A 72,089-nucleotide genomic window follows, 5' to 3' on the forward strand; every position below is an offset into this window, starting at 1 on the left:
GTTGATTGGCCAGTATGCACAAAGAGCCGGGTTTTTTTTTTTTTTTTTTTTTTTCTCTTTCCTCCTGCTCAACTCTATATATCAGGTGACTAAGCCCCACAAGTACATAGTCTTTAACCAATCAGCTTCTGACTGAGTTCTGCCAATGGGAACCACTGTCAGGATATTTGAGGATTAGTGGAGAGGAGAACCCAGGGTATTTCCCTCACCTCTCTCTGCTTCAGACGACCTTCTTGGATGTGAATGCATCTCCTCTATGGTTTTAGCTTTCAACAGGGCTTTTTCCCTCGTAAGTCCCAGTTCCCACTTCTGTTCCCTGGTAACACTGCCTACTATTTTTGCCTCTCTAGCACTAGCGTCCACTTCCTTCTGCACGGACAGCCAGATTGCCTCACGGTCCCCTATTTGCCCTTTTGGTTCTTCTAATACTTTTTGAACATAATATTTCCAATATTAAATTCCCTCTATTGAACTCCATAGCTTAAATTATCTTTTTCTGCTGGTCCCTGAATGAAACATATATTTTTAATTAAAATTGTTATTTAATAATCAGATGCACAGGCAATGAGGTACAAGTCATCCAAAAGTCATAATTATAAGAAAAAATAAAATATAGGTTGAAATAAAAATATGAATATTTCCTTTTCCCCTTCCTTCTATCTATAACTCCATGATTTAACTAAAAAAAGCACTTTAATATACAGTAAATGAAATAATGTTATAAAAAGGAACATACATTAGTTCATATATATTGATTTGTACACATTAATTCTCAGCATAGATGTATAAAGTGGATTTCCTCACCTATACCCACTAAATCAGTGAGCTTAATTCTATTTATATTTGATAAATAATACACAATAAGTAGTAATAAAAGAACATTTTATGTGGCAATGAGTATTAGAAAAGCTTTCCTACTTTAAAAGTATATTTTCAACAAAAGTCCTCAGGGTATATGAGTAAACACAGAAGAAGTATTATATGATGAAAAAGGAGAAATTCTCAACCATATTGTTTTTGCACTTTTAAATATATGAACTTATATTTTTAACATACTTTTCTTAGATTAGTCACGGTAATTTTTAAAGGTCCATTTTCATATTTTGCTGGGAAGAAAACTGAAATTAATACATGCAAGTATATTTTTTAATGAGACTCATTTGCTAACTTTTAGATGAGCAACAGAAAGAAATTACAATGTAAGAATACATGGCTAGCTGGAGTATCAGGAATGATCCAGGCTAATTCATTTTATTACTTGTCTTTGTTGTCTGTTTCAGTACAAAGTCCAAATAATTTGGTTTTGTATTCCTTCATTTATTGAAGTAGATTTGTTTTGAATCTGTGCTTTCCTTAAAATGTTGGCCTTTTATCTTTGTTTAAATAATCAAATTATTTTGCTAATGTATCCAACTTCTGTAGGCCCCAAATTAATTAAAATTAATGAAAATAATTCTTACAACATTCTTTAAAATTCTCTGAATTGAAGTAATGCCATGAGTGAATTTCATAAAACTCATTTTTTCTTAAAAGTTTAATTTTGAAGAAATTTGAAATCATATTATTGTGTATAGTAATAAACTCAATACCTAGAATTACAATTGCCAGTATATTTTAAAGTAGGATTGGCATGCAAGTTTTCATAATGCATAAAAGGAAATACAATCTGAAATATTTCAAAAATGTATTTGAAAGTTAGTTTAAAGAATGTAAGATTGTCAGAGAAAAACAATTGCGGCATTTTCCTAATGCATTGCTCTTTCTTTGATGATTTTTTTTTTAAAAGATATGTTCAGTTACTTTTACCTCTCATTTCTTTTTTCACATTTGTACATGTCATTTCCAACCATTATTTTTGTTTGCGTCTTATAGGGATTCTATTCATGAATGTGGCGTGCAGTAATGGAGAAAGTCTAGATACGGTACGATTCTCCTTCGGGAAGCAGAAGGGAGGGTAACAGAAGATACTGGCCTTGAAATAGGCTTTTAGGCACATTCTTAATAGGTTAAAAGGAAAGACACATCAATTTCTCAAAGCAGTGCTGTTGTCAATCAACCATTCTATCCTCAGGACTCTGAGAACATAATGTCATTGCCTCTACTAGATAACTCATCACACAGTTTTACAAGAACAATATCTATTTACTGAACAATTGCTACCGTGGGACTCTGGCATCTTTGAGAATAGGGACTGGATGTTCTGTATGCCTACTCCATAGGATTTTGCCGGCCACATGACAGATAGTTAATAAAAGTAGTTAAATAAATAAACATCATTAAATGTTCAGATGAGAAATGCAGCATGGTTCAAAATGCCCAGTGTATCAGTATTTTTTAAGTTGGTTCTAGAGGCAGACATGGATACCCACCCACCCTGCCAGCAGACAACTTTGTTTAAGCTTTTTGAAAAACTTTTTAATTAAGTTATATATTCCAAGATTTACATGAAAAGTATTAATGCAGCAATAATACATCTTTCATAGTCCAAATGAAAGAAAACAAAATAACTACACAAACTGAGAGTTTCCTTACATATCGAACATATAATCCTTTCTAAACTTGCACCAATTTCTGTATTTTCTAGAGAAAGATTAATACATAATTTTTGCTCTTGAAAATTATCTGCAGAGAAACCCTGACTAGAGATAAAATGCACACACTTTTTCAACACACGTGTGTCAATATTATAAAATATTGTCTGAGAAAACCCTATTAAGTTTACTGAAATGGTGGATTGCATAATCCAGAACCTTCACCCCAATAAACACAACTAAAAACTCTGGACAAGAAAGAAATATATAATTAGAGAGGTTAAAAAAAAAAAAAAAAAAAAAACAATGATGAGGAAGTAGAGGGCCAACGTCTTGGAGAAGACAGAAATCCAGAGAAGTGAAAGCAGTACTTGCAGTACTAGATGCCATCTTTGGCAGGTTGCTGAAAGGCCAAGCAATGCTTGTGATAGGTTCGAACGGTAAGTTATCAAAAGATGAATCCCAGGTCCTGTCAAGATGGAGAGCAGTCTTGTAAGCTACATCTCATTTAGGATAGTTCCTGGAAGCCTGCCTATCAGAGTAAGTGTGAAGCAGAAAGAAACCAGCCCTTGCATGGACTGGAAGCTCAGTTTTATATCATCTGGGCCCTAGAAAAACTTCAAACTCTAAAATTGGATTATAGTGATCATAGATTGCTAGTGACTCCAAACACTTGAGAGTAGGGGGAATAAAAATCTCCATGGAGGCTATTAGCACAAATACGTAAATGTAGGCACCAAATTTCGTGTTCAGAACACAATAAAAATAACTAAACATGTATTCAAGAAATGATCAGTACACAGTCAAAAATAACTCAGCACATGAGGAGAAAAGACAATTGAAACATGCCCACAACCTACACAGATATTATAATCAATGAAGATAAGTAGTGGACTTAAAATATGCAGCAAGATATAGGAAAGTGTAAAAATCAACCATATAATGTTAAAAAGAACCAATCAGAAATTCTAGAATTAAAAGATACAATGACCAAAATTAAGAACACAGAGAGTGTTACCAGGCAGCATATCCAGGTTCTTGGTTCATGAAAGAAGAATCTTTCATGGACCAGAAAAGAAAGGTAGAGAGAGAGAGAAACAGAACATGATAGAGCTTTATTACCAAGGGAAGGTACACACCAAAGTGCACAGGTATCTCAGCCAGAAAGAGACTCATGCGCCCCTGACCTTCTCCATCCTCTCTGTGCCCCATGCAAACTCCTAATGGCCGACCTCTGCCCCTCCTGTCCTGCCTAGTGAACCAGCTCTGGCCAATCCAGTCTGAATACTTATGCACAGCATCCCTGGGGTGTGTCCCTATTTTATCCCTGCCTCAAGGGTTAATTTTATAGCATATTTAATACAGCTAAAAAAATTTTAATTTATAATTAATTACAAGTTAATTTTTAGAAAATTTTTTTCTAGGTAGGTCACAAGAAACTACCCAGAATAACTTATAAAGAGAGAAGAGTAAAGAAAATACAGAAGAAAGGCTAAGACAGAGAACACAATGGAAAGTTCTAAAATACATTGAATTGCCATTCAGAAGAAAAGAGAATGGAACCAAAAAAAGGCTACAAATTTTCCAATACTAATAGAACATATCAACCCACATATTCGAGAATCCCAACAAATTCCATGAAAGATAAAAGAAAATCCGACAGAAGCCTATTCTTTTTTTTTTTTTTTTTTTTAATTTTATTTTGTCGATATACATTGTGGCTGATTATTGCTCCCCATCACCAAAACCTCCCTCCCTTCTCCCTCCCCCCCTCCCCCCCAACCATGTCCTTTCTGTTTGCTTGTCGTATCAACTTCAAGTAATTGTGGTTGTTATATCTTCTTCCCCGCCCCCCCGGTTTTGTGTGTGTGTGTGTGTGTGTGTGTGTGTGTGTGTGTGTGTGTGTGTGTGTGAATTTATATATTAATTTTTAGCTCCCACCAATAAGTGAGAACATGTGGTATTTCTCCTTCTGTGCCTGACTTGTTTCACTTAATATAATTCCGACAGAGGCCTATTCTAATAGGCCTGTGGAAAAGCAAAGCAAAAAATAAAGATCAACTTAAAAATAGCTAATGAGAGGATCACATTTAAATGATCAACAGCTAAAAGGACAGCTGCATTTGCAACAACAACATTAATAAAATTCAGAAACTTATGGAATTGTAACTTCAGTATTTTAAAATTAAATGAATACTGTCATAAAATTATATTCCACAAAAATATCCTTCCACAGTGGACATGAAATAAAGACATAGATTGTCCCTCCCCCACAAAATCATGATAATCCATTGCCAACCATCTCACAATAAAGTGAATACTAGAGAGTGTTTCTAAGGTTAAAATAATGATCTTAGATAGAAGGTCTGAGATGCAGGAAGGAAGGAAGAGTGCACAAAACTATAAATATGGTTAAATCCAAATCAATATAAAGCGTGTGAAACAAAACAACAGCTGCTAATGATTAAAATATAGAGAATTAAAATCCACAAAGACAATACAAGCCAATAAAGGAGGTCATCGCAGTTAAAATAGTCTATATTTTCAACATCTTCTAAGAGAAGGTAAAATAATCAACAAATATTAGAATTTGGTATTTCATTGGTGCATGTTGTAATGTCTAGAAGAATTAAAGAATATAAAATTAAAACTACTAAATAATAAATAATGAAAATACTTAATTCAAAAGAATGTAAGGAAGGAGAGAAAGAAATTCATAAAACAAGTGGAACAATCGGAATGCAAATAAGAAGTTAATATTTATAAACTTGAATATATTAACTTATTAAAGAAATGGAAAGAGTGTGCCAAAATAAAGAAAATAAGTTCAGACTTTATTTCAAAAATCAACTGTATGCTATTTACAAGATAATTATCTGAAGTTAAAAATACAGAAATGTTGAAAAAGTCTGAGAAAATTTGTCATGTAAATACTAAACAAAATAAGTCTATTATAGCTATATTAATAACATAAGGCAAAAAATCAATATTAGATACAGAGATTACTTCTGAATGATCAAAAGTTTAATTTGGGGGGAAGCTATAACTATACTAAATCATTATACCTCAAATAACATAAACCTACATACATAGGAAAAAATCGACAAAATTACAAGAAGACATAGAAAAACTCCAATATTAGCGAAATGTTAATATACCTGTCTGAATTGGTAGATCAAACAGGCAAAACTTTTACAAAATACAGAAGATTTCAACAGCTCCAACAAATATGATATAAAGGACAAAGAACACTCTGTTCAACTAATTCATAACAGATATTTTTTCAGACAGAGAACATTTTAAGTAATTGACTATATTCTGGGCCATAGAATAAGGTGATTTCAAAGAATAAACATTATAAATTATAGTCATAATCACATGTAATTAAATGAAAATCTCAGTAATAAATATTTTAAAAATCTCCCTAACTTTGGAAATTAATAAATACACTTTAAATAAGCTATGGAGAAAAGGAAAAAACAAAACAGAAATTAGAATGTATTTTGAAATGAGTAAAAATTAAAATACAGCATAACATTTAGAGAATAATGCTCAACATGTACTTAAAGGGAACTTTATAGTTTAAATGCCATAAATTAGAGAATGAGAGGTTAAAATTGATGAACAAACAAGAAAATAGCATCCATCTCAAAAAAATAGCAAAAGAAAAGCAAAATAAGTCCAAAGAAAACAAAACGTGACAATAAGAGAAAAAATCAATGAATAGAGTTCAAATCCACAATAGAGTATTACCAAACCAAAAATTAGCTCTCTAAAAAAACGGGTTAGATGGATAAGAGCTTGGCAAGAATGATCAAGAAAAATAAAGTCAAAGCAGAAAAGGCCACTGTCAAAATGAAAAAGTAATATCACTACAAATCCAACACACATAGAAAATACTATAAGGTAATATGAACAACCATATTACAGAAACCTTGAAAAATTAAACTAAACAAATTTTTAGAAGAGTACAACTTACTAAAATTCACATGAAAAGAAACAGAAAGTCTGAGTAGTAATGAAATAAAACAGAATCCATAATTTAAATTTAAGCAAGCTCCAGAGAGATGGTTTCATTGAAGAGGAATTAAAACTAACATTACACAAAAGCACTTCCAAAGAACTGAAAAAAGAGAAAATACACCCCAACTCATATTATAAGAGCAGTACAACCACAACACCAAAACCTAAAAAGAACATTACGAAAAACTAATATTACATCTAATTCCTTTCATAAGCACAGATGCAACAATCGTAAACAAAATATCAGTAAATTAAACACATTAATAAATAAAAATAAATTAAATAATAAACAGATAAATAAATAAACAGAGCAAGAAAGGTGAAAAGATAACACATCAAGACCAGGTAGGTAAGTAAATAAATTAAGGTATGTAAAAATTAAAAGTAGATAATAATATAAATAAAAAAATAATACATCATGACCAGAGGGGCTTATTGCAGGAATGCAAGATTTTCTTAATGTTAAAGATATCAGATATTTTAATTCATAAATTAAACAGGAGCAAAAGTAGAAAATCAAATATACCAATGCAGAAAATGTATTTGACAAAATTTAATACTCAATAAATTATTGATAAAAGCTATTAATGTAGAAAAGAAATGAAATAGTTTGAATTGAATGAAAAGGATCTAAATTTCTAGAGAAAACATTGTATCAGTTTATAGTGAAATGTTGACAGTTTTCCCCTTGAGATTAGAAAGAAGACAAATATGCCTGTTAGTGATATTATGATAATTTCTATTTAACATTTTGAAGGCTGTCCCATCCCGTGCAATGAGGCAAAAACACACACATATATACATGCATTAAGACATAAGGATTCAAAAGAAAGAAATAGTTATTGTTATTAATTACCATATAATATTTTCCATGCAATTAAAAAAAATCTATAGATAAAATTTTTAGAATTAACAAGTAAAATTATCAAGGTTGTGGGGAAGGAAGTCAATATAGATGAATTAACTGTATATCTATATTACCATTTAAATAAGCAAATAAAATATTAATAAAAGTTTTCACAAAGTTACCTAAAATAACATAAAATATCCAGAAATAAGTTTAACACATATGTACAAAATGTCCTTACAAAATATTGCTGAGAAAATTCAAAGAAAACCTAAATAATTATTCACTGGTTCAACAGAGTATTAGATTTAATGCACTCCTAATCAATTTGTTTTCAGTTTCTTTGAATGGAAATTGGCTCTAAAATGTATATAGAAATAACAAGGGACAAATACAGCCAAGACCAACTTGAAGAAGAGAAAATTTGGTTACTTACACTACTACATATCAAAAAATATTACAAAACCACAGTAATTAAGACAATATAGTATTTGCAAAAGAATAAACAAATAGGCCAATGGAAAAGACTAGAGAATTCTGAAATAAACCCATATATGCATAGTCACCTGATTTATGACAACTGAAATGCAGTAGAAAAGAACTATCATTTTGAAAATGGTCCTGGATCAATTGGATATTTATGAGAGAAAAAAGTAAACTTGACTTCTAACTCATATAATAAAAAGATGAGTTCCAGATGAAATATGTATCTAACTGTGAAAGGTAATACAGTGTTAAGAAGAAAATGTGGTAGAACATCTTCATATCCATGAAATAGGCAAACATTGCTTAACCAGTACAAAAAACCAATAATCAAAAAGAATAAAAACTGATAAATTAGAATATATTAAGATTGACATACTTTTGGTGTCAAAATACACTATTAAGATAATGAAAAGGCAAGCCGGGAAGTGTTGAAAGATTGATTAAATTCACAGTAAGTTCTTATAATCAAAATCCATAGAGAACTCTTATAAAACAATTAGAAAAAGGGAGATAACCCAATAGAAAAAATGGACAAAAGACTTGAATAAGGAGGATATCTAAATGGCCAGTAATCATAGGAAAGGCAGTCACTTGCATTGCTTCAATTTAAATAAAGTTTAAAGACTGGCAAATTTATCTTTTAGAACATTAAGAAGTTAGAATAGTAATTATCTTTGAAAAGGTGTGGCAGCTGCAAGGAGCTATTGGGGGCGGGGCTGCGCCTGAGCTTTAGAAACATGGCGTGTCTGCAACGTTTTTTTCACAGCACTGTTTCTGCTGTGGTTCTTTTTCTCGATCTGGATGATCGCTGCATATATGTGTTCAGTTTATAAAAATTCATTAAGCTGTACATTTACGTTTTGTTCACATTTCGGTTTTTATGTACATTATATTTGATTAATAAGTACATTCTATTCGATTAACTAAAACTAGCAACCACCACCACAAAACTTCAGTGTGAATCAAAAAAAAAAAAAAAATTCCAGGCAGAATCCAGCCTGCAGACCACCTATTTATGATTTTTGCCTGGTAAATACACATGTTATAAATTTCAAGGTAAAAAAGGGCACTGGAAGAATATAAAGAACATCTGGGAGAGAGAACAACTTTTAATAATACGATTTCAAACACAGAAATCACGTAAAAATAATGATAGATTTAACTACAAAAATAAAAATTTTATATATAAAATAAATAAAAAGAGTAAAAATACAGATGGGAAAGAATCTGCAACTAATATTACATAAAATTTAAAATATTGTGAATAAAACCTTAAAAATATACCCATGTAGGCTATATCTTGAAAATTACGGATGATTTTTCTTTCTTCTTTGGACAATGACTTACTTTCAAAAATAAAAAGCTGAATATAAATATCTAAATAACATACAATGACTGTTTAAAAAATATTATAGTTATGTATTTTCATAATTAAGAAACTTCAAACCACTCCTCAAATATATTCTTATTTCTTTATACTAGATGACTTTTATTTCTCTAATTACATCTTAATTCATCAATAATATCACCCATTATTCACACTACCCATACTGTGCCATTTTGGGTGAGTATATCTCTCAATATTCGTACTGTTACCTTCTCAAATTGTGTACGTACCCCTGACATCTTAAATATAAATGTATCTAACATTTTACTAAAAATACCACTTCTTGTAGTCAACAAATGAGCAGCAGGCTTTCTTGTTTTATAAAAACATATTTTAAAGTGATAAAAAACAGTTATTCTCATCACATACTGTAGTAAAAATGAATAAATATATGTGAACCCCTGAAAAATTCTTTTTGATATGCTATTTGTATCATGTAAAACAAACTCAACTAAAAAAAAGTTTAATCTTTCTTTTAAACATTAATATCATGGAGTAATAATAATGTTACATCTTAGAGTCTCTTCTAGTCATGTGTTTTACTCCATTGCTACTTCCATTGACTAAAGAATTGATACTTCCATGACTCCAGTATTTATTTGTCCCATCACTCAAACATTAAACTTTGAGGTGTCACTATCTGTGTCTATGTCAGTTTAATGACTTTGTTTCCTAGAATGTTCTTTCAAATGACTTTCCTAATGCATCTTTATTGATTGTGAATGTAGTATTTCATGAACCAATATCCATACCAGAGTTTGCAGCCTTTTTACGTGTCCTTTGAGACATAATAACTCATATGCAAATTATGTTTACCATTTATAAAGAAGAAAATCCATTACCAATCTGAAATTCTTTATGTGGAATCCTAAATCTCTGAATAAAAGATTAATGTATTTGTCTTGGGATTGGTATGGAGGAAAAAAACCACATAGATCATGAGTTGAAACTAGGCATTCATGTATCAAATGAATCATGAAAACCTTAGAGAATAAACATTTTAAAAATAGATGGTTTGTCTGCAACAGTTTTCTTATAGAACTATGTCTGCTGTGGTTTCTTTCTCAGTTATTAATGTCACCATGACGCTCAATGGACATTTTGAAGTTATTAATGACAGAGCCACATGTCAATGAACAACTTTTTGTCAGAGTGTTGACCAAAACATACAAATGTCAGTGACTGGATTCTAACCTGACTTTTTCCTTCCCCATTTTGGGTTCCACCTTCTTTTAAAGGATCTCAAGTCAAGTACTCCAATTTGCTGAATGAGAACTAGCTGTTCAGTTTTGGTTTTCAGTTGGCTCTAGCTCTCAATATGTAAACAATTCAAAAGGGAAAATTAATGTGAGTTAAATATTGGAATTTCATAACCTAATGAAAATTCAAGTATGCCGTATATATAATAAATAAGGGTTATCAGCTGAGGTATTCCAGAAGTTCTAAACAAACATAAGGGATTTGAGAGTTTGCCAATGACATTTATAACTAATTCTTTCTAATGGAATTCTATTCAGCAAATATTTATTACATGCTCCCTTTGTGCAAGGCACAGCAGTAGATACTGCAAAATATATAAAAGTGAGTAAGGTACAATTCTTACACTATAGAAATGCAAGCATGTATGTTGATTTGGCTCTTACATGAAGTACCTCTTGCAATTAATTTTTTTCTTTTAAATCAATGGTGTAGTAGCTTAAACGTATTTTTTGGAACCTCTAGTTAGAAATGAGATTTCAGCTGCCCTTTCACACTCATATCACCCAGCTCATGTATGATTTAAATAATATCTTTAATTAGAAAGTGAATATTGTATATGTGAACATAACATCAAATATTTTGTCATTTCCAAACTTTTAATTCTTAATCGGTGAGTTGTTAACTTGTTTCGGAACTACAAGCTGTTAAGAAATGTAAGTACTTAGTAGATAAAAGGACAGATTAACTATTAATGTAATGTGCCTGTAATAGTTGACTCCCTACTTAGCATAACCATTATGTACTACAGCCTATAAAATTATTCTACATGCTCCCACAGCAGAGCTAGAGCTCCATATGGCCATGCTTGTTTTTTGTCAAATAATTTTTACATAAACAGCCGGTGAACTGTTTTTACTGTAACAGTGCAAATATATTTTGAGACAGTGGGAAGGATTGATGCAAGTCTAGTCACGGACTGTTTTTATGTCAGTGTTAAGGAGAAACTCACTCATATTTTTAAAATGTGGACTTTATTCACCATGGTCAGTTCACAAGAAAGATTTTTTTTTTTTATTTAGTGCAGTAATTAATGTCATGTTTCTAAACTTGTAGCAAGAAATAAAAATTAATCATAAGGGATCTTCAAGTTAACATGACATTTTCAATGTTTTTATTTTTACACTCATGAATTTTTAGAGGCACAGCTGATATGTTTTTGACTATTTTATATAGGCAATTTTAATATGACTATATTTGGTTTTGAAACATAGTTTTAATTCATTTTGATAAGTGATATAATAACCAGAAGATTTTTAGCAGTTTTTTGTGTATCTGTGATTTGAGTTGATTTGAAGACTATTTGCTCAAAAAGCATACTCCCCATCCTCCTCAACAAGAAATTTCATCTGTTAAATTCACTGGTGGGTTCAAAAATATAAATAGAGGTATTTTCTTTTCAATGCTAAAGTAATGAGCACTCCTCAGGTTTTTGTAAAGAGAACATCACAGTGCTTAGAATTTTAAACTGTAAACCTTTAAATCTTTAAATCTAATTTTATATTTGATTCTTCAAAAATCTCCCTGCAACCAGAAGATACTCCAATTACAACACTGGTAAGGATTCATGGATTATTATATCTCCTTGAATTCCTTTTTCACGGACATCAGAGACTATAAAATATGTTTTAAGATTAGGAGAATGAGTGCTTATTATTGTGCCACTGAAAAACTTAGAACTTTGGAGTCAGAACAATCAAGAATATCTATCTGTCACTTACTAATGGTAAGTGTGTTTACAACTTAAGAGGATGGAGGATTTTTCCCAAACCTGCACTTTTTGTTATATTCATTTAGCTGTCCTTTATATATTCAATTAAATCCACTTAGGGGCACATAGACATATTTCTACATACTATCTTAGTTTTAACACAAAATTAAAAAAGAAGAGACCTTATTTAATTTTGGTTAAGCTTTCACTTCCTATTGAAGAAACTCATCTGCAATAAGCTTTACAACAGTGAGTGCATTTTGTGAATAATTTGCCACTTAAATATATGGTACTTGAAAACAATTTGTTTATGTGAATTTTAACTTGATGTCCTACTGTTCATTTTCTCCCAAATGTGTAATATTCATATGGAGGTTAATAAAATGGATTAAGTGATAGAATCATTTTTGTAAAGGTGTTTTTCCCCCTGAAGTAAGGTCATTCACATTACTGCCCAAAAAGTTTAGGTCTAAGAAAGAGAAAATCGACTATACAAATGACTTGAACTATTAAATAGAATATGTAACTGTTAGGGGACAATTCTCATGGGTTGCTTGTATTTCTGTACAACTTGCAAGTGAGACACTGGTTGCTCTTTGTTCCAAATATCTTATTGGCTAAGTGTGTATAGAGAACAGCCTTGGAAGATACATAAAACATCTCCTGAGCAGAGGAAAACTGAGCTTACTGCACATTATTCAAGATTCAGCTTTCCTAAACTCAGTTTCCTCTCCTGTAATTCAACCCACTTCATGTGCTGTTCACCTGGACCTCTTCATGTCACCTGTGGAAACTAGGACTTTGGGAGTGATAGTGTTTGGATGTGTTGTCCCCACCAAACTCATGCGGAAATCTGATCCCCAATGTGGCAGTGTTGGGAGCTTATTTGCGTCATGGGGGTGGACCACTCATGAAAAGATTAATGCTCTCCCTCGGAGAGGGGGGCCTGAGTTGAAATTTGCTCTACTACTTCCCACGAGAGCTGTTTGTTTAAAAGACCCTGGCACCTCCCCTCTCTCTCTTGCTTCCTCTCACCATGTGATCTGCTTGTACCCCCTGCTGCCTGCCGCATTCTGCCATGAGCTGAAGCAGCCTGAGGCCCACGCCAGACGCAGCTGGCCCAGAATCATAAGGCAAATAAACCTCTCTTTATAAATTACCCAGTCTCAGGTATTCTGTCATAGCAACACAAAACGGACTAATACAGGGAGACCGTGTAAGAAAATGCTCATACTCTGGCTGTTACTATTGCTATGAGTGATAAAGTCTTTTGCCTCTTACCCAGGAGGGTTATGTCTTCTGCCACCATTCGTGAAACTGTGACAGGCCAACTTACTCATTAGCTTGCAAGAAGGGCAAAATCATAGACATTTCACAAATCTTGACAGCAACCACATATCTCTGTTTTTCCTATTTGCAAACAAAAACACATTAATAGCCTTTAAAAGGTGTAAAATTAAATAACATTTAAAAATTGTATTTTTTCTTATTTTATTTTATGATAAAATTTAATGTGTATGACCAGTTTGAACTTCTTCCAATTAATTAACTAGCTTAAAATTAAAATGTGGGATATGTAATATGGTGAAGAATGGAAGTAAAACAGTGAATATACTTTTGATATCAGTAATTTTTAAAGTGACTTACAACCATTTTAACTTGTCTGCTCATAGTACTGCATTTTAACAGAACCTCAAACTCACTGGGGTTAAGTAAACTATATATTTTTGGGTTTTTTATTTTATTTTTTTCAGAATTTGATGAAGCTTCATGGTTGATGTCACATAATAATAACAAAAATGTTTGCATGTCTTATTATTTACAGGGTACTTTCACGTGTACATTATTATTGTTATTACTATTATTATTATTATTATCATTATCATTATTTATTGAATCATAATTGATTATACATATTTTGGGGGTTCAACATTGACGTATGTTGATCAAATCAATATTATTAGCACATATATTGTTACAAATCATACTTATTCTTTATGCCCCTTTATCCAGTCTTTCCCCATGCTCCTCTCCCTCTCCCTCCCACCTCTGATAACCCTGGATTTCTTCTCTCCTCCTGAATGAGTAACGGTTACTCTGCTGGTTTGTTGCCTAGATGATCTGTCCAGTTCTGAGAAAGGTGTGTTCAGGTCCCCCAACACTACTGTAGAGTAGATGCTTCTTCTAGCACTCTGGAATGGGCTTAGTGGAGAGAGGCATCCTCTTCATTTCTTTGGTCTCCGCTGGTGACTCTCCTACTGTCGATGCACTTGAGTGGCTGGTAGGCCATCTGCACAGTGGTTGCCGTGTCTAGCTTCTTTTGTGGCAGCTGTGGCTACAGTGGTGGCTGTGGACATATGGAGTGGTGTTTTGGGCATGCTCCTAGCCTGGTTGCAGGAGGAGGGGTCAGTCCTCAGCTCCATGCCTCAAAACCCTGGGCAGGCAACATGGCAGCAGCGGCATGGCTGGTTGTGGGAGGAGGGGCAAGTCCCTGTCTCCATCTGTTTTTACATTCTAAGATGTTGTTGTGGAGCAGTTGGGTGGGATGTGGAGAGGGGAAGGAAATAGGGTAGGAGAAGGAGGAAGGAGGAGGGCGTGGTTGATGCCCATGGCACCCCTCTCATTCCTGCAGGGGAGACCAGGGGGCTTCCAGTGGTGGCTTGGTGGTTGCTGGGCTGAATGCAGATGTCAGGGGGTGTGGCCAAAGCCCTCGGCCCCCCACTGCCCCAGGTTAGGAGCCCTGGGTGTTTCCTGTGGATGCTCAGTGGTCATATCTGGGCTGGTTGTGGGTGTTGAGGGGCATGGCTGAGGCCCCTGGCCCTACCCCCTCTATGGCTTGGGGGCCCAGGGGACTTCTGGCCCTCCTAGTTTTATAGATTTCTTGGTTAAATGACACCTCTACTAGTTAACATCAAATTTTGTCTCTGGACTGTGGGTATTTTGTTTTTCTTTCAGTTCTGTGTTGGATTATTCACTGTTTCCACTCCTTCAGCTCTGCACTTGAACTAATTTGTTGCCCTTTGCTTACTTCAAAAATTGGGGAACATCCCGTGGGGCCCAGCACTTGAGCCCATTGCTTGAGCTAAATTGTTGCTTTCCTGCTGATCCCCTGGGGAAGGCATTTTTGCAGCTCAGGTTTTAATGGTTGACTTTGTAGGTACTTCCAGGAATCATGAGATCAGGTACACCTGAGTTATGTAGAAACCCTGGTCTTGACCTCAGTCTTTTCAACAAGCTGCTCCCCCTGCAGTTCTATATTCTTGACCAGTGCACACATAATGATCCTGAGCTGACTTGGGGGCAGGCCAGCTGTCCACAATGTGCACCAGTTTTTTCCCTGTGGACCCTTCTCCCCCACCACCTGTTCTCCAAACACTTCACATGAGACAGGCCATGTACCAGTCCTTTGCAATGACTCACTGGCCTTTGAGTGGCTCTTTTTTTCTGTTGCCTGTGGGCCCTTGCTCCTATGTGGGTCCATGGGAACCCTGTTAGTGGTCTTGCTGGCCTGAGGGCCACGAGGGCCCTCATCTCCCCTGCCGACTCCAAGCAACTTCATACGAAAGGCACAGCAATGGCTTTTGCCACCTCTTACTCCATGTGCTCAGCAGGGACAGCCTTGAAGCAGCCAGGGCTCAAAATGGTGGGAGCGATTCTGTCTTTCTCTCATCGTGGCTTCCCCCACCTTCATGAACGCCGTTGGTCTCTCCTCCTCTTCCCCTGAGCTCTAGCAGCCCCAGCTTGGCTGTCGTTGCTTTTTAATAGTTGTAAATTGGTTGATTTGTGGGAGAGAGTGATGCTGTGGACCATCTCCTTTGACACCTAGACTGGAGGCTCTTATCTTGTTACGTATATTATTTTAACTTGTTTATGTTCATTTATGACTTTAAATAAAAGTCAGGACTGTAAAAATATTATACATATAATGTATGTAAATATAATTTACAAAATATTACATAATATTAATATTAGATATAAATATAAAATATGATGAATATATGTAAACAATTAAGCCACACCATTCTAAGCTCCTTTGCAAAATTACTTATATGAATTTCTTTTCTTTCTTCTGTGTTTAAGTAGCATGAACACTTAGAAAGGTCAGAAACAAACTTATTCTACTCATAATTTCCACTGATTATCTTATATAATTCCATATGAGTTGCAAGGAACTTTTTAATAGTATTATATTCAAGACTACAAGGGAAAAACAAAGGTATTCACTACTGAAAATGTGCATAACTTTTGTCATGGGCTCATGTACTACCCGCTACAATGTTTTTTTTTTTTTTTTTAGGTACTGCGCTATTTCAAATATGTACTCTCGTGTGGAGGAAAGATACGCAGTTTTACATCCGTGTGTAATACTGCAAATATAATCTTTGAGTTCTGCATACATTTAGGCAGCAGTATTACTAATTCTGTGTCACACTTATCTATGGTATTTTAATGCTTCCTAGAACAGTGCATATCTTCTCCCTGTATTTAATCTGCATCGGGATTAATTTGCTGGTCTCAACATTGATCAGAGTACTGATGCTGGTGGAGTTCGAGTTGTGGGCAGCGTAACAAGGTGTTTCTACCAACAAAGAACAAGAACTAGCCTGAAGAACTGGTACAGTTTTAGTCTATCATTTTTTTTTTTTTTTTTTTACGCTGCTACACTTGCTGTCTTTATGGGAATCTTGGAAGATAGAATAAGAGTATATCTTTGATCCTTGGAGAAACTATTCTAGCTCAGTAGACTGTGAATACTGTTAAATATCCTTCAAACATACTGTCAGGAACACTCCATGCATAGGACTGGACCCTCAAAACGCAGAAATAAGTAGACAACAGAAAAAAAGACTTTCAAGCATTCACCACAGTACTACCAGTTTGAGGATGTTTGGAGTCTCTGCTTCCTCTTCTATTATTCTTGCTCTCATACCTAGGAACCTCGCTACAAAGGCAATGTTAAGCAAAATCCAGACCATGTGAACCTGGACGGAACATTAGACCAGTTTTGTTTTTTGTTTTTGTTTAACACGTAATTACAAGCAAAAAGACATAATGTATGTTTGTGTGTTTGGGGGGTTAAGAACCTATAAATTAATGGACATAAAAAGCAATGGCCATGATTACATTTTATTTGGAACCTGGTTAAATACATATATATTTATATATATATTTTAAATAAATATCAGTCAGGCAAATGTGAAATGTAACTGGACATTTGATTACATTAAGGAATTAATTTGTTAAGGTAGGATATGTGTACTTGCTTTATGCTTATTTCTCTTAGAATCAGATACTAAAATATTGACGATGAAATGGTAAGATGTCTAGGATTGTTTTACATTATTCCAGTGGCAGAGATGGTGTTAAGTACAAGCACAGATGAACCGGAGTGGCCATGTATTGATGACTTCTGATTCTGAGTCTCAGGTGTATTCTCTCTACTGTAGAATATGTTTGAGAATTTCTAAAATGAAAAGAATATATGCATGGCCATTAAATGTAAAAATGCAAATGAAAATAAATCACTATTTAGAAAAAATATGAATCACCTAATTGGTACAAACAGAAAGAGAAAATTGTAATAGAGCAGAAAAAAAGGCAAAAGTGTAGTTAAATTCCAACCACCCTCAAGTGTTTCAGGACCAGGCAGATGGGGGCCAGTTAGACCAAATAATCACCAAACAACTAACCACCGTCTTATGGAAGCACATCCAAAGCCTACAAAACAATGAGTAAATTGTCGATTTATTAACCGAGGCTCGTTCTCTTCAGTAAGAAAACCAGCTGAGAACAATCTAAGCTAAGAAAATTTCACTAGAGCCATGTTCATCCACACACAGGCAAAGAGTCTATATAAATACACAGCAGGTTCCATATAGCAGTGACTTAAATGAAGGAAAAACAAAAAAAGGCTGCGTGCAAGAAATGTAAAGATAATATAACATTGTGAAAAAAAAACTGCCTAAAATATTACATTAACAGATGAAGGGGGAAAAAAGGGGAAGAAGAAGGCTTCTGATCATGTACTGAGGTGGAGAAAAATATTTTGAAAAAAATTCAACACAAATGCATGATAATAACATTTAGCAAACGAACGTTAAAAAGGAATTTCCATTTCCTATAATCTGTAGAAATCAAACTGAAAAGTGAAATGTAAAAGGATTGGAGCATTACCAGTAAACTAAGCAGCAAGACGCAGCAGTGTGCTAAGTACATAGCCAGAGGACCAGAATACAAAAACAAATAAAAGTTAGGAATATTTAGAAGAAATAGAAAATTTTGCTGAAAATATGATCATCATTTTAGAAAATCAGAAGGAAAAGTCCACGGGTTATTCAAATGAATAAGTGACTTCTGAGAGATGGTGTATAGATCACTACTGTAAAAGCAAGAGCCTCGATGCAAAAAGCAGTAATATTAGAACATTTATTACTATGAATGAAGTCTAAAATAAAATGAATTTCACTACACATTACAGTGCAACGCTGGATAAAGTGAAAAGACCTTCGTCTCACAAAATTCTGCTCATGTGCGTCTTCTCCGTAGAAGTTAAACCTTTGAGAACAGAAAGTTCCCAGATGTCTACATTCGTCTAGTGAAGGGACACCATGGTCACTGTGCACTTTCTCGGATGGTTCAGAACCTGTTCTGTGCCCCTACCTGGTGCCGCAGCCTGTCCACCTCACGTCGTGCCTGGGAAGCAAACTTACTATGTGTAAGGGTTTAAGTTGTGAAACTGTCCAGAGCTTATAGGGAGGTGGAATTTCCACAAGGATCCTTCAGTCAGTGAAGCCAGAAGTCAAACTGGGGATCTACCTCTGAGGACAGGACTTAGGGAACCACCCACTCCGCAACACAGGGGGCACCACAGAACCGCGCCGCTCCGTACCTAGTGCGCCGCTCACGCCATCAGCCCGGGGAGACCCCACGCAGGGGTGCCCGGATAAGGTGCACACTGGCTTCCGTCTCTGGAGTTTGTGGGACGGGAGACCTTGCTGTGAGACACGAAATCTTGCCGTGAGACCCTTGGCGTCTAGCCAGCAGAGGGAGACGTCCAGGCTCTGCCGAAAGGTAAGGTGAAGACGTCGAGTAAGATTTAAGGGCTCCCCCTACCCCCAAAGAGGGAAGGTCCTCCAGTCCCAACCCCTCCCGTCAGCCTCAGAAGGTCCCTGGCACTGATGGACCGAGATATGGCCCTCAGAATTACCCTTGTGGGGAATCAAGGAAGCGACAGCATTGGACTTGGGTATTGGCATCAAGCCAGCAGAGGGAGGGTCCCAGGACCTGCCAAGAGCCAGTGAAGGGCCCTGTATGAGTTCAGTGGAATTCCCCCTCCCCCATAACAGAGAGGTCCCTGCAGAGCCCTGCACCTGGCAGAATGACACACCCATCTTCCAACTTTTAGTGGTTGAAGTAGATGAAGGAGTTGCACGAGGGTTTCTGTCCACGGACAGCAGAGAAAGGAGTCTCAGAATCCGCCACGAGTAAATTAAATGTTTGTATTTGAGCTGTGCAAAAAACGGCCTCCCTAGTACAGTGGAGGCCTTACAGAGCCCCACCCTGCTGTCAGCCCGGGAGGCCCCTGGCATGGCTGTAAGGCTGCAGGTGATCCCTCTTTTCACCTTCTGGCAGGGGTGGGGGAGGATGCATAAGCGCCTCGGTGTAAGGCTAGCTGATTGAGGTCAGCAGAGGGAGTCCACTTCCGTGAACCTGAGAAATAAGTTCAGAACCTTGAGCAACGATTGAGAAGGCTTTCTCCCCCACAACAAAGGGATCCCCACAGAGCGTCACCAATACAGTGAGCCCTGGTAGCTCTTCTACAGAACTGTGAGGCTAAGGTATCCTCTTTTTATCCTTAGTGACCACAAGGGGAGGAGGGCCTTGGTCTGACAGGGCAGTGGCAGGTCATTAAGAGGAGGTGACTCAGGCCCTTTGGCAAGTCAATGTGTGGACTGAGGGAGGCAGGTTCTACTTCTGTGGTTAGCCTTGGGAAACCCTGGGTGGATGTGTCCTTCTGAGTACACAACCCGCCCCTGCCCCATGGCATACTCTGGGGTATCAGGTGTATGAGGGCCTTGGTCTGATTGGTGTAGGCCTCAGGGCTGCAGAGGGGAAGGAACAAGGCTGTCAAGGTGAGGAATCCTGATGAGAAACTGTAATACAGAGTGAACAGAGGGGGTTTCACGAAGCTTTACATACTGTGTCACTCCTGATGGGGTCCCAGAGGAAGATAAGTCTGAGAGCTCCCTAATATCCTTCCTCTTCAGGAGGCTCAGGATGTGAAGGCCTTGCTTTGAGGGAATACGTCTCAGGCCAGCAGAGGGAGGGAAACCAGGCCCTACAAGAAGAAAAGGTGAGGATTCTGAGTGAGGACCAAGAACTCTAATTACCCCAGAACAGAACGGAAATCAGAGTGCTGCCATTGCTGCCATCCCAAGATGTCCTTGGTCACATGTGGTCAGATGAGATTCCCCCTCAATTCCTCTTCTAGGCCATGAGGGAGCTGAGGGCTTTGGAGTGAGAGAGTCAGCATCAAAGCTCTTAAATAGAGAGATCACAGGTTATGCCAGAAGTCATGGTGATGACTCTGACTGTGAATTGAGAGAAACATTTCCTACCCCACAACAGAAGAAGCTCCACAGGGTATGCACCTGCCAGACTGGCAGCCCCCAGTAAGACGCAGGTACAACTGTAGGACTGCAGCCTAACGTGCACTCTAGTTACTTCGGCAGGGTCCTCAGGGGAAAGGCTCATCAGAGAAACGGAGATTTGTGGGTTCCTTGAGCAGTGCCCTCCAAGAAACCTGTAAGAGGCCGCCTTTGATAAAGCCGAGGTGGTGTTGCCCTGCTGAGGAGGATCACACCATCTCATCCTCTTTCCTACAGGTCACTGAATCATCTGCCCTCTGTCCCACACTCCTGCCTGCTGTCTCTGACCGCAGTCATCATGCCTCGGGGTCAGAAGAGTAAGCTCCGTGCCCGTGAGAAACGCCGCCAGGCTCGAGAAGAACCTGAGGTTGTGAAGGGTGCTCCAGCCACTGCAGCGGAGGAAGAAAAGTCCGTGACTTCCTCGTCTCCTCGCTTCAAAGAAAATCCCCAGAGGTCATCTGCTGCTGGAACACTCAGCCATCACCAAGAACCACAGAAAGCCCCATCCAGCACTGCTGCTGCAGCAGCTGCTTCATCCACAAGACCTAATGAAGGCACCACCAGCGAAGCTGAGGAAAGGCCAAATGCCTCACAGGCCCAGGCTTCCACTGAGCACATGGGATTAGACCCTTTAGACAAGAAGGTTACAAACCTGGTCCGTTACCTGTTGTACAAGTATCAAAGGAAAGAGCCCATTCGAAAGGTAGATATGCTGAGAAATGTGATCAAAATGGATAAGAATCAATTCCCTGAGATCCTGAGGGGAGCCTCTAGGGACCTGGAGCTGATCTTTGGCCTTGATGTGAAAGAAGTCGGTCCCAACGGGAGCCTCTACGTCCTCGTCAACAAACTGGATCTAAGCTGTGATGGAAGAGTGAATGACAACACAGGCTTGCCCAAGACTGGCCTGCTGATGACTGTTCTGGCTGTCATCTTCTCGAAGGGCAATTGTGCCACTGAGCAGCACATCTGGGAAGTGCTAAATATGATGGGAATATATGATGGGGTGGAGCATTTCATCTATGGGGAACCCAGGAAGTTTCTCACTGAAGATTGGGTAAAAGAAATGTACCTGGAATATCGTCAGGTGCCCAACAGTGATCCTCCAAGCTATCTTTTCAGGTGGGGTCCAAGAGCCTACGCTGAAACCAGCAAGATGAAAGTTCTTAAGTTTTTGTCCAAAATCCATGGGACCGTCCCAAGTGACTTCCCATCCTTGTTTGAAGAGGCTCTGATAGAAGAAGGGCAGCGAGCCCGAGCCAGAGTTGCAGATAGGGCTCGTATTGCTGCCATGGCCAGGGCTCGTTCTACAGCCATTTCCAGCACTCTTCCTGCCCCAAGTGAAGGCTGAGGAAAATTCTTGACTGTGTTGTTGAAGAGGACAGCTAATGTTCTCATTGGTGGAGGTTCGGTTGAGGCTGGCAAACTGGCAACAACACAGTGTGTAAGGTGTGTGTTCTTGTTCTGTGTGGTAACTTGGATATTGGTTTAAATGTTCCTCTTCATAGAAAGTTTAAGTAGCTTCGGAATCAAAATTTAAGAGTGATAATAAGTCATACTTATTGACGTGTAAGAGTTTTAAGAATAAGAGTATTACTATTTTATAAAAGCAGTTGTGAAATGCTCCATCTTACTAAGTGATCTCAAAAAATATAACATGGTATGGGATTAGGCATTTCCTTGGACATGTGAAAAGACACAGTGGTAAAATAGTTGGAGTCAAGAAATAGAGTGAAAAAAGTAAAATATTATAAATTCTTGTATTTACTTGTGATTTGTAGTCTGCTCTGTAAACGTAGGAGATATGTACTTGTTTATGATTAGCTTATTCAAGAATGTAGGAGAAAATACATCTACATTGTAATAAAATAGACCTCTTGCACTCTGTCTCATTATTTATTTCTCAAACATTTCTCGAACATCTGCTCTTTGAAAGGCTCTGTGCTAATTTGGGGAGCCTAAAGATAAACAAGGCCTACCTAGGCCCACTGAATTTTAAAGTCTAAGAGCAGCTGTCATGTAATGAAGATGGTGAGATATACCCTAAAACATAAAGGCCAAGACAAATTATGGTTGGGGGATGCAGATGACAGCAGTCAAGTGCAAATGCCCTGAGGCAGGTGAATTTGGAATCTCGGGAAACTGCACATCCTTATAATGAGTTCATTTTAAGTTAGGCTGGGTGGTGGGTCAGATGAGGCTGTGGGAGTGGTGACCAGAGGCCAGATCCTCAAAAAGGTGTGTCCTGGACTAATTCCTAGTATGGAGAACTGCATTTAGCTGTTACTTTGGTGTCATGGGCAGGAATAAAAGGTGTCCTGTATCCTTCCCCAGTGTCCTTTTTTCAGTACGGTGCACAAAGTATGTGTTTTATGCACATCAGCTTCGGGGAGTTTCTGAGAAATAAGGGTGATATCACTCGACATAGGTGTGCTCAGAAGGCACTCTGCTGCCACTATTCACTCTGGCTTGGAAGAGAACAGATCCCACTCCATTAAAAGGGCATTTTGTTTGGTTGTCTTGAGTGTAATTTGGCAAACTCTTAAGGGCTAGATTTTTAATGGAAGTGAAATAAACGAAAATAGGTGTGGTTTGGATGAAGGACATTTGGAAAGGATGGAAGGAGTAAGTCCTTGACACATATTCTAGGAGCCTTAAGTTACATCCATTTGGGGAATACTCCCACACACTCACAATGAATAATATGACTGCAAAAAGTTATATAGTAAGTAACTGAGTTTCCCTTGCTAAGCAGCATTTTGACTGATTTGTGTGCTGTATCATAGAACGGAAATTCTCTGAGATCTCTTGGTTTACAAAAAATATCACCGAGAAGATTTTGGTAGGGTCTGGGTTCAAAATAATAATAGTAATCATTGCCAGTTATTAAAAATGCAGCAAATTCCAGGCACTGTTGCAGGGGCTTTCATACATTACTTTGAACCCTGGAATCATGCAACGCAGGGCTTATCACGCTCACTTCACAAAGAGCTTGAGCCTCATAGAACTTAGCAATTTGCCTGACTTCATGTGGCTCATAATTTCAGAGTTAGAACCCTGGTCTGAGTTCTTTTAGAGCACACACTGTTCCCACTTCTCCTTGCCTAAGACAGCCATGTGTGTCTTACTTCATTTTTCTTCTCACTACTGCACAATGTCTCTAGCCAATGAAAAGGCGGAACCTGGGGCCACTGTACTAACTCCAGGTGTAATAAATGAAGAAAATGAGAACTAAACGCCATTTGACACTCCCAATGGGCCTCACTTGCCTAGGTTCTACTTGGTCGTAGCCTCAGGGTTTTCTAAAAGCTGAGTTTGCCCAGGTGCTGGCACATGGGACAGACCCAGCACTTCCTGAATTACATTGTCTTCCTCTGAGCCTGCCCCAGTGAGCCCTCGGGCCCAAATCTGCATCCTGACCTGCTGTCCAGCTCTTCCCTGCTTCCTTCCACGAAGACTGCGCCCTGCTTGCTGTGTGAAAGAAAGTCCAGAATAACCTTCCTTCCTTTCTCCTGACTTAGAGCACTCCAACTCCGTGAAGACAACCCCTATCACATCTTTCACCATGGAAACCCTCTGATAACAATGGTCCCTTCCCCGTAATTGTTTATTTTGCAGTGAAGTTTAGGTGTTTCCTCTTCCACTCTGGGTGCTTCAGCCACACTCTCAAAGATTTTTTTCCAAATCTACTTGTGAGTCGAGTCATATTTGGTACAGAATCTACTGGTTTGTGAAAGATAACCCCGAAGTTAACGAGGAGATTTTAGAAAGCAGGTGAGGTTACGGGCCGAGCCCGTGGCGCACTTGGTAGAGTGCTGCGCTGGGAGCGTGGCGACGCTCCCGCCGCGGGTTCGGATCCTATATAGGACTAACCAGTGCAGTCACTGGCTGAGTGCCGGTCATGAAAAAACGACAAAAAAAAAAAAAAAAAAAAAAAGAAAGCAGGTGAGGTTAGAAAGAAAGGAGAACATAATTTGGTGACTTACTTGAGGCTGTCACTGAATCGGTATACTGATGAGTGAGCTTAACTAAATGGCACAAAAATAAAGCCTCCCTAGTAAGGGGTCGATGAGGAGGAACCTAGGAAATCACTGTTCAGAAATATGTTCAGAAGCTGGATTCTTGAAAACCCTGGTGTCTTTGTAGGAGGACATAGTAGTTCCCAATGTTGACATAATATATGGCCATGCATTCAGGACTTAAAACAACACACATTTATTTTTTACACTTATGTAGGGGACAAGTATGAGTTGGTTCTGCTGATTTCTTTGCTCAGGGTTTCACAAGTCCAAATCAGACCGTCAAATCCTGGCTTCTTAATAGGAAGCACTGGGTAAAGTCTCATTCTTGACTCATTCAGGCTGTTCTCAGAATTCAGTTCTATGAAGACTTGTAAGAGTGGGAAGAGTTTCCTTGCTGGCTGTCAGCTGGAGCTTCCATAGTTCCTTGAGGACTCTCTCCAGTCTTTGCCTGTGGGCTCCTACTTCTTGAGTCAGAAACAGCACATGGAAACTGTATCTTGCTTGGAATCTAACTTCCCTCTTTGCTGCTTTTCTCTTCTCCCTCCAGATGGAGAAATTTCTCTGTTTGTAAGGGTTCATGTAATGAGATTGGGCCCATGCAGACAATCCAGTTTAATCTCAGTATTTTTAAGGTCAGTTCCATATGTTTAATTCCATTTGCAAAATGCCTTTGGCCATGTAACATAACATACTCATGGGTTTCTGGGGTAAGGGTATGGGAATCTTTGTGGAGCAATTATTCAGTCTACCACAGATGTAGAAAATGTCTCCCTGGGAGACATGCCAGCTTGGATGAGAAAAGAAAATATAGTTCGCCATCATTCTCCTGATGCTTATCTGTATCTTCACCAGGAGAAAATCCTGGTTCTCCTCTGTGCCCAAAGGCACCACTACAAGTGCTCAGGTATGTTCATCAACTGGTGGGTAGCAGAGACCATGCACCAAAAGAAAGAAGGAATCTGTCAGTCTATTGAGATTTAGAGGTTATTAAAAAGGTCAGTGCAGAAAGGTACTGTTGAGTGGAGAAGGGTGAACGCTCCCTGTTAAGAATTAGAGGACTGTTTGGAAAATTTGTGCGATCGTGAATTTGAAAACACATGTGACATACAGATACTAGGAAATGTTGAGTAGCAAGGACATTTGATATTCTCTGAAACTCCTTTAAGAATGAAAAAGGCTCTTATCACAGCAAATTATAACAGTAGCTTTTTATTAAGTACCTACTATTTAACCGTTAATTGGAAAGGATGCAAGTGTTCATCCACTTTGTGTCTTCCTCTCCATCCTTGTTTCTTATAGTGACTTCATTGCCAGTGCACACGTAGTTAGGATAGTTCATGCGACTACCCTTGACAGTAAAATATGAGGAGAAGCATGCTTTTTCCCTTCAAATCAAAGCATTTAAAAGCTAGTTTGCCACTTCTATACTTTTTCTGTTCCATTCATTAGCAAAAATGGAGAGCCCGTGTTGCGCATGGAGCCACATAATGGAAGGATCTTGGATCCCGGAGTCACTGCACAGCTGAAGCTCCCTGCCAATCTACATCAATTATTATTATTTTTTTTTGCATAAGAAAGAAATTTTTAATGTGCTAAGACATCCAGGTTTCAGGCTTTTCCCATTATGTCTAATACATGTACATACTTTGTCTCTATAGTACACACCTACTATTTCTGTTATTAATTAAATATTTGAATTACAAAGAAAATAGTGCATATATTCTAGTTGCCAAAATGTTCTAGCAATACAGATAAACCACAATTCTGCCTCCTTCATATGTTGGTCCAAAATTCAATCCCTTCACAAAGTTAATCATATTAAAGTATCTCATATATAGAATTTTCAAATTTGTTGTAAGTTTTTTGTTACACACGTGCTATAAAAATATACGGTGACTTTTTAACATATGGTGATGACAATATTGTTCTGCCCCATGGTACTGTCACCGAATAAAATGAAGTCAAAATATTCCAAGAGCATATAGAGATCCATTACATTCTTTTGCCTACTTTCTAGAATTCTAAATATTGTATGTGCAAAAATTAACAAGACTCCTCCTGATAGACCCACAAGTTGTTTCCCATTTGTTTCTATGATTAATACAACTGATATCAGCATTATAGAACATCAATTCTTGGGCAAAATTGCATGGTTTATTAAAGAAATGATGCAGAAATGTGCAAATTGAATTAAAGTGGAAAGAATCTGATGATTGTAAATTTTCATGAATTTGCTGATAATATTCTACTTCAATAATGCTGTACCAATTTATAGTCTCACCTATTAATATATGTGAATAAGTTAAGCTCCAGTGGGCATTTTATGTTATCAACCTTTTATTTATTTATTTTTAGTTTTATTTTTTATTTTATTTTCCAAAGGACTTTTTATTAAAGTCCTTGGGCTTCAACAGAGTTTAGCAGATACAACCTAAACCAGATTATTCATGATACTCTAGAAGTCCTGTACTGTCCCGTTGGCCCTCTTCTCTAAGTAGCTGGGACTATTAAACACATGGCACAAAAAATCAGTGAACAGACTCCCAGATTAGAGTTCATTAATGCAACTGTGCAACTAGCTTCATTTCCAGTTTAGCCACTGGTTACTTAAGCTTTCTAACAAGGTTTGGGGAAACATCAAAAGTACTCATAGATGAGAAAAGATGAAGCCGCCTTTCAAGAGGTATAGCAATTGACTTAAAAAAAATATGCAGGAGGCAGCTGAGCTTCCTTCACCACCCCCAACAGGGAAGGCCTCAGGGTGCACCCCTGCAGCTTGTACCCCATCTTGCTAATTAGCACCACTGTGCCTCGCTCCTTCTCCTCACCCCTTCCCCTCACCCGGCATGTGGAATAAATCCTCATGTTCATAAGGGTCAAACTTGGCTCCAACAGGGTTGACCTTGAGTAAGCCGTGCTGTGTAAATACCTTCTGAATGTGGACTTGAGTCATTACGAGCCCCTCATAGAGGTTCTTCAGGTGAGGATTATGATCTTCAATCTCTTCTTGAGAAACACACTGTGCTGCCTTCTCTGAAATGTCTGCAACCTCCAATAAGTCCTTGCAGAAACCCTGAATGCCAGATAATTTTGTCACCTCCATCAATTGTTGGCTCCTCTGACACAAGTTCTCAGTATCTGCCAAAGCTCGTTGACATTTTTCAATTGTCTCTTTCAGCTGCTCTTCTCACTTGACCTTCTCTTAAAGGAGGAACTTCTCTGTAGAAGGAGTATCTGCATACTGTTCAATTTGATGCGTGTATTCTTCCAAGTTCTGGCCATTGTTCTTGCGTTTCGTAGCTGTGCACAAGAACTGAGGCGAGACCTGAGAGACAACGCCAAAGCCGGGAGACTGCGCTGCACCAGCCGCATCACTATGACCTCCGCTTCTACTGCCGTCAGACCTCATCAAACTTTTCAACTTTAGTAAAACTTGATTGAAAACATATTGCCTCACTGTTATTTTAATTTGCATTTCCTTGTTTTCTAAGTAGGATGAACAGAAAATGAACAGAATCACTCACTTATAAGGAGTAAAATTTCTGCAATAATATCTTGAGCACCAGTGAGTCCATGCTTTAGAATTCTGATTTGTCAAAAAGACATTTCTCTTTACACTGAGAAGGAAGGATTTGGTCAAAATAACCAGGGGCCAAGGAACGGGACCAGACAGGAAAACGACAGTTAGTGAGGAACATCAGGCGGACTTGGACAAAGAACAATCTCCAGAATCCATGAGAGAGATCAAAACCTAAACCAAGTGCAGAGAGCCAATGGAATATGGTAGTCAGGGATATCTCTCCAAAGTTCAGCATGGGGTAGAAAAGGGACCAGAAGGACAGGAGGTAGGGAAACTGGTGGTGTCCTGGACTACTTTCGTGAATAGGCTTGGGAATCCCTGAAGCACCATTTCAAGCAAGAAGTTGAGGGCAGACTTATTGAGTGAACGGACCAGAGGCATGCCCAACACCCCACCCTCCCTTAGTGACCCCTATCCACTTGTCAGGCAGAGTATAGCTAGCTCCCCTGAATCACATAGTGATGAGATTAATAGATTCTGGGACAGCTACATCTCTTCACTGCTCTGGTGGTTCAGTGCATCCTTGCCAGTGTACCATGGCTGAGAGCTGCCTCGATGCCAGATAAGAAAAGATATTTTAGCCGCTGTGCATTTGGTAGCACCGATGCGTAATGGACTGGGGATGCAGATACAAGGAGGGGGATACGGAAGGGGGAATTCCCTGAAGGTAATTATGTCACTGACTTTTCAAGTAAAGGACTGGTTGGGAAATGTCTTGAGAGAGGATCTAGATATACTCCCCAACTCAGATTGTTTCCCATTGTTCATGAGTTCTTTGTAGAACATAGAGTGGGGTTTTTTGTGGCTGTGTCCAGTGGCCTTTGTTGCCACCAGAAACTGTAGTAGGAAGTTGTTCTTCAATGCAAATATTTCCAGGGTAGATGAAGAACTATTGTAGATGTTGCAGTTCCTTGTTAAATTCACTGGGGCTGACAGGTATTTGTGGAGTCCAAATCCATATCTTCATTACTATTATAACTCTGAATTTGCTGAATTGAAAATTAAAACGAAAATCTATTTTGTACTAGCTAACCCCACAGTTATCACATGATCTATACTGAAATTTATGTGATCTTTCACTGTGTGGTGAGGACATTGGACCAGGTGTCATCCTCATTCCCACAGTCCAGATCTTAAAAGAAGTCGAAGTGAAGACCCTGAGGATGATCTGAAAGAATTGCCCACCCCAGTAGAGAGCCCTACCCTGACTTTAGCTCTTCTAAATCCATGCCCGGATAGTAAGCCCAGGTGCTCCTCACGTCACCCTCTGGAGACTGGGATGGGGGATTGTAAGGCGGGCTAGTTTGGGAGGAAGGGCTTGGATTAAAGCTGGCTGACTCAGATAAGGAGAAGGAGAAATCCCAGGCTTCCCAAGAGTCAATGAAAGACCCCTATAGCAGTTGCGACAAAGTCCAAATCTACCACAAAGCAGAGGCCACCCCCTCACCCGTAAGAGCACACTCATGCTCTCAGCCCTGGGAGGCCCATAGGGGTGTGGCTGGAATTGGCTTCCCCAACTTTTCCCTGTGAATTCTCAGAGAAGAGAAGGCATTGTTCTTGGCAGAATGACACCAGGTCAGCGGAGGAGAAAGTTTCCGAAGAGTTCCAGGCCCTGTCAGGAATTAAGGTAAAGTCCCTGAATGAGGTATGACGGCACCCCCTACGCCAGAAAAGAGGCTGGCTGGCAGAACCCTACACCTCATGTAAGCCCCGGCAGGCCCTGGACGGGGTGTGCTTGATGCACCGCCCTTTGAATTCCCGAGGTTCGTGGAGGTAACAGCATTGCACCAGCCTTTGGCTTCAGACCAGGAGAGGGCGGCATTCCAGGCCTTCCTGCAGTGAAGCTGATGTCCCTGAGTCACCTGAGGGAACTATCCGCCTTAGATCCAAAGGGCCCCGCAGAACTCAGGCTCCTGCGTTCAGGCCTGATAAGCTCCTTATGGGAGTAGCCGGATGTAACGTACCCTGCGTTCCACCTCTGGCGTCAGGGAAGTGAAAATAATTGGTGCTAGGTAAGTCAGGAGGCTCTGCCAGGAAGTGAGGTGGGACCCCTTGTGACAAGGTGTGAGGGTCCTCACTATCCAGGTGAGAGGGCGTGTACTGCAGCGTCCCACCCCTGTGGTGAGCTGTGGCGGAACTCTGACAAAGAACACAGATACAGCACTCTCTGAAGTCCCCCTTTGAAGATTAAAGGAAGCGACAGCATCAGACCGCAGTTACGGCCTCAGGCCAGCAGATGGAAGAGTCCCAGACCTTAAAAGAAGTAAAGGTGAGGATCTGAGTGAGACTTATGGGAACCACCCACCCCAAAAGAGTGCGGTTTCCTAGAGAGTCCCGTCCCTGCTCTCAGCCCAGGGAGTCCCCAGGTGGAAGTGGCTGGATGTGACACATTCTGAATTCCATTACTGGCTTCTCAAAAATGTGAAGGGCTTCACATTATCAGAGGGACTGTTTCCAGGGCCCGCCAAAAGGAAATGTAAAGAACTTGAGTGAAGTCTGAGAGGCCCTTCATCGCAAAAGACATAGGGCCCTGTCAGATTGCTGACAAGCCTTAGATAGTGATTCCCTGATGGAGCACACTCTTAATTCTCCCGGTGAGAACTCACCTGACCAGAGTGTCAGCCTCAGGCCAGCAGAGGAGTTCCAGGTCCCAACAAGAGCAGAGGAGCGGCTCCTGAGTTCTAAGGGAACCATCCACTCCAGATCAAAATGGGCTGTGGGGTAGATTTGTTAGGCTGAGGCCTTTGTAACTTCCTCCTGGTGGATCTCAGGGATGCCAGGGCCTTGCTCTGAGGGAATAGATCTCAGGTCAGCAGAGGATGGAGTCCCAGGCCCTACCAGAAATCAAGATGAGTGAAGAATGCGACCCCTACCTACCCCAGGATAGAGAGAGTTCCTCTGCGCTTTTCCATTGCTGTCTTCCTGGCTGTCCCCAGGCAGGTCTGGTCAGATGAGATTCTTCTTCAGTTTCTCCTCCAGTATAGATGAGAGATGAGGCCACTGAAATGAGGGTTCAGCCGCGAAGTGGTAGAGCAGAGGGATCCCAGAACCTGTCAGAAATCTAGAAGATGGCCTCAAAGAGAAGTCTCCTAAGAAGAACAGAGGGGCCTCCACATAGCCTGGACATGCCAGGCCTTGTTTTCACTCCCTTAGTAGGCCCCTGTCTGATCTGGCAGGTTGCAAACTAAGACACACTCTTGTCATTTCACAGGCTACTCTGGGGACAGACAGATCAGAGAATAGGGGCCTTGTGGATTTCTTAAGTAGTGCAGGCAGGAAAACTTGCAGAGGTTGCCATTAACAAAGGCAAAGTGATATCGTTGTGCTGATTGGGCACAAGCCATCACATCCTTTCTCTCATACTAGATCACCTACACTTTTGGCTGCTTCACCTGAACTGTCATCATGCCTCAAGGTCAGAATAGTAAATTGCACACCCAGTAAAGACAGCATTAGGCCCGAGAAGGGATTGAAGATCTGGCGGGTGCTCAGGCCACTGTAGCAGAGGAAGACAAGTACGCACCCTCTTCCTCTGCTCGTTTTAATGGTATTCCCAAGAGTTCACTTGCTGGGACAGCCAGCAATCCCCAAGGGCCTCGGAGAGCCCGATCTACCACTATTGCTGCAGCTGTTTCGTACACAAGCTCTAATGAAAATGTCAGCAACCAAGTGGAGGAAAGGCCAGGATGCACACAAGACCCAGAAGCCCCTGAAAACTTCCCCAGAGGCCATGTAGATGAGAAAGTAGTTATGTTCGTGCGTTACCTGCCATATAAATATGAAATCAAAGAGCCCATTACAAAGGCAGATATGATGAGAAATGTAATCCAAATGTATAAGAAGCACTTCCCCGAGATTCTGAGTAGAGCTTCTGATCACCTAGAGCTCATCTTTTTCCTTGATATCAAAGAAGCAGATCCCAATAGGCACATATTTGTCCTCATCATCAAACTGGATGCAAGCTATGATGCCAGGCCAAGCGATGATGGAGGTTTGCCCAAGACCGACCTGCTGATGAGTATCCTGGGCATGATCTTCATAAAGGGCAATTGCGCTGCTGAGGAGCAGATCTGGGAAGTGTTAAATATGATGAAAATAAACGAAGGGAAGAAGCACTTCATCTATGGGGAGCCCAGGAAACTCATCACCAAAGATTTTGTGAAACAAACGTACCTGGAGTGCTGACAGGTACCCCGCAGTGATCCTTCATGCTATGAATTCCTGTGGGGTCCAAGAGCCCACGCTGAAACAAGCAAGATGAAAGTTTTTGAGTTTATGGCCAAGATCCATAATACAGTGCCTTTTCATCCTGTTATGAAGAGGCTTTGAAAGATGAGGACGAGAGAGCCCAAGCCAGACTTGCACCTAGGGCTCACATGAGTGCCACGGCTAGTGGTAGTTACTGGGTCATGCCCAGCAGCTCCTCCCAGCTCTAGTAAAGTCTGAGACATTCCTCACTTTGTGGTTGCAGAAAGTCCACATTCTAAGCAACGGAAAGTCAGGGTTGGGTTGGTGACAATATAACATGGTTGTGTTCAAGATATATGTGGTAATTTCAGTAATTTTTAAAAGATGTTCATTTTAATATAAGGTTAAACTAGCTTCAGAATCGAAATTTATGAATAACATTGCTCAATTTTTTCTGCATGTGATATTTAAGAATAATCAATTTATCATGTTGTAAATTCAATTAGGATATTCTCCATCTTATTTAGTGATTTGAAACAAGATAGCATGGCAGCAAATTAAGCATTTCCTTGGAAACGTGAATGAACTCAGCAGTGTAATAGATGGGGTTAATAAACAGAAAAAATGTAAAATATATCTAATTATTGCATGCCCTATTCACTTTTACTCTGATGTTGCTTAAAATTGAAAGATATATGTAGATTATTTAAGAATGTGTAATTAATTACATTGTTACAAATTAGAACTCTTGCACATTGGCTCATTTACTCTTCAAACATTAATTGAGCATCTGCTCTTTAGAAGTCACTATGCTACTACTGGTAATGTCAGGATAAACAAGACCTTACTGTTTTCATTGAATTTTAGAGTGTAGGAGCGGATATTATTTGAGGCACTTCAAAAATCCCATGGGAAGATTCGTATTTTCTTTTAATTTTTTTTCCACAAACATTTTGAAGTACCCTCATATAAGAAATATGATAAGTTACAGCCTATGACCTAAAGAACAAGTGCAAAGAAAGAGTGAGGAAGTGGGGGGGGGTGAAGAAGGGGGATGTCCTGATGACAGTATCAAGTGTAAATGCCTAGAGGCAAGCGGGTTTGGTGCCTGGGGAAACTGCAAGTCCTTCAGTGTAAGTCAATTTTAAATTAAGCTGCGTGGTGGGTCAGATGAGGCTATGAGTGTGGTGAGCAGTGGCCATGCAGTCAGAAGTTGTGTCCAGAGTTGAAAGAATGAAAACCTGGAATGGAAAACTACTTATAGCAATTGGCTTGGGATCATGGATGAACCAGAAAGAAATCTCCACCTAGGGCAGGAATGAAAGATGTCTTGTGCTTCCACCACTCCAGGGCAGTTGAATACAGTGCACAAACTAGGTGTTCTATGCACATAATCTCTAGTAAGTGTCAGAAAAATAAGAGTAATACTATGTTGACATGGGGTTCTCAGAAGCTACTCTGCTGGCACTCTTTCCTCTTGTCTGGGAAAGACAGAGACTGTCTTAGTTTGTTTCATGCTGCTGTAACAGAATACCAGAGACTGGGTAACTTATAAAGAAAAGATGTTTATTAATCACAGTTCTGTGCCTTTTGAATGGGGAGTTCAATACATTTACATTTAGTTTTGCTATTGAGAAGTATTGTCTTATTCCTGACATTTTATAGCTATTTGTTTAGATGTTAAAGTATTATTTTTCCTTTCTTCTCCTTTGACTATTGATCATCAGTGTTTGTGGGGTTTTTTTGAGTTTGTAAGTATTAGTATTTTTATCTTACTCATTTGCATTTGTGTTTTAGTAGTGTGTTTTGTTCTTACTTGTGCATTCATGGCAGTGATTATTGATTTTTAGGATCCAGGTGCAGGACCCCTTTGATAATTTCTTGCAGGGCTGGATGTGTGGTGATGAACTCCTGCAATTTTTGTTTGTCTGGGAAATTCACTATTTCTCTCTATTTAAGGATAGCCTTGCAGGTATAGTATTCTTGGCTGGAAGTTGTTTTTTTTCTTTTAGCATTTTCAGTAGGTCATCCCACTTTCTTCTTACTTGTAGAGATTCAGTTCAGAAGTCTGCTGTTAGTCTGAGTGACCTGCCACTTTTCTCTTGCTGCATTTAGGATTTTCTCTTTGTCTTTGAGCTTTGCCAGTTTGACTATAATGTGTCTCAGAGAGGATCTTTTTGGATTGAATCTGTTTGGGTATTTTTGACCTTCCTGGATGTGAAAGTCTGTGTCTCTATACCTGGGAAGTTTTCTGTTATTTTTTCATTGAATAGATTTTGAATGGCTTTACCTTTCTCCTCCCCTTCTGGAACACCCGTGATTCAAATGTTTGTGTGCTTAAGGTTGTCTTCTAGTTCTCTTAGACTTTCTTCATTTTTTAACTCTTTTTTTTTTTTTTTGCCTGCCTGAGTTATTTCATAAAGACTATCTTTGAGCTCAGAAGTTCTTTCTTCTGCTTGTTTTAATCTGCTGTTTAAGCTCTAGGTGGTGGTTTTTATTTGACTGAATGTGTCTTTCAGTTCCAGGAGTTCTGTTACATTCTTTTAGAAGGTATTATTCTCTTTGTAAATGTCTTCCTTCGTATCCTGGGTATTTTGTCTCACATCATGGTGTTATCCAATTGGATCCTCTCTTATTTCATTGAGTTTCCTTAAGATAGTTATTTGGAATTCATTTTCAGTCATTTCAGGAGTTTCCTTTTCTGTAGGGTCTGGTCTGTGAGAGTTTCTAAAACCCTTTTGCAATATTAAATTTTCTGATCCCCCCCCCATATTTCCATTATCTCTACCTTGATTTCTGGTCATCTGGTAGATCAGTTGCTTCCTCTATTACTCTGGAGTGCACTTTGAGTAGAAAGATGTTTACTTCTTTTTCCAGGATCCTCAAGTGACTCTCCTTATGCCAATAATGTAAAATATGCAGTAGGCCTCCTGCATGGTGGTTTTGAATGTTGTGGTAGTGAGCTGTCCTTATAATGGTAGAAGCTGTGGTGGTAGCTGTTTTGGACCACCTCTGCTGAAGCTGTGTGTGGCCTCCCCACTGTTGTTTCCATGGAAAACTGCCTTCTGCATGGGTGGAAATGTATGACAGGGGTGGCTGGCTGGGTTTTCCACCTTCCTGGGGCCTGGCTGGTGTTAGCAGCATGTGGTCCTGCCTTCTATGCAGATGGGGCCTATTTCTCACCGTTCTGGAGAATGGGAATTTCAAGATTATGGTGCTGGCATCTGGCATGGGCCTCTTGTTCTGTCATTCCATGGGGAAGGTCAGAGGGTAAAGGAGAGAAAGGGGAATGAACCTGCTCTTTTATAATGAACCCATTCCCATGATAACAACATTAATCCATTCATGAGGGCAGAGACTTCATGGCCTAATCACCTCTCATTAGGCCTGATCTCCCAACACTGTTCCATCAGAAATTAAGTGTTCAACACATAGTTTCATGGGGCACACATTCAAACCATGTTAGAGTCCATTCCATTAGTAGGGTATTTAAATTATGTTGTCTTGAGTGTGATTTGGCTACCTCAAGCCGAGGGATAGCTGTTTTTGTGGGAATGAATGAGGGAGTCCTTGACCTATTTTCTAGGAGCCTTGAGTTGCACGCAGTTAGGCAAGATTCTCCCAAACCACAATCAATCTTTCTACATCTATATCTTTCTATCATCTATCTATCTATCTATCTATCTATCTGTCTGTCTGTCTGTCTGTCTGTCTGTCTGTCTGTCTGGCTGGCTGGCTGTCTGTCTGTCTGTCTGTCTGTCTGTCTGTCTGTCTGTCTATCTATCTATCTAACTGTCTGTCTGTCTATCTATATCTATATCTATCCTCAAAGAGTTTCTTAGCAAGTAAGTAAGTTTTACTTGCTAAGAAACATTTTGACTGATTTGGTATACCATGTCCTAGAGAGCTGCATATTTTTTTTTGACAACTCCAGGATAAAGAATAAATTAAAAACTTTCAGGAGGGGAGGTATGTAATGTTTAAACCAAAGGTATAATAGCAATAACTGCTCAAAAACCCAAATACATGCCAGAACTCTGCCAAGTGCCTTGCATAAATTAGTTATATTCCAATAGTCATACTTCACAAGGATTACATGAGCCAGGAAGCAAGATGTCAACACCAAGCGTACTTCACAAAGAAACTGAACCTCATAGAACTTTGCAGTTTTTCCGAGTTCAGGTGGCTCAAAGGAGACAGCGCTGAGACTAGACCTCAGGTCTGTATACCCATATGTCCCACACGTTTCCTCTCCTCTCAGCCTGAGATAGATCTTGGGTCTATTTATTCATTTCTCTTCTGACTACTCTATGATACATCTCAGGCAATGAAAAACAGATATTGTGGCCAAAGTACTAAAAGCAGTCCTAAAGAAGAAATGTGAAAAGGAATATCAAATACAATTTGGGACTGCCTGTGGGTCTCATTTGCCTGAAATCCTCCTGCCCTAATCCCGGGGATCCTAGATCACTGACTCTGCCCTGGTCCCAACACATGTGTTCAGTTCCAGCATTACAGACCTTCCCCTTTGGTCTGCACCAGCATCTCCACCCTACTGTCCAAAAAGGAATTGACCTTCTGGCCAGCTCTTCACTGCATCCTTCTTTGGGGCCAGCACCTGCTCCCAGAGGAACAGACAGCCGGACTCACCTGTTTCTCCCTGACTGTATTAGTCAGTTTTGTGTTGCTATCACAGAATACCTGAGACTGGATAATTTAGAAAGAACAGAGGTTTATTAGGCTTATGATTCTGGGACAGCTGTATCCTGCATGGACCTCAGACTGCTTCTACTCATGGCAGAAAGTGGCAGACAGCCATCAAGTAAAAGCAGATCAGAAGGCAAGAGGAAGCAAGAGAGAGAGAGAGAGAGAGGAAGGTGCCAGGTTCTTTCAAACAACCACCTCTCATGGGAACTAATAGAATGAGAACTCACTCACTACTCCCATTCCCCTGGGAGAGCAATTCATCCATTCATGAAGGATCCACCCCCATGACTCAAACAGCTCCCAACACTGCCACATTGGGGATCAGATTTCCACATCAGTTCTGGGAGGACAATACCTCCAAACTCCATCACTGACACAGAAGGTTCCAATTTCCTGGGGGTTCCGTTCCTCACCATGGACGCTTTCTGACAGTAACAGCCCCTGCCTTGAAATTGTTAACCTCAGACAGTGAAGCTTACACACCTCTTTATCCCCTTGTATAACTCCACCATGCTCTCAAATTGTTTTCAAATCTTCTGGTTAGGAGAGTGAATTGCTAAAAAAAACTACTGGTATTGTATTCTGAAACAGAGATTTAATAGTGAAATGTAGATAGGAAATTTTAGAAAGCAAAAGGGATTAGAAATAGAGAAGGTTTTAATCTGTTGACTTTTTGAATCTGGCTACTGAATCCATACACTAATAAGTGAGCTAAAGTAAGTGGTCAAAAACCAAAACCTCCCTTCTAAATTTTAGATGAAGAAAGACCAAGGAAATCACTGTGTAGCAACCATATGCAGAGGCTGAGTTCTTAAATCTCTAGTCTTTCCAAGAAGCTATAGCAGATTTTTATGGCTGCTGTAAAAAATAACCACAAATTTAGTGGGGTATTTTTTGTCCATTTTTGCAACCGGCAAGGGGAACGTAACCCTTGGCTTGGTGTCGCCCACACCGCGCTCAGCCAGTGAGAGCACTGGCCAGTCCTATATAGGATCTGAACCAGCGGCGGGAGTGCCGCTGCGCTCCCAGTGCCACACTCTCCCGAGTGAGCCACGGGGTCGGCCCCAAATTTAGTGTTTTAAACAGTTCACATTTATTATCTCTGTAGGGTCTATTATCTACATTTTTGTAGGTGTGAAGGATGGGTTGGTTTTGCTGGATTCTAGTTAGATTTTCACAATGTTCAAATCAAGCTTTCATCAGGCAGTCCTCTGATTGTACAGCTATGGGAATTTCCTTCTGACCTCATTCAGGTTGTTATCAGAATCCAGTTCTTTGAGGTATTAAGACTGAGGCCCTCTTCCTCTATGGACTGTCAGCTGGGTCTGCAATAGATTTTTGAGACTTCTCTCCAGTCCCTTCACGTGGGTCCATTCATCTGGAGTCAGCAATAGCAAGTGAAAACTTCTCATACTATGAATCTTTTTTTTTTTTTTTTTTTTACACTTGGAATCTTTCTAAATTCTCCCTCTGCTGCATCTCTTTTCTGCCTCCAGCCAGAGAAAGTGCTCTGCTTGTAAATTTTCATGTTCTTAGAATTGGTCTTACCTGGATAACCGAGTATAATACCTGTACATTCAGTTTCATAACCTTAATGCATTTGAAAATTTCCTTTGGTGATATAACATGACATGTTTTCCTTTGAGGGATAAGGATATGGGCATCTGTGTGGAACAATTATTCATCCTACCATTGATGAGGAAAATGTCTCCCTGGCAGACACACCAGCTATGATAGGAAAAGAAAAAAAATATCATAATTCTTTTGCCTCTTGTCTGTATCTGCACAGGAAAAAATTCTACTTTTTCAGAGTGTGTAAAGATACCTGCAAAAGAGTTCAGGTGTGTTCATCAGGTGGGTACGTAGCAAGGACTCACAAGTTGTGATTGGACTGTGCACTAAAGGGAAGAGGAAAATTTTCTGTCTTTTGAGATTTTTGCAATGGTAACCAGAGAAAGGTGCTGTTCAGTGACAAGGGACAAACCCTCTTCACTGAAATTTTTAACATCCTTTAGAAAATTGGTGTGATACTTTATTTGCTTTTTTGTTTTGTTTTGTTTTGTTTTTGCAGAACCCTTTTTAAAATTTTTTTATTGGTTATGAATATTCTTGAGATATGAAGCTGATTGTCAACCCTCATTCCCAAGATGCGAAGGCCAGATCCATACTGGCAGCAGGCCCATTACCACAAATTGCATTTGTACACCGTGTCCCCCACCCAATTATCCCCAATCTCTCTATCGCCTCCTTTTCCCCACCACTCCACTTTGTATCCCAAGGTATGTTCTCCTCCTCTGCAAGTCCAAAACATCACTGTGGACTTTCTTTCCTTCCTTCTTTCTCTCTTAGCTCCCACTTGTGAATGAGTTCACGTGGTATTTATACCTCTGGGTTTTGCTTATTTCACTCAACATAAGTTTCTCCAAGCTCATCTACGTTGTTGCAAATGGAAGAATTTCATTCATTTTCTTTATCCAATCATGTGTTCATATATTTGTAAATGCCTGTCACATAGTATGCACTAGAAAAATTTGGAAAAATTGAAAAGCAATTTGGCCCTTCTCAAAAACTTCTCCAAGAATGAAGGCTTTTGTTATAGAAATTCTAAAAGTTGTAACTTACTGACCATCTACTATGTAATAGTTTATGGAGAGTCTGCGCGTGCTAATCTGCACCATGTCTTGCTCTCATTCCTGGGTCCACAGGGAAACTACATTCCCAGTCCCCTTGTAATTGGATAGGGTCATGTGACTACCCTTGCCACTGAAATGTGAAGAGAAAAACTGTGTGTCATCTCCAGGCCAAGGCATTTGAGAGTCAGGATTCCACTTCTATGCTTTCTAGTCTATTCAGCAGCAAACAGGGAGATCCCATGTTGAGATGTGGAGCCACATGATGGATCCCTAGGTAATCTGACAGTGAAGACCCACCTCCCAGTCCACATCTTGTTTTATGTGCATAAGAAATAAACTTTCATCGTGTTAAGCCTTTCATATTTCAGGCTTGTTATATTAGATTCACTAGCAGTGACTTTATCTGAATAGTACACAGCTACTATTTCTGTTGTTAGTGTTTCTTAAAGGAAGAAGTGCACATATTTTTGATGCTAAAAATTCTAACATTGTGGATATATCACAATTCCATTTCCTTACTACTTTTCTCCAAAATTCAGCCCTTACCAGAAATTATGAAAATTAAAAACCTTGAGTCAATTATTTTAAAGTTTATTGTAGGTTCTGTTTAAATATATGTGGTGGAAAAGTATATTGTGGATTTTTAACCTATATGTATAACAAAGTACGTATTGTTCTGACTCTCATCCTTGTCACTGAATACAATGAATGCAGGGACTTTCTAAGAGAGCACATATAGATCCACCCACTTTCTAAAATACTACGAGAAATTATAAAACGTGTATGTGCCATAATTAATTTAACCAATTTCCTCATGATAGACACATAAATTGTTTCCTATTTGTTGCTATGATTAATAATAAGACTGAAATAAATATCACTAAACATGATTTCTTGGGTTAATGTGGGTGATTTCTTACAGAAAAAATGTAGAAAGTGTAAATTGGGTAAAAGTGCAGAGTGTGATGACTGTAAAGTTTTTGAATATTACTAAAATTCCGGTCCAAAGAATGTTGCATATTATCATAGGCAGTTTATTGGATCAATTTTAAATTGGGGGATTATTTTTTGTAAAACTATATTGTCACACCTTTGCTTCAATTTTTGTTTTCCTGTTTTTTAAGTAGGTTGAACAAAATGTGAACATAATCTCTAATTCACCCAAAGTGGGATATCTGCAGTGATGTCTTCAGCACCAGGATTCCTCTGGACACAGGTTTTATAATTCTACTATATCAATAAAACATATATTTTTACATTGAGAAGGGAGGATTTGGTCAAAATAACAAGGTACTATGAAAGGGACTCAGAGAGGAAAATATCAGTGAGTGAGGAACATCAGGGGGACTGGGACAAAGAACAGTCTCCAGAAGCCAGGAGAGAGGTCACAACCTAAACCAAGTCCAGACAGCCAATGGCAGATGGTAGTCAGGGATCTGGATCCAAAGTTCAGCACAGGGTAGAAAAAGGACCAGACGGAGAGGAGGTAGGGAAACTGGTGTTGTCTTGGACAACTTCCATGAATACGATTGGGAATCTCTGAGTCATCATTGCCAGCACGAAGTTGTAGGGGGATATGGATGGGCAGTTCTATTGAATGAATGGACCAGAGGCATGACCAACACCCCTCTTTTCCTTAGAATATCCACTGCCCACTTGTCAGGCAGAGTATAGCTAGCTCCCCTGCATCACCCAACCATGATATTAATGGATTCTTGGAGAGCTACGTGTTTTCAGTGCTCTGGTGGTTCAGGTCATCCTTGCCAGTGTAACAAGGATGAGAGCAGCCTTAATGCCCAATGGATAGGATATTTCTTCCCTGTGTATATGTCCCTCCCAACTCTAAGTTTATGGCTGTGCAAGTGGGTGGGATTGACGATTAAGGACAATTAATGAAGGGCAACTATTACCAATGAGTACTGGAAGTGGGGTGTAGCTGCAAGAAGGAGGATATGGAAGGAGGAATTCCCTAAAGCTAATTACGTCACTGACACTGCAAGTAAAGCTCTGATTGGGGGCATGTCTTGAGAAAGGATCTAGATGTTATCAGCAACTCAGATTGCTCCCCATTGTTCCTGAATTCTTTGCATACTAGAGGAAAGATGTCCTTTGTGTTTGGTGGCCTATTGCTACTAGATACTGAAAGGAGTAGGGGGCTGGCTCATTAAGCAAACTTTTACAAAGGAGATGGAGGACCATTGTAGATGGTCTTAAATTGACTGGGGGTGACAGGTGTTTGTGAGATACAAACCTATGTCTTTACTATCGTAATAACCCCAACTTGATTGAATTATGAATTAAAAAAGAGATTCTGTACCATAAATTCTCAAAGTTATCACATGATCTGTAGTAAATGTAGTAAAATCTAGAACTAAGGAGTAAGAACTGTGGACAGGAGTGTGGGGCTGAGACAAGCAAAGGGAGAACTCACAGGTTATAACAGAAGTAAAGGTGAGGACTCTGAGTGAGGACTGATAGAAGCACCAACCCCAAAGCAGAGGGACAGACTCAGATTTGCATCCCCGTTGTTAAGCTTGGAAATCCCCAAAAAGAGGTGGCTGGAAATGATTTGCCCTGAATTCTAACTCTGGCATTCCTGGGAAGCGAATGATTCGATCAGACATGGGCAGCATCACACCAGTATAAAGAGCTCCTTGACTCCTGCTTGAAGTCAAGGTAAGGTCCCTAAGCAAGTTTGAGGGGATCCCCACAGCAGAAGAGAATGATCCCCACAGAATCACGCCCCTGCTGTCAGTCCTTTTAGATGCTGAGCAGGGATTGCCTGATTTTTCTGAATTTTCCCTCTGGGGGTTCAAGGAGGTGAGGGCATTTGATCCAGGTATTGGCCTGAGGGTGGCAGAGAGTGGGGTCCCAAGCTGTAACAGAAGTCAATGTGGGCACTCTGTGATCTCTGACGAAAGCACCCACCCAGAACAGTCGGGCAGCACGGTGACTCGCACATGCTGTCATGTCTAAGAGGCTCGCTATGGCTGTGCGTCTCAGCAGCCCCTTCACTTCACCCTCTGAAAATAGGAGAGTGTTATGGGGAGAGGTTTGTTCCAGGCTGGCTAACTCAGGTCACCAGACGGAGGAGTCCCAGCCCAAGTCAATAAAAGACCTTTCTGTGAGTTCCGAGAGAATCGCTCCCCCCAGACCACTGTGGGCCCTATGGAGCCCGCCCCTTTGTCTGCACTGCTGGAGCCCGGGCAAGGTTTGCTGGAAGGGCTATGTCCTCATATCCGCCTTGAGGTCTCAGAGACGCGAAGGCATTGGTCTGAGAGGGGTTGTGTCAAGTTCCTGAGAGGGGCTGAGGAAGAGTTCCACATCCTGCCTGGGATGAAGTAAGGACTCTGAGTTCGGGGTGAGGGGACCGCCCACCCGAGACAGTTCTGCCCCTGCTGTCAGCTCTGACAGAACCACACAGCAATCGTTGATTTTGTGATCTCTAGGCCTCTTCTAAATTCCCACTGAGGAGACTGAGAGGGATGTGGGTATTGGACCCTGAGTGGGCTTCGGTCCCACAGAGGGAGCGTTTCCAGACTCCAAGAGCAGTAAAGGCAAAGACGCTGAGTGAGGTCTGGTGAAACCAGCAACCCCAGAACAGAGGGGGGTTTACAGAGCCCCGTCCTTACATTTGGTCCTGAGTGGATGTGGCTGAGGGTGGATTGATGTAAGGAACCTGACTTTTGACTCTGCTGTCTCAAAGAAGCGAAAGGCTTAGAATGTGAATGGGGTGGCATCAACTAAGCAGAGGGATGAGTCCCAGGCAATTCTAAGGGTCAAAGTGGAGATAATGACCCAGGTTTCAGGGAACCACCCACCTGGAATGAAGGGGAACTCACAAAGCCCCACACCCACTGTCAGCCCAGGGAGGCCAGGGGCAAGGCTGTGAGGGGAGGCACTGCCTCACATTGTAGTTGGGGGTCGGGGGAGGTTCAGGGAGCTGAGGTTTTGGACTAAGAGGGGCAGCCTTATGTCATTAGAAGGAGCAGTCCCAAACTTATGTGGCAGTCAGTGTGAGGACCCTGAGTGAGGCCTGAGCGGACTACTCACTCCAGAACACTAAGGGTCACAGAGGCCTATCCATGCCTTCAGACCTGAGATAGCATGTAGCAGATATATTAGGCTGTGGCATCCCTGACAGTCTCTTCAGGGCTTTCAGGGATGTGAGGGCCTTGCTCAGAGGGAATATATCTAAGTTCATAAGAGGGAGGGGTCCCGGGCCCTCCCAGAAGCCAAGGTGAGAACACAAAGTGAGTCCTGAGAGCATTAATTACCCCAGGACAGAGAGTCCTACAAAGCTCTGCCTGGGCTTTCATCCCTCTGTGTCTCCAGACAGATATGATCAGATGAGGTTCCCCTCAATTCATCCTCTGGGTTGTCAGACAGATAAGGGATTTGAAATGAGGGGTCAGCATCAAAGCAGGAGGTCAGAGACACCCCAGGTCTTGCTATAAGTTAGGTGATGACACTTAATGTGAAATGAGAGCAAGACTCTCTTACCAAAGAAAAGGGCCACTGATTTAATCTCCAGTAACTCCCAGGCAGATCTGACAACCTATGTAGCAACGTAAGGCATACCTTAGTTATTTACACAGGGTCTTCATTGAACGGGCAAATCAGGGAATAGGAACATTGTGGGTACCTAGAGCAGTGATTTCAAGAAAAACTGCAGAGGAGGCCTTCATAATGCCAAGGAGGTGTCTCCCAGCTGAAGTGGGCTAATCATCTTCTCCTCTCTCCTCTAGGTCAGAAGAGTAAGCTCCGCACCCGTGAGAAACGCCATCAGGCCGAAGAAGATCCTGAAGAGCTGGGGGATGCTCAGGCCACTGCAGGAGTGCAAGGAGAGTTTTCCTCCACTTCCTCTCCTTGTTCCAAGGCTATTCCCCAGAGCTCAACTTCAGGGGCAATCAGCAACCCCCAAGTTCCTGGAAGAGCTCCATCCACTGCCACTACTGATGTAACTCTTTCATATATAAGAGCAAACGAAAGGACCAACAATGAAGTGGAAGAAAGGCCAAGATCCTCCCCGGCCCAGCACTCCACTGAGCACCTGCCCAAAGACCCTGTAGCTGAGAAGGTGCTTTTATTGATTTGGTATCTGCTGTGCAAGTATCAAATGAAAGAGCTCATTTCAAAGGCAAATATGCTGACAAATGTAATCCAGATGCACAAGAGGCATTACCTTGAGATCCTGAGTAGAGCTTCTGAGCACCTGGGGCTGATCTTTCACCTTGACATGAGAAAAGTGGAGCCCCATAGGCACATCTATGTCCTGGTCAAGAAGCTGGAACCAAGCTGTTATACAAGGCTGAGAGACGACAGAGGTGTGCCCAAAACCGGCCTGCTGATGATTATCCTGTGTGTGATTTTCAAAAAGAGAAAGCACTCAAGGAAAGCATTCACCACTGAGGAGCAAATCTGGCAAATATTAAATGTGATGGGATTATATGAGAGGAGGTATCACTTCATTTGGGGGGAACCCAGTAAGCTCATTACCAGAGATTTGGTGCAGGAAAATAACTTGGAATACTGGCACGTGCCTGATAGTGGCCCCCCGCGCTATGTATTCCTGTGGGGTCCAAGAGACCAAGCTGAAACAAACAAGATGAAAGTTCTTGAGTTTTTAGCCGAGGTCCATAATACGATCACCAGTGCCTTCCCACTGTGGTATGCAGAGGCTTTGAAAGATGAGGAAGAGAGAGCCCAAGCCAGAGTTGCAGCTAGGGCTCGCATTAGTGCCATGGCCAGTGCTCGTTTAGGGCCATGTCCAGCAGCTCCTCACACCCCTAGTTAAGTCTGAGGCATTCTTCACTTTGTGGTTGAACAGAGAAGTCCATATTCTAATTTGGAAGGTCAGGGTGGGGCTAGTGACAACACAGTGTATAACATATTTGTTTTCCTGTTCTGCTCTGTGTTCCTAGATAATTTTTAAAAATATTCTTCCTTTAATCAGAAAGTATTAGTACCTTCAGAATATAAGTTTGTGAATAACATTGCTCAAACATTGATTGCAGTGAAAAAAATTTAAATGTTAAAGTTTTAGTATTTTGTAAAACAAATTGAGAAATGTTTCATCATATTTAGTGATTTGGAACAAGGTAGCATAACAGCAAATTAGGCATTTTCTTTGAAATTTGAAAGAACTCAGCATTGTAATAGTTAGGAAATGATTTAGTTTTGCCATGATGAATATAATTACCCTAATTAGATCATCACCCGTTGTATACATATATTGAAATATAACTGTATAGCACATAAATATGTACAAACTATATGTTTCAATAATTTTAATTTTAAAATATATAAAAAATGTAATTATTGCTGGTTTCACTTATCATTTTTAGTCTGTTGTTTTGTAACATTCATATATATGGACATATTTAGTTTATTCAAAAATAGAGGAGAAATTAAATCATAATAAATTAAACCTCTTTCTCAGGGGCTCATTATTTTTTTTTTCTCAGAGAATAGTTGAGCATCTGGTCTTTGGAAGGTTTGTGTTAATATCTGGAATGCTAAGATGAACAAGAATTTTCCCTGAAATTTAAAGTCTTATATCACCCATCATGAAAGAAAGGCAGTGAGCGACTTAGTTCAGGTTGCTATAACAAAACATTATAGATTTGGTGACAACAGTTCTGGAGTTTGGAAGCCTGAAATCAGGTTGCCAGGTCGGGTTCTTGGTGACCACTGTCTTCCTACTTTACAGTCTTCTCATTGTTTTTTCACATGGTGGGGCGAGCTCTAGACCATTCACCCACTTATAAGGGCTCTAATCCCATTCATAAGGGCTCTCCCCTCATGTCCTAATTATCTGTCAAAGGCCCCATCTCTGAGTACCATCGCATTGGGGATTTAAGCTTTAACATATGAATTTGGGGGGGACACAAACATTGAGTACATAGCAGTTGGATAACCCCAAAGCAAAAGGACAAGACAAAAGAAGGTGTGAGAACCTGGAGGTTTGAGACGTAAGCAGTCCAGTTTAAATGCCCTGTGGCAAGAGGGTTTGGAGCCTTGGACAACTTTAAGTCGTTCAGTGTGAGGTAATTTTAAATTAAGCTGAGTGGTGGGTCAGATGAGCCTATGGGAGAAATGGGCAGGGGCCAAAACCTCAGGTGGTGTGTCTCAGAGTTGACAGACTAAAGTCTGGAAAGGAAAATTGCTTTTAGCAGTTTTTTTAGATCATGAATAAACCAGAGAGAAATCTCCACCTGCGGAAGGAATGAAGATGTCCAGTAATTTTTTCTTAGTGCAGATGAACACTGCACAAAAAGGTGATTTACACACATCATTGCAAGTGAGTGTCTGATAAACAGTGATGATACTCATATGAGATGGAATGCTCAGAAGCCACTGTGCCAGCAAGCTTTGCAGTGGGCTGGAGAAAGCAAAGCCTGTCCACTAAATGGGCGTTTGAATTAGGGTATGTTTTTTTATTTGGCAAACTTTAGGCAAAAACTAGATTTTATATGTGGTAAAATAATTGCAAATACAGGTGGTTTGAATGGAAGGACAGATGGTAGGGAGGAACTGAGATCGACCTTGACACAATTACTACGGGCTTTGAAGTGCATCGAACTGTGTGAGACTCCCCCACACCAATAAGAAATAACATATTTTCAAAAAAGTTGTAGAGTAAGTAATTCAATTTAATCTTCTAAACAACAGTTTGACTGATTTGGTGTGCTGTCTCCTAGCTGGCTGCAAATTCTCTGACATTTTCTGGAGAAAAAAACAACCGTTTAACAAACAAAACTCAGGAAGGACTTTGGTAGGTTTGGGGGTCAAAATACTTATAATGATAACTGAAATTTATCAAAACCCAATATATGCCAGGCACTGTGCAATGTTCCTTGCATACATTAGATAGATCCGATTGTTCTTACTTTAGAAGGAATACATGAGCCAGGAAAGGAGAGGACTATTTATCAAACCCACTTCACAAGGAATCAGAGGCTTAAAAATCTTTGCAATTTTCCTGAGTTCACCTCGCTTGTAAGCGATTATGCTGGGACTGAACCCTTCGTCTGAATTCATCTAGGGTTTACACTGTTCCCACTCTAGGCCTAAGCCAACCTAGTGTCTCTTATTTCATTTCTCTTCTCACTACTGCGCAATGTCTCTGGGCAATGAAAAGATGGAGCTGAGCCTGTGTACTAACACGAGGTGTAATAAATAAAGGAGAAAATGAGAATTAAACACCATTTGGGGACTGCCTGTGGGCCTCATTTGCCTGTGGTGCACTTCCCCCTTGTTCCAGAGTTCTTTGAGAGCTGAGTTTGCCCAGGTGCTGGCACATGGGACAGACACAGCACTTCCTGAATTACATCACTTTTCCCCTGAGTCTGTCCCAGAGGGCCCTCATGCCCAAATTTGGATCCTGACCTGCTCTTCCCTGCTTCCTTCCATGAAGACTGAGCCCCACTTGCTTGGGGAAAGTCCACAATAACCTTCCTTCCTTTTTCTTGACTTAGAGCATTCCAACTCCCTGCAAACGTCCACTGTCTGTTCCACTCCCTCTTATAACAACAGCCTCTTCCACAAAATTTTTTACTTGGCAGCGAGGTTTAATGTTTTCTCATTTGCTCTCAAAGATTTTTCCAAATCGACTTGTAAGTAGAGTCTGATTTGGTGCAGAATCTACTGGTTCTTGTGATATAACTCCGAAGTTAGAGATTTTAGAAAGCAAATGAAGTTAGAAAGAAAAGAGAATTTAATCTGATGACTTATTTGAGACTGGGCACTGAATCCATACACTGATGAGTGAGCTTAACTAAGTAGGCAAGAATCAAAACCTCCCTTATAAGTGGTAAATAATGAAAGATCAAGGAAGTCACTATGTAGCAACCAGCTACAGAGGCTGAATTCTAACAAACCCTGTAGTCTTTCCAGGAGGTTGTAGTAGATTGCTATGGGAGGAGTATCGGATTACTAAAATTTAGCATTTTACAACAACTCATATTTATTATCTTACATCTGTGGGTGGCAAATCCAAGTTTGGCCCAGCTGATTTTTCTGCTTTGCATTTCGCAAGTCCCATACAAAGCTCTCCGTGGCCAGGCTATTTTTGTGAGGCTATGGGAAGAATCTTCTTTCAAGCGCATTTGGGTTGTTGGTAGATTTAAGTTCCTTGCAGCTACAAGACTAGTGTCCCATTCCCTTACTGCATTCAGCTGGAGCAACCATAATTCCTCAAGGCCTCTTTCCAGTCCTTGCACTTGGGCCCATTCATTTTGAGTCAGCAACTGCACATTGGGTCCTCCTCACACTTGGAATCATTTAAACTTCTCCTTCTGCTGCATCTCTCTTCTGCCCCCAGCCAGAGAAATTTCTCTGATGGTAAAGGCCCATGTCACTAGGTTGAGCCAACCTGGATAATTCAGAATACCTCGCTATTTTAATATTGGTTTCATAAACTTATTGTATGTCCACAGTGCCTTTGGAAGTGCAGCATAACATATTCACGGGTTTCAGGGATAAGTATATGGATATCTTTTTGTAGCAATTATTCTCTCTACCACTAATAGAGAATATTTCCCTAGCATGCTAGCCTTTATGAGAAATGTAAAACTAATCCCCATGCTTCAGCTGACCCTTGTCTATATCTGCCGCAGGGGAAAATCCTAGTTTTTCAGTGTGTGTAAAGACACCAGTACAAGTGTTCAGGCATATTCATCAAGTAGTGGGTAGCAACATTCACAGGTTATGATTTTGTTCATGCAGTGACAGGAAGAAGGAAATTCTCAGTGTATTGAGACTATTGTAAGGGGAAGTGCAGGAAAGTGCAGCTGAGTAAATAAATAAATAAATAAATAAACCCTCCTTACTGATATTCATAAAGGGTCCTTTAGAAAATAGTTCTGATCCTATATTTGAAAACATCTGTTACATAGTACTCACTAGAAAAATTTGGCAAATTGCAAAGCAATTTTGGCCTTCTCAGAAACTTCTCCAAGAATGAAGAAGGATTTTGTTATACAAATTATAAAAGTTGCAGTTAGTGACCATTTCCTATGTAACTGTTTACCGAAGGTCTGCAAGTGCTGATCTGTACCATGTCTTCCTCTCCTTCCTGGGTACACGGGGAGACTACATTCCCAGTCCCCTTGTAGGTCATGTGACTACCTTTGCCACTGAAATGTGAATAGAAAAAACGCAAATCATTTCCAGGCCAAGGCATTTGAGAGTCAAGATTCCACTTCTATGATTTCTGGTCTATTCAGAAGTAAACAGGGAGATCTCATGGTGAGATGTGGAGCCACATGATAGGAACAGCCTGCACCCCAGGATCAACTGACGCTGGAGACCCCTGCCTACTCACACCATATTTTATGTGGATGAGAAATAAACTTTTGTTGTATTAAGTCTTTCAGATTTCAGGCTTCTTCCATTACATCTGCTTATGGTTACTTTATCTGAATAATACACAACTACAATTTCTGTTGTGTCTTACTTAAATGTTTTGATTACAAAAGTAATAGTGCATATATTGTAGCTGCAAAAATTCTGACCAAATGTATAAATCACAAATCCTTTTCCTTACTGCATTCCTCCAAAATTGAGCCCTTATTATTTTAAAATATATTCTGAGCTTTTCCTTTCATATATGTATTAGAAAAATACACTGTGTGTTTCTAAAATGCCTGGATAATGACATAAGGTTCTGCCTCTTGCCCTTGTCACTTAATGACACGAATGCAAGATCTTTCTGTGAGAGCATATACAGACACATTTCACCCTTTTAACTACTCTCTAGAGTTCTAAAACGTGTACGTGCCATAATTGATTTAACCATTCACTTCCTGATGGACACATAATTTTGTTTGCATTTGTTGCTATGACTAATAAAATTGATATTGACATCCTTGAACACGAATTATTGGGCAAATGTGGATATTTTCTTATAGGAAAGACTTAAAAAACTGAACATAAGGATAAAGTGGAAATAGTGTGGTGACTGTAAATTTTTATGTATATTGCTAAAATTCTATTCCAATGATACGGTCCTAATTTATGTTCTCACATATTAATGTAGGTCAATATTGTAAACTCTGACAGAAATTTTATTTGATCAATTTTATATTTGTTCAGTCTTTTGAGTGGAAGTATATTCTCACTGTTATTTTTTATTGTATTTCCATGTTTGCTAAGTATGTTGAACAAAAATTAATTTATCCTTCATCCATACAAAGCGGGATTTCTACAGTGATATCTTCAGTTCCACAATACGTCTGGGCATGGTTTAAAATACTTATATGTCATTAAGACTATTCCCTTTACTTAAAGAAACAAGGATTTTGGTCACAATGACTAGGTCCCAAGAAATAGTCTAGAGAGAACACCTTCAGTTAATGGGGAACACCATGATGCCTGGGGGATAGACCAATTTCCAGAGGCCCTGAGAGAGATGATAAACCTAGCCCAAAGAGCACGGGACAGGCTGGCAGTCAGGGCTCTGAAGTCAGAGCTCAGCATTTAGTCAAAAAGAGACCAGAAGGAGAGAAGATGTGGAATATTGGAAGGTCCTAGACAACTTATAGGAGTTGCTGGAGGAATCTCTGAATGATTATCAGTCTGAAGGTATAGGGTATTCTGAGTGGGCAGATCTATTGCCTGAAAGGACATAAGGCATGCCTAATACCTACCTTCCCTTAGACTCCCCTCAACTCACTGTCAGGCAGATATGTGCCTGGCATCACTCAGTGATTTTTTTTTCTTTTCTTTTCAAAGCTATTCAATTTTAACAATTGTCTTTTTAAAAAATATTGGTTATGAGAATTCATGAGATACAGAACTGGTTGTCACCCCTCGTGTCCAAGATATGAAGGCCAGAATCACGCTGGCAACTTGTCCATTACCAAAAATTGCATTTGCACCCTGTGTCCCCCAACCCAATCATCTCCCCCCCACACACTTTTTTCCCCTCCCACTCCACTTTGTATCCTAAGGCATGGTCTCTCCCTCTGCAAGTCCAATGCACCACTGTGGTCTTTATTTCTTTCCTTCTTTCTCTCTTAGCTCCCACTTATGAGTGAGTACATGCGGTCTTTATCCCTCTATGCTTTCCTTATTTCACTCAACATGTTTCTCCAAACTCATCCATGCTGTTGCAAATGGGAGAATTTCATTCTTTTTTATGGCAGAGTAGTATTCCATGGTGTATATATATAACAGTGTCCTTTTCCATTTATCAATCCATGGACCTTTACGTCGGTTCCATGTCTTGGCTATTGTAAACAGAGTTGTGATGAACATGGGAAGGCAGGTATCCCTTTGACATGATGATTTCCATTCCTCTGGGTATATACCCAGAAGTGGGATTGCTGTATCACATGGAAGATCTATCTGAAGTTGTTTGAGAAACCTCTAAACTATTTTTGATAGTGTTTGTACTAATATATAGTTCCGCCAACAGTCCAGGAGTGTTCCCTTCTCTCCACATACTTGCCAGCATTTGTTATTCACTGTCTTTTTGATTATAGCCTGTTTAACTAGGGTGAGGTGATATCTCAATGTGGTTTTAATTTACATTTCCCTGATGATTAGTGATGTTGAGCATTTTTTCATGTACCTGTTGGCCATTTCTATGTCTTCCTTTCAAAAATGTCCGTTCAGCTCCTTTGCCAATTTTTTAATTGGGTTATTTGGGTTTTTTTACTGTACAATGTTTGAATTCCTTATGTATTATGGATATTAATCCCTTGTCAAATGCATAGCTAGCAAAATTTTTTTCCCACTCTGTAGGATGTCATTTCTCTCTGTTGATTGCTTCCTTTGCTGTGCAGAAGCTTTTTAGTTTGATATAGTCCCATTTGTTTATTTTTTCTTTTTCTGCTTGTACTTTCATGCTCATGTTCATGAAGTCTGTGCCCAGACCTAGTTCCTGAAGTGTTTCTCCTAAATTTTCCCTTAGTAATTTTACATTTTCAGGTCTTATACTTAAGTCTTCAATCCATTTTGAGGTGATTTCAGTATAAGGTGAGAGGTGCATATCTAGTTTTGTTCTTTTGCATATGGATATCCAATTTTCCCAGCACTACACGTTGCAGAGGCAGTCTTTTCCCCAATGTAGATTTTTGTTGCCTCTGCCCAGTATCTGATGACTGTAAACCTGCAGGGTTATTTCTGGGTTCTCAATTCTGCTCCACTAGTCTGAGTGTCTATTTTTATGCCAGTACCATACTATTTTGGTTACAATACCTTTGTAGTATAATTTGAAGTCAGGTAGTGTTAGGCTTCTGGCTTTATTGGTTTTTTTTTTGCTCAGGATTGCTTTGGTTATTTGGGGTTTTTTGTTGTTCCATATGAAAGTTAGGATTCTTTTTTCCATTTCTGTGAAGAATTACACTCTTATTTTGATGGAGACTGCATTGAAGACTATAGATTGCTTTGGTTAGTATAGACATTTTCACAATGTTAGTTCTTCCAATCCAAGAACATGGGGTATCTTTCCATCTTTTTGGTCTTCTTTAATTTCTTTCAGTAGTGGTTTGTAGTTCTCATTGTAGAGATCTTTCACCTCATTGGTTAAATTGATCCTAGGTATTTTATTTTTTTGTGACAACTATAAAAGGGCTTACTTTTTTATTTCTCTTTCTGTTAGTTTATTATTTGAGTATATAAATGCAACTGATTTGTGGGCATTTATTATGTATCCTGCAATGCTACTTGAAGTTATTAACCAGCTCTCAGAGTTTTTAATAGAGTCTTTAGGTTTTTCTATATAGTATAATGTCATCTGCAAATAGAGATGGTTTGATTTCATCTTTTCCAATCTGGATTCCCTTCATTTCCTTCTCTTGCCTGACTGCTCTGGGTAGTACTTCCAGAACTATGTTAAATAGACGTGGTGAGAGTGGGCATCCTTGTCTTGCTCCTGTTCTTAAGGGAAAGGCCCTCAGTTTTTCCCCATTTAGAATGATACTAGTGGTGAGCTTGTCATAAATGGCTTTTATTGTGGTGACATACTTTCCTTCTATACCTAATTTTCTGAGAGTCTTTATCATGAAGGGATGTTGAATTTTTTCAGCATTTATTGAGACAATCATAAGGTCTTTGTTCTTGGGTTTGTTGATATGATGTATCACATTTATTGACTTTCATATGTTGAACCATCCATGCATCCCTGGGATGAATCCCACTTGATCATGGTGTATAATTTTTTAAATGTGTTGCTGTATTCTGATTGCTAATATTTTGTTATGTATTTTTGCATCTATGTTCATCAAGGATATTGGCCTGTAATTTTCGTTTTTGGCATGTCTTTATCATGTTTTGATATCACAGTTATGTTGGGCTCGTAGAATGAGTTTGGGAGAATAGCTTCTGTTTCAATGTTTCGGAATAATTTGAGGAGAATTGGTATTAACTCCTCTTTAGAAGTTTGATAGAATTCAGCTGTAAAGCCATCTGGGCCTGGACTTATCTTTGTTGGAAGTTTTCTGATTACCACTTCAATTTCATTGCTTGTTACTGGTCTGTTCAGGTTTTTGATCTCTTCTTGGTTCAGTCTGGTAGTTTATATGTATCTAGAAACTTTTCCATAACTTCCAGATTTTCATATTTGTGGTTGTAACATCTCCCTTTTCATTTCTCATTTTTGTTATTTGGGTCTTCTATCTTCCTTTTTTTGTTATTCCAGCTAATGGTTTTGTCTATTTTATTTACCTTCGTGAAAAACCACCTTTTTGTTTTGTTGAACTTTTCTATTGTTTTGGGTGTCTCTATTTCATTTAGTTCTGTCCTTATCTTAATTATTTCTTTCCGTCTACTACCTTTAGGTTTGGATTGTTGCTGTTTTTCAAGTTAGTTGAGGCATAGTGTTAGGTCCTTTATTTGAAGTCTTTCCACTCTTTTGACATAAGCATTTATTGCAATAAATTTGACTCTTTGTACTGCTTTTGCAGTATCCCACAGGTTTTGGTATGATGTATCTTTATTTTCATTAGTTTCAAGAAATTTTTTGATTTCCTGTTTAATTTCTTCTTGGATCCATATGTCCTTCAGGAGCCTATTGTTTAGTTCCCATGTATTCGTATAGCTTCCAGTGTTTTGCTTATTATTAATTTTCAGTTTTAGTCCCTTGTTGTCTGAAAAGATATTTGGAAGGATTTCAATATTTAAAAAATTTGATGAAACTAGATTTTTGACCTAATATGTGGTCTATCCTGAAGAATGTTCCATGGGCTGATGAAAAGAAAGTATATTCTTTAGTTGTTGGGTGAACTGTTCTGTATATATCTGCCAGGTCCAGTTGGTCTAAGGTGTAGATTAATTCCTGTGTCTCTTTGTTGATCTTTTGCCTGAAAGATATTTCCCATACTGAGAGGGGTGTTCAGATCACCCACTATTACCATATTTAGCCTATTTCTTTCTTTAGATATTAGAGTGTTTGCTTTATATATCTGGGTGCTCCAGTATTGGGTGCATATATATTTATGATTGTTATGTCTTCTAGCTGGATATATTTTTATCATCATATAGTGGCCTTCTTTGTCTCTTATTTTTTTGGTTTAAAGTCTACTTTGTCCAATATAAGAATAGCTACTCCTGCTCATTTTTGGTTTCCATTTGCATGGTGTATCTTTTTCCATCCCTTTGCTTTTAGTCTGTGTGTGTCTCTACCAGTGAAGTGGGTCCCTTGAAGGCAGCATATGCTTGAGTCTAGATTTTTAATCCAATTAGTCAGTCTGTGTTTTTTGAATGGGGAGTTTAATGCTTTCATATTTAAGGTTGTTATTGACAAGTATTGTTTAATTCCTGTCACTTAATTGCTTCTTGTTTAGATGGTTTAAATATCTTTTGATCATTACTTCCCCCTTTATTTCTCGTCTTCAATGATAGTTGGAAATTTAATGTGGTATGATTTAGCTTCTTGCTCTTTCTCACTGGCATTTTTGTTTTAATGGTGGGTTTTGCTGTTTCTTGTATATTTGTGGTAGTGATCATCATTATTAAGATTCCAGATGTAAGACTCCCTTGAGAATTTCTTGCAGGGCTGGTCGTGTGTTGGTGAACTCCCACAACTTTTGTTTCTCTGGGAAATATGCTATTTCTCCCTCATTTTTGAAGGAGACCCTTGCTGGCTAAATAATTCTTGGCTGGTAATTTTTTTTTCTTTTAGGATTTTGAATATATCATTCCACTTTCTTCTGGCCTGTAGGGTTTCAGTTGAGAAGTCTGCTGTTCGTCTGATGGGGGCTCCTCTATAGGTGAGTTGTTGCTTTTCTCTCACTACTTTTAGAATTCTCTCTTTGTCTTTGAGCTTTGCAAATTTTACTATAATGTGTCTTGGGGATGATAATTTTAGATTGAATTTGTTTGTGGACCTTTGAGCTTCCTGTATCTGAAGATCTGTATCTCTCCCTACACGTAGGAAGTTTTCTGTTACTATTTCCTTGAATATGTTTTCAATACCTTTTCCTTTCTCCTGCCCTTCTGGAATACCCACAATTCAGATGTTAGTGTGCTTGAGGTTGTCTGCCTCTCTCTTATATTTTCTTCATAATTTTAAATTCTTTTTTACTTTTTTTGTCTGCCTGAGTTATTCTAAATAGATCATCTTCGAGATGTGAAATTCTTTCTTCTGCATGCTCTACCCTGCTATTCAAGCTCTCTGTTTTGTTTTTTATTTCACTGAGTGAATCTTTCATTTCTAAGAGTTCTGCTGCACTCTTTTTTTAAGGTACTAATCTCTTTGTAAATTTCCTCCTTCATATTCTGGATATTTTTTCTTGTTTCCTTGTGTTCTCTAATCGAGTCTTCTTTAATCTCTTCAAGTTTTCTTAAGATCATTGCTTGCGATTCTTTTTCAGAAATTTCAGGGATTCCCTATTCTGTGGATTCTGAAATTTGAGGATTACTGTAATCCTTCTGAGGTGTCATATCTTCTTATTTATTTATAGTTGTAGTATTTTTTTGTTGATGTTTGGTCATTTGGTATAGGGTTTGCTGCTTCTATTACACTGAGGTTGGTTATGAGGTTAAAGATTTCTTCCTCTATTTGCAGGTTTACTGGTCACTCTTCTTATATCAGTGTAGTCTAGTGAGCAGTAGGTTAACTGTGGAGTGGCCCTAGCTGCTTCTGTGGTGGTGAATTGTTCTTGTGTGACAGTGGGTGTGGTAGTGGCTATATTACACCACCTTGAGTCCTGTTGCAGAATCTGTGGTCTTAGAATGAGCTCCCAAGGGGTCTCCTTGGTCACCTCATCTGGGACTGGGTGTGGGGTCCTGGCGCTCCTCTCTACCTACAAGGATGGGAGGAGGGGTCGCTCTTGCCTTCCTTGTCTCCTCAGCTCATCTTGGCTTGGGCTGGGGCCAGTAATATTTGTGATGTAATCTGGAATCACTACATCTCTTCACCATTCTGGTGAGCTGTGCATCTTTTCCAGTGTACTGCTGCTGTGAGCTGTTTTGATGCAAGCTGCGGAAGGGTATTTCATTTCCTGACACAGTGCCCTTCCAACACTGAGGTTGGTGCTATGTGTGTGGGGAGGTTGGTGCTGCCGTGTTTGGGGAGGATAGGGAGTAATGACAGTCTAGACAGGACAGGGAATACCAAGAAGTAATGTAAGATAGTGCATAGCTTCAAGCAGTGGGATGTTGGAAGGGGAAATTCCCAAGGGCTAAGTACTTCAGTGACTCTGCAAATAAAGGGATTGTTGTGAATATGTCTTAGAAAAAGATCTAGACACTATGCCCACCTTAGACTGCCTCTGTTGGTTTATGAGTTATTTGCAGCCATAGGGCAGATATCCAGTACCTCTGATTGGTGGTGTATGTTGCCACCAGATACTTCCTGGGCTAGAGAGCTGGCCAGAGGTGTAAACATTTGCAAGATGAATGGAGAATTAGTGTAAATGGTGCTGCTTATTGTCATATTGACTGAGAGTGATGGTGATAAGTGGGCTCCAAAGCTCTATCATTATTATTGTAATAACTCTGACTTGAATGAATTAAAAAAAAAAAAAAAGAATCCATACCATCAGTTCCTTATGCTTTTAAAGGATCTGTAATACACTTTGTTACCTTTCACTGAGAGATGAGGGAGGACCCTGAAGAAGGTCTGGAGAAATCACCCACACAAGAACAGACTTCCCTGTCCAGAGACCCACAGCTGATGTCAGTCCTGGGAGCTCTGGGCATATCTGAGAGGTGCAGGAGCCTGTTCACTCCACCCTCTTGCGACTAGGGTGGAAGGTGGCAATGTTGGGGGGCATACGGTGTTGGTCTTTGTCTAAGGCCAGCCGTCTAATTTCCACAAAGGGATGAGTCCCAAGCCTCTCCTGGAGTTAAGTTTTGAAATCTAAGTGAGGAGTGAAGGTACTTCCCCCTCCAGCAATAGGGGCCAGTACAGAGCCCTACCCCTGCATTATGCCCTGAGGGTCCCTAAGCAGGGGTCATAGTAAGCAGCTCCCCTTTACTTCTGCCTCTAACATCTCAGGGTAGTGAAGGCTTTGACGTGAGTGAGGAGGTGTCCGTCAGGTCAGCAGATGTAGAAGTCCAAGCCCTGCCATAAGGTAAGGTGAGAACCCCGAGTGAAGTTTGTGGGAACCATCCATCACAGGTCAGAAGAGTTCCCACAGAGTCCAAATCCTGCTTTCATCTCTCATATGTCTCAGAGAGGGATCTCTTGATTTAGCCCCTTCTGAATTCACTCAGTAGGGACTTGAAGCTGAGTGTATTAGACCAGGATGTTGATCTCAAGTCAACAGATGGAGTTATCCAAGCCTTGCCACAAGGTAAGGTAAGTCTGAAAGAACCTCCCATGAAAGAACGGGGGGCCCCGCAGAAACCCACCTCTGCTGTCAGCCCTGGTAGGCCCCCAGGCAGCGGTGGTTGAATGAGAGTTTAGACCTTTGTGGACACCGATTAGTTGTACCACAAATTGCACTATTCGTGTTTATTTAAAACCCTTTATTTTAAAATGAGCTTAATTAAAGTAGTTTTATGTTAACAGAAAAGTTGCAAAGGTAGTAGGGAAGTTTCCCTTATGTTCAGCATTCGCTTTCCCCTGTTGTTAATCATATGTTAATATGAAGCATTGTTCCAGCGTAACCCTGGATTTTGAACAGGAAGGTGTGGAAGATGGTCTGGAGCTGCAGAGTCAGGTTGTGGGCAATAGCCATAGTACAAGACTCGATGTGCTAAAAATGACAAGGAGCTAGCAGTGGATCCAACAGCACTTTTATTTAGTTCAATTACAGTACAGGTTTAATTCAATTACAATAAGCTGATTATGTGTCCACCATATATGTGGATTTTCTTCGCTTTTTAGAATTAGTAGATTTTATTTTTGGAGCAGTTTTAGGTTTACAGAAAAATTGAGCCAGAAGTATAGAGAGTTCCCATGTATCCCCTCCCCACTCACACCTGGTTTCCCTTATTATTGACATCTTGCATTAGTGTGGAATATTTGTTACACTTCATGAATAGTATTGATACATCATTATTAACTAAAGTTCATAGTTTACATAGAGTTTATTTTTAATGGGTTTAATGAATGCGTAATTTCATGTATGCACCATTGCAGTATCATACAGAATAGTTTAACTGCCCCAAAATTCCTCCATCCCTTTACTTTTAACCTATCTTAAACATGATACTCAAAGTGGATTTCTTGTTGACAGCATATAGGTGAGTCATTCACTTTTTATCTAATCTGACAATTTGCCTTTATCTGGTGTGTTTAGAACATTCACATTTAAAGTGATTATTGATATAGTTGTATTTAAATCTATTATTTTTGTAACTTTTCTATCTGTTGCATTTGTTATTTATGTCCTTTTTTTTTGCATTCTCTGGTTCTCAGCATTTTATGATTCCATTTTAACTCTTCCTGTGACATATCATTCATCCTTAAAAAAAAAAAAATCAAACTTTTTTCAGTGGTTTTCCTAGGATTTTCAGTATACATATTTAAATAATTTAAGTCCACCTTCAAATAACACTGTATTGCTTCACCTGTAGTGCAGATTCCTTATAACAGTTTCCGTTCCTCCCTCCCATCCCTTGTCATATAAGTACCGCGCGCTAACCGATTGCGCCACTGGAGCTTCTCTCCCATCCCTTGTGACATTGTTCTCATTTCTTTCACTTATCAGTATGCTATAATCACCCATACATTGTTACTATTGTTGGACCCAAATTCAAACAAAGCAACTGTAAAAACAAACAACCAACCAAACAAACAACAACAACAACAAAAACCTTTGTGGGATTGATGTGGACATTTTAAAAGAGATCATTTAATCAGAATATATTGTAGAATCTTTGTTAATGTACAGTGGTGATTTTAAGTCCTTGTATTTATGGGTAAAACAATATGATGTCAAGGATTTGCTTTAAATATACCATCAAAAAATAAAGGAATGTGCAAGGAACAGATGGGGAAAAAACAATTTTTAGATTAAGAATGATGAAAATTAAATATTTTATTTTATCCCCATTTATTCCTTCTCTGATGCTCTTCTTTTGTGTTCATCCACATTTCTGACCTATATTGTTTTCCTTACGCATGCTGGACTTATTTTAACATTTCTTGCAGAGAGGAATGCTAGAAATGAATTGCCCCAGTTTTTGAGTGGAAAATTGTTATTTTTCTTTCACCTCTGAAAGATAATTGCATTTTTTTTTTTCTGTTAACATGTCAAGGATTTACCTTTACTCTCTTCTTGCTTGTCTGGTTTTTGATGAAAAGTTTGCTGTAATTTTTTGCTTTTTTCCTCTATAGAAAAGTTGTCATCCCCTAATGATATCTTAGGTGTACGTTAATAGTTTTGCTATTTATCTTGCCGGTGTTTTCTGAGTTGATTGGATCTAAGGTTTGGTGTGTGTCACTAATGATAGAAAGTCCTTGGCTATTATTGCTTCAAATATTTTTTCTACCCCATTCTTTCTCCGTTTCCTGACATTCTAATTACCTGTATACTATGCCTTTGATATTGTCTTATGGTTCTTGGATGTACTGTTAATTTTTTAATTTTTTTCTCTTTCTGTTTCAATTGGGGAGGTTTCTATTAACCTATTTTCAGGTTTACTGATTATCTCTTCAACTGCGTCACATTTACTAATACGCCTGTCAAAGAAATTCTGCATTTTTCTTAACTTGTTTTTTATTGCTGGCATTCAGTTTTGATTCTTTCTTATACTTTTCATCACTCTGCCAGCATTACCCATTTAATACTGCATGTTGTCTATCTTTTCAATAAGGGCCCTTAACATACTAATCATACTTATTTTAATTTCTTTGATGGTTTCAACATCTTTTAAATGGATGAGTCTCGTTCTGATGCTTGCTCTGTCTCTTTAGATTGTGTTATTTCTTTTTTAGTATGCCTTCTAATTTCTTGTTGAAACTAGACTTGTATCAGTGTTAGATACTTTGGAAAATATGTTTTTAGTGTGAAGATTGATATTAACATGGTTAGGAGTTGGACCGTGTTTAACGTCTGTTGTAGCTATAAGTACTAGAAGCTTTGAATTCTTCTAGTGTATTTGATTTTGTCTTCTCTCCTTGCTTTAGGGTTTTTCTTTATATTGGTCCCCAGAGAGCATTTGAGATTTGCAAATCTTTCAGATGTAATCCACTGTTATTATACTGGAGGCTTGCTGTTGTGGTGGTAGGATGTGGGAGAGAGAAAGTGTTCTATATATTTTTTTAAATTAAATTTCAGTGTTTTAGCTGTATTTCTTCTAGAGTGAGTAACCATAAATGTTTCTGTCCTTCCTCCAAGAGTATAGTTCCCCAAACACCCACCCCAGTCCTCTGCTTCCTTACCTGGCTCCATGGATCCCAATCTGTTTCTTTGGAGCCCTATTCTATACTGACTAAGCTTTTTCTTAGGTGAATCAGGAAGGCTGAAATGGGCTAGACTGGGGTGGAAAGTAATTTCCCTATGTAAGATAAGGTTTCTTTGTTACCCCAGAGAATAGACCTCTGTTGTGGAGAAGAATCTGGGAAGATTACACGATGGTTATTTTTTGTCTCCCTCTGCAAGAGTCCTTACAGTATTTCTCTCAGATCCTCATTGTGAAAACCTGGTGGGGTTCCTAGAGGGAAAGCTTGTAAAAGTCTGGGATCCCCTCTGTGATTGCAATCCCCTGGAATTTTGCAATCTCACACTAGTCTGCATTCAGCCTACAGCAATTTTTCAGCATGAATAGTGAAGTAATTGATTCTACTCCTATGGCTTCCAGCAGCTTCCACTTCAGGTAAGCAAATTACTGTACCTATCTGAATGTGTTTTTTGTTTGTTTGTTTGTTTGTTTTTTGTTTCTTTATTTGTTTTTCAGATTTCAGGATGGCAGTTTGTATTGTGACCTCTGTAACCTCAGTTCTCTCTTGGATCCAAGGAAAGTCTTGATTTCCAACTTATTTTTTCTTTGTGTTATTTCTTTTGGTAAAGTTGGAAATGATGGCTCCTAAGCTCTTTATGTTGAAGCTAAAACCAAAAGTCCTTAAACACTTTATTTTGAAGTTATTTTAGACTCATAGAAATTGCAAACATAGTACAGAGAGTTCCTGTACCCTTTTCTCCCAGCTTTCTCTGATGATACCAACTTAAATAACCATAGTACAATTATGAAAACTTGGAAAACGACATTAGTGTAATGCTATTAAATAAAGTCTAATTCAAATTTAATCATTGTTATCATGCAGTCATTGTTTTTATTGCTTTTGTTTTGTTTCATGTTGTTTTGTTTGGTGTATAGATTTGTTGAATTTTCCACATGTGTAGATTTCTCCAACTACCATTATGATCAGACTACACATTGTCCTGACACCTGAAAGAAATGCCCTAGTATGCCCCGTTTATTATTATACCTACCCCCAACTAGACCTAAAAACCATTGATCTTTTCTCAATTATTATAATATAATAATTTTAAGAATTTTATGTTAATGGAATAACTTTCAGAGACTATTATTTTTTACTCATCAAAATGCCCTTGAGATCCATCCAAGTTGTTGCCTGTATCAATTGGTTGTTCCTTTTTATTGCTGAATAGTATTCCATTGCATGGATGTACTATGATCTATCTATGCACCTGTTGAAAGATATTTGGGTTGTTTTCAGTTTTTCACTATTATAAATAAAGCTGCTATGAACAATTTTAACTTCTGCTGGGTAAATACTCAGGAGGGAACTGCTGAATCATATAGTAAAAATATGCTTAATTTTATAAGAAAATTCTAGATTGTTTTCCAGAGAGCCTGGGCCATTTTATATACCTGCTAATTTACATTTCCCTAAAGGACAATAATGTTGACCATCTTTCCATCTACCCACCATCTACTCTCTTCCATTCACACTCTTTGGTAAAGTGTGTGTTCAAATTCTATGCCTTTTAAAAAAAAAAGTTGGACTCCTTTTTGATTAATGTTGAATTTAAGGAGTTCTTGGGGGTACAAGTCCTTCATTAGATACATGATTTGTACAATTTTCTGCCACACTGTGACTTCTCTATTATTCACTTAACAATGTCTTTTGCAGCCAAATGTTTTTAATTTTGATAAAGTTCAGTTTATCAGTTATGTCTTTTCTGGAGTATGGTTTTGAATTCAAGTCTAAGAACTCTTCACTGACCTCTAGGTCATCAAAATTTTCATCTACATTTTTTCTAAATCTTTTACACTTTTACGTTTTATATTTAGAGTTATGATTTATTTTAAATAATTTTTATCTAAGGTATGAGATTTAGGCCAAGATTCACTTTTTTATTCTATAGAAGCTAGATTTTTCCAACCTCATTTGTTTAAAAGACTTCCCTTTCTTTAATAAATTGCTTTTGCTAAGTTGTTAAAATCAGTTGGTTAATTCATTATGAGTTTATTTCTAAACTATTTTGGTTGATTGGCCTATGTACCTATCTTTCTCTATATACCATACTGACTTGATTAGTGAATTTTATATAGTTAGTATTACCATTGGGTGGTGTAATTCCTCCAACTTTATTTTTTTTTTGAAATTGTTTTATCTGTTCTAGTTCCTTAAGAATCTGCGTGTGCCACAACTGCTCCAAAACAACATTTTAGAACATAAAATAATAATAATTATAATAATAAATTAATTTTAAAAAGAATCAGCTTGTGTATATCTATAAAATATGCAGCTGAGATTTTCATAGTAAATATCTTAAACTTATAGATCTATTTGAGGAAAATTCCCAGCTTTACTAGTATGATTATTTTAATTCATGGATATGGTGCTTCTCTCTAAGTCTTTAATTTCTTCCACTGGCATTTTATACTTTTCAGCTTACACATTTGGTACATGTTTTATTTGATCTAAAACTAAGTATTTAAGATTTTAGTCATTGTAAATAATACTATGAATCTTAATTTTGGTTTCCAATTGTTATTGCTAGTATGTAAAAATATGATTGTGTTCTGCCACCTTAATTATATCCTGCAAACTTATTAAAATATCTTATTAGTTAAAAAATTAGGGGGATTTTTTCCCCTAGATTATGATATTTTAGACAAGCATATCATCTGCAAACAAGAACCTTTTTTATTTTATTGTTTCCAATCTGCATGACTTTTATTTCCTTTTCCTGTATTATTGAACTGGCTACGACTTCCAGTACCTTGTCAAAGAGGAGTGATGAGAGTGCATCTACTTGTCTTATTCCCAGTCTTAATGGGAAAGCATTCAGTCATGCACCATTATGTCTAATTAACTGTAAGGGGGTTTGTTTGTTTGTTTGTTTGTTTGTTTGTTTATAGATGTTCTTCATTACTCTGATAAAGTTCTTTTCTATTGCTAGTGTGCTGCAAAGTTTTGTAATGAATGGGTGCTTAATTTTGTCAGATTTTTTGTGTACTATTTGATATGTTCATATGGTTTTCCTTCTCTCTTCTGTTAATATCATGAGTAGCATTAGTTGATTTTGAATATACAACTAGCACTATATTTCCTAGAATAAACAACACTTTCGTGGTTTATTATTTTTGGTTTTGTTGGGTTTGGTTTGCTAATATTTTGTTAAATGCTTTTGTTCAAGAGGGATGTTGTTTTGTAGTTTTCCTTTATTGGACTGTCTTTGTCTTGTTTTGGTATAAGAGTAATGGTGGCCTCATTAATGAGTTGGAGACTGTCTTCTCCTTTTATATTTTCTGGATGAGGTTGTATAGAATCCGTGTTATTTCTTTTTCGTATGTTTGATAGGATTTGCCAGTGAAACCATCTGGGCCAGGAGAATTTGTTCTGAGATTTCTAGCTATAATGCCATTTTTAAATCGTCATAGGATTATTCCGGCTACCTATTTTAACTTGGAAGACTTTTGGTAGTTAATAGTTTCCGAGGAATTGGTTAATTTCTTTCTGGGTTGTCAAATATACATATAAGAAGTAGTTCTGAATATTTTCCTACAATCCTATTAACATCTCAGGTCTGTAGGAATATTTCTTCTTTATTTTCTGATGTTTATTTCTGTCATCTCTGCTTTTTCCTTTGTCAGTGATGCTGGACGTTTATCAATTTTATGTTATCCTTTGAAAGAACCATAGTTTGAATTTATTGATTTTCTTTATTGTTTTTGTTTTCAATTTCATTGATTTCATGTTTTTATGTATTTCCTTCCATCAGCCTGCTTTTCTAGTTTCCTGAGAAGGAAGATGAGATTATTGATTTGTGATATTTCTTTTTTTCTATTGTAAAAGTTTAATGATGTACATTTTCTTAAAAGCATTCCTTCAGTTGCATTCCACAAATTTTGAAATGTTCTAATTTTCTTTTCACTTAATTTAATGTATATTTTTAATTTTTGTTGAGATAGTCTCTTTGAGCTTCATATGATCTGAGTATGTTGCTTAATTGTTAATTGCAGATTTTCCAGTTATGTGTCTGATATTGATTTCTAGTTTAATTCCATTGGGGTAGAAAATACAATTTGCATGATTTCAATTATTTTACATTTTAATACATATTTTATGACCCAGCAAATGGTTGTTTTTAGCGAAAGTTCCACACGTGCATATAATCCACGTGTATTTTGCTGTTTTTATTGGGTCACTGTTTTACAAGTTTTAACTTTATCCTGTTGTTTGACAGTGTTGTTGAGTTCTGTATGCTTAATGATTTCCTTTCTACTGGTTCTTTTGATTCCTAATGTAGGGTATTGAAGTTCCCAACTATAATCATGGATTTGTCTATTTCTTGTTTGCGTTCTGTCAGTTTTTAATTTAGGCATTCGAAACTCTGCTTTTAGGTGCACCTTTAAGATTATTATGCATTCCTGGTGAATGGGCTCTTTTATCATTATTTAATGTCTTCCTTTGTCACTGGTAATTTCTTTACTCTGAAGTCTACATTTCAGATATTAACAGAGCCAATCCAATTTTTGTTTGATTATGGTTTGAATAGTATATATTTCTTCATCATTTGACTCAATTTATTTTTATCATAAAATTTGGAAGGAGATTCTGTAGATGGCGCATGGTTGGGTCATATGATTTTATCAGGTCTATCAACCTCTTTAATTGTTGTAATGTGGCCATTTAGATTAAATGTAATTACTGATATGTCTGCCATTTTATAATCTGTTTTGTTTGTTTTCTTTCTTTTTAGTTCTTTTTCCCCTTTTTGGCCTGTCTATGAATTATTTGAACTTTGTATTTTAAATAAATTTAATGTAAATATTAAAAGAAATTCAATTTAAATAAAGAGCAGTTTGAGTATGTTTCTTCTAAATTTTAATGGGTGCTCAAGGGACTGCAATATTCATATGTAATTTATCTCATTCTGCTACTATCAACCCTTAACCACTTCATTTAGAATGTAGAAATCTCATTACTTATTAGGTTCTTTTATTCTCCCTGCTTAATTATAGCTGTTTTAAAACATTACCACTATATACATGGAAAGCCACATCAGACTATGATATAACTCTTTTTTGCATTGATTTCATTGTATTTTTTAAATGAGATGTAATTCACATAACATAAAGTTAACCATTTTAAAATGTAAAATTCGGTGGAATTTAGTATATTCACAGTGGTGTGCATACACCACCTCTTTCTAGCTTCGAAATTTTCTTTACCACAGAAAACAACCTGTATTCGTTAAGTAATCACTCACCTTTCCTCCTTTCCCTCACTCCCCTGGTAACCACTAATCTACTCTCTGTCTCTATGAATTTGCCTATTCTGGCTAGATTACACAAAAATAATCATACAATATGTGACCTTTTGTGTCTGGCTTCTTTTACTTAGCATCATGGTGGCAAGGTTCACTCACATTGTAGCATATATCAATACTTAATTCATTTTATGGCTGAATAATATTCCAGTGTTCGTATATACTGCAATTCTTTTACTCATTCATCTATTGATAGACATTTATCTTATTTCTACCTTTTGGTCATTATGAATAATGCTGCTATTGATATTTGTGTACAGCTCCTGTGGTTGTATAACTAGGAATGGAATTGCTGGGTCTTATGGTAATTCTATGTTTAACTTTTTAAGGGATCACGAAAATGTTTTTCTCTATAGCTACATTTTTAACATTCCTACCAGCAATGTACAAGGGTTCCTATTTCTCCACATCTTCTACAACACTTATCATTCACCTTTTAAAAAAATAAAGCCATTCTTGCAAGGGTGAAGTGGTACTCTTTGTAGTTTTGATTTTCTTTTCCTTAATAACAAATAATTTTGAACATATCCTTATGTGCTTATCGACCAGTTCTCTATATTCTTTGGAAAAATGTCTATTCAAATCTGTTGTCCATTTTTTAATAGGTTGTCTTTTTTGTAATTCAGTTTAAATAGTTATTTGTATATTCTGGATATCAAACCCTTATCAGATATATGACTTAAAAATATTATGCTCTATTCTGTAGGTTTTCTTTTTACATTCCTGATAATGTTTTTTGATGCACAAAAGTGTTCAGTTTTTAAGATTTTTCTGAAGTCCTATTGATGGATTTTTTTCATTTGTTTCTAGTTCTTTGGTGTCAGATTTAAGACTCCATTGCCAAATTCAACATCGTGAAGATTTACCACTGTTTTTTCTAATATTTTTATAGGTGTGACTCTTATATTTAGGTCATTTATCCATTTTGAGTAAATCTTTGTATAGGGGGTTACATAGGGTGATTTTTTTGCATGTGGTTTACTTATCCCAGCACTATTTGTTGAAAAATTTATTCTTTCTCTATTCAATATTCTTGTCACCCTTGTTAAAAATAAAGTGAGCATAGATGTTTGGCTTTATTTCTGGGCTTTCAATTTTATTACATTCCTCTATATGTATATCCATGTGTCAGTACCACACTATTTTGAATACTGTAGCTTTGTAGTAATTTTTCACATTGGTGAATGTTAGTCTTCCAACTTTTTTTTTTTTTTTTCAATATTGTATTAGCTATTGGGGACTACTTGCAGTTCCATATGAATTCAAGGATCAGCTGCTGCATTTCTGAGAAAAAAACTATTGTAATTTTAATAGGGATCACATTGAATTTGTTGATCACTTTGAGGAATACTGCCATCTTAACCACGTTAAGTCTTTGAATCCATAAACATGACTTGTCTTTCCATTTATTTAGGTATCTTTCTATTTTGGTTTAGTAATGTTTTATATTTTTCAGTATACATGTGGAGTATGCATGAAGCAAATGTACTTCAGAGGGCCTGGTTTTCCAAAGCCTTGCAGTTTCAAATATTGACCTTGCAAAAGACAGGAAATTTTCCCCAGGCTATAGTCTCTGTAGTAAGATGAAGAATTGTAACACAGCAAGGTTGCTGGTGCAAAGACAGACAGGTTGCTGACTGATATGTAAAGATATGGGAAATTGCTGTAAGAAGAGAATGTTTGCTAAAATCAAGCTTTTGTTAGTGGATAGACTTAATTGCATTGTAGAATGTCACCTTGCCTGTCTTACTGAATGTTACCAGCTTCTATTGTTAAATTTGTTAAACTGTACTTAGAAAAAAAACCCACCTGTGTTCTCTTCCTGTAACTTCCTGGTCTGGAGAATAAATGTGGGTACAGAATCCCAATTCGTGGTTAATTTCCCAAATGGAAGGAATGCCTCTCTCGAGGGTTCTAGGAGATTAACCCATTTTTGGGACTTCTCATTGCTCAGAAGAGATGGGCTTTGAGTAATCTTTGGTGGCTCTGTCACCCAGGGGAAAGGGGGTGACAAATCCATGGGAGGCAAAGCAATATATACATGTTTTATACCTCTATTGTTAAATTTATTCCTAGATCTTTATGTTTTTTTTGGATGCTATTATAAATGCAATTATTTCCCTAATTTTCTTTCTGTCTTGTTTATTTTTGGTGAGCTGATTTTTGAGTGTTGATCTTGTACCCTGCAACTTTGCTGAATTCATTTTTTTATCTTTAGTTGGATTTTATTTATTTATTTATTTATTTATTGGAAACTGGAATTTTCTGTATGCAGAATCATGCTATCTACAAATAGAGATAATTTTACAAATTCATTTCCAATTTAGATTCATTTTACTACTTTTTCTTGCTTGATTCTTCTGGCTCAGACTACCAATACAATTAGGGATGAAGCTGACATCTTTGTCTTGACCATGATCTTAGGGAGAATACATTCAGTCTTTCACCACTGAATATGACAACATTTGCAAATTTTTTATGAATTCCCTTTATCATGTTAATTAAATATGTTTCTCAGACTGATGTGAGTTTTTAATCATAGAAAGGTGTTGAATTTTTGTCAAAAGCTTTTTCTACATCTACGTAGATAGTCATGCTTGTTTGTTGTTGTTATATTAATGCAGTGTATTATATTGATTGATTTTTTTATCTTGAACTACTCTTGCATTTCTGGGATAAATTCCACTTGGTTATGGTTTATAATCCTTTTTAATGTGCTGCTGGATTCGGTTTGTTGATACTTTGTTGAAGAGTTTTGCATTTATATTCATAAGGGATATTAGTTTATAGTTTTTTAAAAAAATATCTTTATATTTTGTGTGTTCTACAAGAAAGAATTGTAATTATTTGTTTTATGCACTTGTCTTTTAAGTCGTATAAGAAACTAAAGGGGGTATTATATACCAAAAATACAATAATGGTGATTTTTATATTTACCCGTGTAGTTACATTTACCATTGATCTTTGTTTACATGGCTTCTAGTTACTGTATAATGTCCTTTGCTTTCAACCTGATTTGACTCCTTTTAGCATTTCTTGTAGTGTCATACTGTCTTAGTTTTTTGTTTGATTTTTATCTGGGGATGTCTTAATCTCTCCCACATTTTTGAAAGATAGTTTTGCCAGTTATAAAATTCTTGGTTGGCAGGATTTTTTTTTTCTTTCAGCACTTTTAACATATTTTCCCACTGCCTTCTAGCCCCCATCATTTCTGATGAGAAATCAACTATTAATTTTATTGATGATTTCTTATACATGATGAGTTGCTTTCCTCTTCTGCATGGAAAGATTCTCTTTGTTTTTGGCTTTCAATGGTTTATTTATGTGTGTATTGACGTGGATCTCTTTCAGTCTGTCATTGAGATTCTTAAACATTTAGATTCTTGCCTTTTTCAGATTTGAGATGTTTTTGGCCATTGTGTCTTCACACACACACATAAAATACATATTTTTTATTTATTTGCTTGCTTGTTTGTTTGTTTTCCATTTTGTCTCACTCCTCCTTTGGGAACTCCTATAATGATCCTATCTTGGTATGCTTGATGGTCTCCCAAGTACCTTAAGCTCTTTTTATTTTTCTTATTTAATCTAACTGCTGCTCAGATAAAATAATATCAATGGCCCTTTCTTTAAGTTTGCTGAGTACGTTTTCTGTGTGCTCAATCTGCCGTTGAGACCCTTTAATGAGTTTTTCATTTCAGCTATTGTGCTTTTTGCTTTCAAATTTCTATTTATAAATAATTTCTATCTTATTTGTTAATATTTTGAATTTGTTGAAATGTAAATTTCATGATTTTCTTTATTTCTTAGTTTATGGTTTTATTTTGCTCATTGGACATATATAAATTTGCTGATTTAAAGCCTTTGTGTAGTAAATGAAATATGGGTAATTCCACAAGGATGATTTCTGTTAATTTCTTTTCCCTGTGAATGGGCCATGTTTTCTTTTTTCTTTGTATGCTTTGTAATGTTTTGTTGAAAACTGGACATTTTGAATATTATAAAATGGTTACTGGAAATCAGATTATTTAACCATACTCAGGGTTTGTTGTTCTTTGTTGCGGATTGTAGTTGTTTGTTTCTTTGGTTACTTTTCTAAACCACTTTTAAATAATGTATTCTTTTTATGTGTGGTATCTAATGGCTTGGTTGCTTTAGCTTATGTCAGCTCATGGTTTGACATAGATCTCCTTTAACAATGGGTTTAAGTGTCCTTTTTCTTGATTCTGCTGTTGCTTGACTACTATAAATCATAGACTGTCTCCCAGAGTTCCCACAAAGCTGATTCTGATAGCTTTTGCTCATTTTTTCAGTGTTTCTGTGTGTGGGGGGGAGTGCCCTTGGAGCTCCCTAATATAACATTATCACCAACATAACTTCCAGTTGCATTTTGATTTCAATACTACTTTCTGCCACTGTCGTACAATGGCAACTTTTTCACAAGTTAGGGATTAGTACATTGGGAGTATGGTTAGATATTCTCTATTCAGATCCATTGGTGTACTGACCTATTTTTCATCTATATCACAAACTCTTAAGAATTATACCTTTGTAGAAATTCTTACTATCTGGTGCAGTATGTCTTTTTATCTTCATCATTCTTAGATATATTTAATTAATCAGCTTATCATGTTTTACATACGTACTCACGTTTATATACACATTTGCACACAAAGCCTGTTAAGTTTTGTTTGGGATTTTAGTTCATTCTAGTCAATCAGTAAATTAACTTTGAGGAGATTTAACATGTTTACTATATTAAATCTTCAAATTTATGAACATGTAATGTTTCTCTACTTGATTGGGTCTTTTGTGATTTCTCTAAATAATATAATTTATATTTTTCCATGAAATTCTTACAGTTTAGTATTATATTCTGAAGCACATGATAATTTGTTATGGCAATTACATGTTATACTT

At 38.3% G+C, this 72,089-nt stretch overlaps 2 protein-coding genes and 2 pseudogenes across 2 annotated transcripts; 3 read left to right on the forward strand and 1 right to left on the reverse strand.

The window, feature by feature from the left end:
* Positions 1–21,188: 21,188 nt before the first annotated feature.
* LOC134367882 (melanoma-associated antigen B10-like) lies at positions 21,189–22,241 on the forward strand. The gene has a single exon (XM_063084546.1). It carries the CDS (start codon positions 21,189–21,191, stop codon positions 22,239–22,241), a length of 1,053 nt encoding a protein of 350 aa, XP_062940616.1.
* A 5,368-nt stretch (positions 22,242–27,609) lies between these two features.
* LOC134367883 (grpE protein homolog 1, mitochondrial-like) lies at positions 27,610–31,896 on the reverse strand (annotated as a pseudogene).
* Position 31,897: 1 nt separating this feature from the next.
* LOC134367884 (melanoma-associated antigen B10-like) lies at positions 31,898–32,928 on the forward strand (annotated as a pseudogene).
* Positions 32,929–43,505: 10,577 nt separating this feature from the next.
* LOC134367885 (melanoma-associated antigen B10-like) lies at positions 43,506–45,817 on the forward strand. Its single transcript, XM_063084547.1, has 2 exons — positions 43,506–43,590; positions 44,769–45,817. The coding sequence occupies exons 1-2, from the start codon at positions 43,506–43,508 to the stop codon at positions 45,815–45,817; spliced, it is 1,134 nt and encodes a 377-aa protein (XP_062940617.1).
* Positions 45,818–72,089: the final 26,272 nt, after the last annotated feature.

This window comes from Cynocephalus volans, chromosome X, assembly GCF_027409185.1.
Source record: "Cynocephalus volans isolate mCynVol1 chromosome X, mCynVol1.pri, whole genome shotgun sequence".
In the NCBI taxonomy this organism is placed as follows: Eukaryota; Metazoa; Chordata; class Mammalia; order Dermoptera; family Cynocephalidae; genus Cynocephalus; species Cynocephalus volans.

Bases quoted from the DNA above. Each gene is read 5' to 3' on its own strand.
- LOC134367882 (XM_063084546.1), top strand. From the start codon at position 21,189: ATGCCTCGGGGTCAGAAGAGTAAGCTCCGTGCCCGTGAGAAACGCCGC.
- LOC134367885 (XM_063084547.1), top strand. From the start codon at position 43,506: ATGTGGGTATTGGACCCTGAGTGGGCTTCGGTCCCACAGAGGGAGCGT. The intron at 43,591-44,768 runs GTGAGGTCTGGT...TCTCTCCTCTAG, and splicing joins AGTAAAGGCAAAGACGCTGA to GTCAGAAGAGTAAGCTCCGC.